General features: G+C 45.2%; 4 protein-coding genes and 1 long non-coding RNA gene across 7 annotated transcripts in view; 2 read left to right on the top strand and 3 right to left on the bottom strand.

Moving 5' to 3' along the window:
• Positions 1-6,873: 6,873 nt before the first annotated feature.
• Positions 6,874-10,037, bottom strand: LOC310903939. Its single transcript, XR_014587935.1, has 3 exons — positions 9,826-10,037; positions 9,511-9,682; positions 6,874-8,282 (listed from the first exon to the last, which is right to left on the bottom strand). It is a non-coding gene; the product is annotated as an uncharacterized lncRNA (long non-coding RNA).
• Positions 10,038-22,321: 12,284 nt separating this feature from the next.
• PIGZ (phosphatidylinositol glycan anchor biosynthesis class Z) lies at positions 22,322-26,497 on the top strand. Its single transcript, XM_083847763.1, has 2 exons — positions 22,322-22,468; positions 23,014-26,497. The coding sequence occupies exons 1-2, from the start codon at positions 22,351-22,353 to the stop codon at positions 24,573-24,575; spliced, it is 1,680 nt and encodes a 559-aa protein (XP_083703889.1). The 5' UTR covers positions 22,322-22,350; the 3' UTR covers positions 24,576-26,497.
• Positions 26,498-27,025: 528 nt separating this feature from the next.
• On the bottom strand, positions 27,026-27,611 carry NCBP2AS2 (NCBP2 antisense 2 (head to head)). The gene has a single exon (XM_083847774.1). It carries the CDS (start codon positions 27,576-27,578, stop codon positions 27,315-27,317), a length of 264 nt encoding a protein of 87 aa, XP_083703900.1. The 5' UTR covers positions 27,579-27,611; the 3' UTR covers positions 27,026-27,314.
• An 11-nt stretch (positions 27,612-27,622) lies between these two features.
• NCBP2 (nuclear cap binding protein subunit 2) lies at positions 27,623-31,501 on the top strand. Its single transcript, XM_083847770.1, has 4 exons — positions 27,623-27,781; positions 27,950-28,131; positions 28,902-29,040; positions 29,661-31,501. The coding sequence occupies exons 1-4, from the start codon at positions 27,701-27,703 to the stop codon at positions 29,730-29,732; spliced, it is 474 nt and encodes a 157-aa protein (XP_083703896.1). The 5' UTR covers positions 27,623-27,700; the 3' UTR covers positions 29,733-31,501.
• Positions 31,502-48,376: 16,875 nt separating this feature from the next.
• The window catches only part of CPB1 (carboxypeptidase B1), a 26,041-nt gene continuing 3,883 nt past the window's right edge, over positions 48,377-70,534 (bottom strand). Inside the window, exons 1-11 of one of the 3 annotated variants that reach the window (XM_083847765.1) lie at positions 70,444-70,534; positions 70,264-70,339; positions 67,626-67,750; positions 65,800-65,899; positions 64,006-64,107; positions 63,210-63,311; positions 60,899-61,009; positions 60,694-60,784; positions 59,844-60,046; positions 50,510-50,594; positions 48,377-49,321 (exon numbers count right to left, since the gene is read on the bottom strand). The exon at positions 70,444-70,534 is cut by the window's right edge and continues 3,883 nt beyond it. In XM_083847765.1, the coding sequence (XP_083703891.1) occupies positions 49,134-49,321; positions 50,510-50,594; positions 59,844-60,046; positions 60,694-60,784; positions 60,899-61,009; positions 63,210-63,311; positions 64,006-64,107; positions 65,800-65,899; positions 67,626-67,750; positions 70,264-70,339; positions 70,444-70,514 (1,254 nt within the window). In that variant the 5' untranslated portion in view covers positions 70,515-70,534 and the 3' untranslated portion in view covers positions 48,377-49,133. Of the gene's footprint in view, positions 49,322-50,453; positions 54,944-59,843; positions 60,047-60,693; positions 60,785-60,898; positions 61,010-63,209; positions 63,312-64,005; positions 64,108-65,799; positions 65,900-67,625; positions 67,751-70,081 lie in introns of those variants that run through there. The other 2 variants (XM_083847766.1, XM_083847767.1) reach the window with 2 other exon arrangements.

Consider the following 70,534-nt stretch of genomic DNA (forward strand, 5'->3'; position numbering starts at 1 on the left):
AGTCCAGAGAGTGCACTGGCACCACAGGGGATGCAGTGCAGTGAGTCCAGAGAGTGCACTGGCACCCCTGAGGACGCACTGCAGTGACTCCAGAGAGTGCACTGGCACCACTGGGGATGCACTGCAGTGAGTCCAGAGAGTGCACTGGCACCACTGGGGATTTACGCTGGTGAGTACAGAGAGTGCACTGGCACCACTGGGGATGCAGCGCAGTGAGTCCAGAGAGTGCACTGGCACCACTGGGGATGCAGCGCAGTGAGTCCAGAGAGTGCACTGGCACCACAGGGGATGCAGTGCAGTGAGTCCAGAGACTGCACAGGCACCACTGGGGATGCAGTGCAGTGAGTCCAGAGAGTGCACTGGCACCACAGGGGATGCAGTGCAGTGAGTCCAGAGAGTGCACTGGCACCACTGGGGATGCAGTGCAGTGCCTCCAGAGAGTGCACTGGCACCACTGGGGATGCAGTGCAGTGAGTCCAGAGAGTGCACTGGCACCACTTGGAATGCAGTGCAGTGAGTCCAGAGAGTGCACTGTCACCTCTGGGGATGCAGTGCAGTGAGTCCAGAGAGTGCACTGGCACCACTGGGGATGCACTGCAGTGAGTCCAGAGAGTGCACTGGCACCACTGGGGATGCACTGCAGTGAGTCCAGAGAGTACACTGGCACCACTGGGGATGCAGCGCAGTGAGTCCAGAGAGTGCACTGGCACCACTGGGGATGCAGCGCAGTGAGTCCAGAGAGTGCACTGGCACCACTGGGGATGCAACGCAGTGAGTCCAGAGAGTGCACTGGCACCACTGGGGATGCACTGCAGTGACTCCAGAGAGTACACTGGCACCACTGGGGATGCACTGCAATGACTCCAGAGAGTGCACTGGCACCACTGGGGATGCACTGCAGTGAGTCCAGAGAGTGCACTGGCACCACTGGGGATGCAGCGCAGTGATTCCAGAGAGTGCACTGGCACAACTTTTGATGCACTGCAGTGAGTCCAGAGAGTACACTGGCACCACTGGGGATGCATTGCAGTGAGTCCAGAGAGTGCACTGGCACCACTGGGGATGCAGTGCAGTGAGTTCAGAGAGTGCACTGGCACCACTGCGGATGCTCTGCAGTGAGTCCAGAGAGTGCACTAGCACCACTGGGGATGCAGTGCAGTGAGTCCAGAGAGTGGACTGGCACCACTGGGGATGCAGTGCAGTGCCTCCAGAGAGTGCACTGGCAACACTGGGGATGCACTGCAGTGAGTCCAGAGAGTGCACTGGCACCACTGGGGATGCACTGCAGTGAGTCCAGAGAGTGCACAGGCACCACTGGGGATGCACCCCGGTGAGTCCAGAGAGTGCACTGGCACCACTGGGGATGCAGTGCAGTGAGTCCAGAGAGTGCACTGGCACCCCTGGATATGCACTGCAGTGACTCCAGAGAGTGCACTGGCACCACTGGGGATGCACCCCGGTGAGTCCAGAGCGTGCACTGGCACCCCTGGGGATGCACCCCGGTGAGTCCAGAGAGTGCACTGCCACCACTGGGGATGCACTGCAGTGACTCCAGAGAGTGCACTGGCACCACTGGCGATGCACTGCAGTGACTCTACAGAGTGCATTGGCACCACTGGGGATGCACTGCAGTGAGTCCAGAGAGTGCACTGGCATCACTGGGGATGCAGTGCAGTGAGCCCAGAGAGTGCACTGGCACAACCTGTGGATTCAGCCCGGTGAGTCCAGAGAGTGCACTGGCACCACTGGGGATGCAGTGCAGTGAGTCCAGAGAGTACACTGGCACCACTGGGGATGCAGTTCAGTGAGTGCAGAGAGTGCACTGGCACCACTGGGGATGCACTGCAGTGAGTCCAGAGAGTGCACTGGCACCACTGGGGATGCAGTGCAGTGAGTCCAGAGAGTGCACTGGCACCACTGGGGATGCAGTGCAGTGAGTCCAGAGAGTGCACTGGCACCACAGGGAATGCAGTGCAGTGAGTCCATAGAGTGCACTGGCACCACTGGTGATGCACTGTAGTGAATCCAGAGAGTGCACTGGCACCACTGGGGATGCACTGCAGTGACTCCAGAGAGGGCATTGGCACCACTGGGGATGCAGCGCAGTGAGTCCAGAGAGTGCACTAGCACCACTGTGGATGCAGCGCAGTGAGTCCAGAGAGGGCACTGGCACCACTAGTGATGCAGCGCAGTGACTCCAGAGAGGGCACTGGCACATCTGATGATGCACTGCAGTGACTCCAGAGAGTGCACTGGCACCACTGGGGATGCAGTGCAGTGAGTCCAGAGAGTGCACTGGCACCACTGGGGATGCAGTGCAGTGAGTCCAGAGAGTGCACTGGCACCACTGGGGATGCAGTTCAGTGAGTGCAGAGAGTGCACTGGCACCACTGGGGATGCAGTGCAGTGAGTCCAGAGAGTGCACTGGCACCTTGGGGATGCAGTGCAGTGAGTCCAGAGGGTGCACTGGCACCACTGAGGATGCAGTGCAGTGAGCCCAGAGAGTGCACTCGCACAACCTGTGGATTCAGCCCGGTGAGTCCAGAGAGTGCACTGGCACCACTGTGGATGCAGCGCAGTGAGTCCAGAGGGTGCACTGGCACCACTGGGGATGCAGTGCAGTGAGCCCAGAGAGTGCACAGGCACCACTGGGGATTCAGCCCGGTGAGTCCAGAGAGTGCACTAGCACCACTGTGGATGCAGCGCAGTGACTCCAGAGAGTGCACTGGCACCACTGGGAATGCAGTGCAGTGAGTCCAGAGAGTGCACTGGCACCACTGGGGATGCAGTGCAGTGAGTCCAGAGAGTGCACTGGCAGCACTGGGGATGCAGTGCAGTGAGTGCAGAGAGTGCACTGGCACCACTGGGGATGCACTGCAGTGAGTCCAGAGAGTGCACTGGCACCACTGGGGATGCAGTGCAGTGAGTCCAGAGAGTGCACTGGCACCACTGGGGATGCAGTGCAGTGAGTCCAGAGAGTGCACTGGCACCACAGGGAATGCAGTGCAGTGAGTCCATAGAGTGCACTGGCACCACTGGTGATGCACTGTAGTGAATCCAGAGAGTGCACTGGCACCACTGGGGATGTACTGCAGTGACTCCAGAGAGGGCACTGGCACCACTGGGGATGCAGCGCAGTGAGTCCAGAGAGTGCACTAGCACCACTGTGGATGCAGCGCAGTGAGTCCAGAGAGGGCACTGGCACCACTAGTGATGCAGCGCAGTGACTCCAGAGAGGGCACTGGCACATCTGATGATGCACTGCAGTGACTCCAGAGAGTGCACTGGCACCACTGGGGATGCAGTGCAGTCAGTCCAGAGAGTGCACTGGCACCACTGGGGATGCAGTGCAGTGAGTCCAGAGAGTGCACTGGCACCACTGGGGATGCAGTGCAGTGAGTCCAGAGAGTGCACTGGCACCACTGGGGATGCAGTGCAGTGAGTCCAGAGAGTGCACTGGCACCACTGGGGATGCACTGCAGTGAGTCCAGAGAGTGCACTGGCACCACTGGGGATGCAGTGCAGTGAGTCCAGAGGGTGCACTGGCACCACTGGGGATGCAGTGCAGTGAGCCCAGAGAGTGCACTGGCACAACCTGTAGATTCAGCCCGGTGAGTCCAGAGAGTGCACTGGCACCACTGTGGATGCAGCGCAGTGAGTCCAGAGGGTGCACTGGCACCACTGGGGATGCAGTGCAGTGAGCCCAGAGAGTGCACAGGCACCACTGGGGATTCAGCCCGGTGAGTCCAGAGAGTGCACTGGCACCACTGGGGATGCAGTGCAGTGAGTCCAGAGAGTGCACTGGCACCACTGGGGATGCAGTGCAGTGAGTCCAGAGAGTGCACTGGCACCACAGGGAATGCAGTGCAGTGAGTCCATAGAGTGCACTGGCACCACTGGTGAGGCACTGCAGTGAATCCAGAGAGTGCACTGGCACCACTGGGGATGCACTGCAGTGAGTCCAGAGAGTGCACTGGCACCACTGGGGATGCACTGCAGTGAGTCCAGAGAGTGCACTGGCACCACTGGGGATGCAGTGCAGTGAGCTCAGAGAGTGCACTGGCACCACTGGGGATGCAACGCAGTGAGTCGAGAGAGTGCACTGGCACCACTGGGGATGCAGCGCAGTGAGTCCAGAGAGTGCACTGGCACCACTGGAGATGCAGCGCAGTGAGTACAGAGAGTGCACTGGCACCACTGGGGATGCACTGCAGTGAGTCCAGAGACTGCACAGGCACTACTGGGGATGCACTGCAGTGAGTCCAGAGAGTGCACTGGCACCACTGGGGATGCCGCGCAGTGAGTCCAGAGAGTGCGCTGGCACCACTGGGGATGCAGCGCAGTGAGTCCAGAGAGTGCACTGGCACCACTGGGGATGCACTGCAGTGAGTCCAGAGAGTGCACTGGAACCACTGGGGATGCACTGCAGTGAGTCCAGAGAGTGCACTGGCACCACTGGGGATGCAGTGCAGTGAGTCCAGAGAGTGCACTGGCACCACTGGGGATGCACTGCAGTGCCTCCAGAGAGTGCACTGGCACCACTGGGGATGCACTGCAGTGCCTCCAGAGAGTGCACTGGCACCACTGGGGATGCACTGCAGTGAGTCCAGAGAGTGCACTGGCACCACTGGGGATGCAGTGCAGTGAGTCCAGAGAGTGCATTGGCACCACTGGGGATGCAGCGCAGTGACTCCAGAGACTGCACTGGCACCACTGGGGATGCAGCGCAGTGACTCCAGAGAGTGCACTGGCACCACTGGGGATGCACTGCAGTGACTCCAGAGAGTGCACTGGCACCACTGGGGATGCACTGCAGTGACTCCAGAGAGTGCACTGGCACCACTGGGGATGCACTGCAGTGACTCCAGAGAGTGCACTGGCACCACTGGGGATGCAGTGCTGTGAGTCCAGAGAGTGCACTGGCACCACTGGGGATGCACTGCAGTGACTCCAGAGAGTGCACTGGCACCACTGGGGATGCACTGCAGTGACTCCAGAGAGTGCACTGGCACCACTGGGGATGCAGTGCAGTGAGTCCAGAGAGTGCACTGGCACCACTGGGGATGCAGTGCAGTGAGTCCAGAGAGTGCACTGGCACCACTGGGGATGCACTGCAGTGAGCCCAGAGAGTGCACTGGCACCACCTGGGGATTCACCCCGGTGAGTCCAGAGAGTGCACTGGCACCACTGGGGATGCAGTGCAGTGACTCCAGAGAGTGCACTGGCACCACTGGGGATGCAGTGCAGTGACTTCAGAGAGTGCACTGGCACCACTGGGGATGCAGTGCAGTGAGTCCAGAGAGTGCACTGGCACCACTGGGGATGCAGTGCAGTGAGTCCAGAGAGTGCACTGGCACCACTGGGGATGCAGTGCAGTGAGTCCAGAGACTGCACTGGCACCACTGGGGATGCAGTGCAGTGAGTCCAGAGACTGCACTGGCACCACTGGGGATGCAGTGCAGTGATCGCAGAGAGTGCACTGGCACCACTGGGGATGCAGTGCAGTGAATCCAGAGAGTGCAGTGGAACCACACTGCATGCACTGCAGTGAGTCCAGAGAGTGCACTGTCACCACTGAGGATGCACTGCAGTGAGTCCAGAGAGTGCACTGGCACCACCTGGGATGCAGTGCAGTGAGCCCAGAGAGTGCACTGGCACCACTGGGGATTCACCCTGGTGAGTCCAGAGAGTGCACTGGCACCACTGGGGATGCACTGCAGTGAGTCTAGAGAGTGCACTGGTACCACTGGGGATGCAGTGCAGTGAGTCCAGAGAGTGCACTGGCACCACTGGGGATGCAGTGCAGTGAGTCCAGAGAGTGCACTGGCACCACTGGGGATGCAGTGCAGTGAGTCCAGAGAGTGCACTGGCACCACTGGGGATGCACTGCAGTGACTCCAGAGAGTGCACTGGCACCACTGCGGATGCAGTGCAGTGAGTCCAGAGAGTGCACAGGCACAACTGAGGATGCAGTGGAGTGAGTCCAGAGAGTGCACTGGCACCACTGGGGATGCAGCGCAGTGAGTCCAGAGAGTGCACTGGCACCACTGGGGATGCATTGCAGTGAGCCCAGAGAGTGCACTGGCACCACTGGGGATGCAGCGCAGTGAGTCCAGAGAGGGCACTGGCACAACTGAGAATGCACTGCAGTGAGTCCAGAGAGTGCACCGGCACCACTGGGCATGCACTGCAGTGAGTCCAGAGAGTGCACCGGCACCACTGGGCATGCACTGCAGTGAGCCCAGAGAGTGCACCGGCACCACTGGGCATGCACCCCGGTGACTCCAGAGAGTGCACCGGCACCACTGGGCATGCACCCCGGTGACTCCAGAGAGTGCACCGGCACCACTGGGCATGCACCCCGGTGACTCCAGAGAGTGCACCGGCACCACTGGGCATGTAGTGCAGTGAGTCCAGAGAGTGCACTGGCACCACTGGGGATGCAGTGCAGTGAGTCCAGAGAGTGCACTGGCACCACTGGGGATGCAGTGCAGTGAGTCCAGAGAGTGCACTGGCACCACTGGGGATGCAGTGCAGTGCCTCCAGAGAGTGCACTGGCACCCCTTGGGATGCACTGCAGTGAGCCCAGAGAGTGCACTGGCACCCCTTGGGATGCACTGCAGTGAGCCCAGAGAGTGCACTGGCACCACCTGGGGATTCACCCCGGTGAGTCCAGAGAGTGCACTGGCACCACCTGGGGATTCACCCCGGTGAGTCCAGAGAGTGCACTGGCACCACTGGGGATGCACCCCGGTTAGTCCAGAGAGTGCACTGGCACCACTGGGGATGCACTGCAGTGACTCTAGAGAGTGCACTGGCACCCCTGGGGATGCACCCCAGTGAGTCCAGAGCATGCACTGGCACCCCTGGGGATGCACCCCAGTGAGTCCAGAGCGTGCACTGGCACCCCTGGGGATGCACCCCAGTGAGTCCAGAGCGTGCACTGGCACCACTTAGAGGACCATACAACCAACCAAGTAACTGATCTTCTTCAACTGGCGTTAAAGCTTTCTTTCTGCATAGGAAGAAAAATCTAGGAGCACCACAGATGACACACCAAAAAAGAAAACCAATTCCATGAAATAACATCACTCACAGGAAAAAAAAATCACACACTGGAGTAGGCTATCTGAAAACCAAAATGCTATGCTGATGGCTTATCAGTTCAGGAACTGGACCTGCTGACGCCCCCCCAGGAACATGGCAGGAGATGCACAATGCTGTCACAAGTGCTTGCAACGCCTGCCCGACAGGCCAAACAGACTAACACAATGCACCCACCAACTCAGGGCCCACACTGCCATCCACTCACCCTCGTGCCTCTTTCAAGTTTCCAGCTTAGTCCATGCCCATGACCTGGCCTACAAGAAACAAAGAGAGAAGGCCACGCCCATGATGGACGCGCAAACACTACAGCTCCTTGCAGAGGTCTCAAGCACAGAGACCAGAGCCAGAAAAAAAACACCCTCAGCTCCACAAATGCCAAAAGGCCAGGAATGCACAGCAGCCCCAGCAGGGGCAATCACAGACTTATCCTCTACAGATGAAAAAGGTGACCCTGCTCAGCCTCTTCCTCATACTGCCCTTATGCAGTCAAGGCCCTTGCCATGCATCCTGAGGCTCTTTGGGAATCCTCTGGACAGTTACACAAATGCCTTGATATATCTAGAGATTAAAATAGAACCCCAAAAAAGGAACCGTACCCCACCATTTCCAAAACACAAGTTAGCCAGCAACCCCTCCTCAAACATACCTCTAGTACATGAATTCCAAGCACTTAACATCTGGAAGGCTGCAAGGTCTAAACACTCCACAGCCAGCCAAACCACAGGCAAAAGCTCCAGAAATATAACAAGCCGCCTCCAACCCTGGAAAAGACTACACCTTACCTGCCTCCTGCTGCTCTTTGCAGATACATGCTTGCACAGGGAGCTTCCATGATCCAGTTCTCCTAAACCCTGCTCCATCACTTTACCACCACAGCTATAACTTGGATAATATTTGACATACAGGCCAAGACTCACAGGAAGCCCCAATCAATCTGTCAAAATCCTAAGGGACCTAGAACACACAAGCTAACATTACCACCCTATCCAGAAACACGCTCTAACAATTACTCACCTGAAGAAGAGCTGCATGCAATAAGGGCACCTGCTCCTACTATATAGATTGCTTTCCTCTAACAGATCCTTCTAGCCCTTACCTCAAAGAGATGTGCATTTCCAAGTAGAGACCGGTACGCATCAGTCCATAGACTCCAACCCACCCAAAGAACCCTGCAACTGACAGAAGGAAAAACAAAGCACTTACCCCTAAGAGCAGCCCAGGCAGAATGAGCTCCCCCTCAGGCCTTGCCTGGGGCTCATATACCATTTGGTCCCGCCCAGCACCCAAACCCAATCACTTGGGAAAGGGGAGGGGCAAAACACAACAAAGTAGAGCAGGACAAGCAACAGGTGTGGTTTTTTTTTTCCATATAGTTTTTAGCTCAACACCATGCAGAGGGCAGACAAGAGAACTGGGGTGTTTCTAGAAGCAACAATCCCCAGGCTTTTGCTTCAGCTTTGAATATTGAGAGGACCATACAACCAAGCAAGTAACTGATCTTCTTCAGCTGGCATTAAAGCTTTCTTTCTGCATAGGAAGAAAAATCTAGGAGCACCACAGATGACACACCAAAAAAGAAAAACCAATTCCATGAAATAACATCACTCACAGGAAAAAAATCATCACACACTTGAGTAGGGTATCTGAAAACCAAAAGGCTATGCTGATGGCTCAGCATTTCAGGAACTGGACCTGCTGACGCCCCCCAGGAACATGGCAGGAGATGCACAATGCTGTCACAAGTGCTTGCAACGCCTGCCCGACAGGCCAAACAGACTAACACAATGCACCCACCAACTCAGGGCCCACACTGCCATCCACTCACCCTCGTGCCTCTTTCAAGTTTCCAGCTTAGTCCATGCCCATGACCTGGCCTACAAGAAACAAAGAGAGAAGGCCACGCCCATGATGGACGCGCAAACACTACAGCTCCTTGCAGAGGTCTCAAGCACAGAGACCAGAGCCAGAAAAAAAACACCCTCAGCTCCACAAATGCCAAAAGGCCAGGAATGCACAGCAGCCCCAGCAGGGGCAATCACAGACTTATCCTCTACAGATGAAAAAGGTGACCCTGCTCAGCCTCTTCCTCATACTGCCCTTATGCAGTCAAGGCCCTTGCCATGCATACTGAGGCTCTTTGTGAATCCTCTGGACAGTTACACAAATGCCTTGATATATCTAGAGATTAAAATAGAACCCCAAAAAAGGAACCGTACCCCACCATTTCCGAAACACAAGTTTGCCAGCAACCCCTCCTAAAACTTACCTCTAGTACGTGAATTTCCAAGCACTTAACATCTGGAAGGCTGCAAGGTCTAAACACTCCACAGCCAGCCAAACCACAGGCAAAAGCTCCAGAAATATAACAAGCCGCCTCCAACCCTGGAAAAGACTACACCTTACCTGCCTCCTGCTGCTCTTTTCAGATACATGCTTGCACAGGGAGCTTCCATGATCCAGTTCTCCTAAACCCTGCTCCATCACTTTACCACCACAGCTGTAACTTGAATAATATTTGACATACAGGCCAAGACTCACAGGAAGCCCCAATCAATCTGTCAAAATCCTAAGGGACCTAGAACACACAAGCTAACATTACCACCCTATCCAGAAACACGCTCTAACAATTTTATAACCTGAAGAAGAGCTGCACGCAATAAAGGCACCTGCTCCTACTATATAGATTGCTTTCCTCTAACAGATCCTTCTAGCCCTTACCTCAAAGAGATGTGCATTTCCAAGTAGAGACCGGTACGCATCAGTCCATAGACTCCAACCCACCCAAAGAACCCTGCAACTGACAGAAGGAAAAACAAAGCACTTACCCCTAAGAGCAGCCCAGGCAGAAGGAGCTCCCTCATGCCTTGCCTGGGGCCCATATACCATTGGGCCCCGCCCAGCACCCAAACCCAATCACCTGGGAAAGGGGAGGGGCAACAAACAACAAAGTAGACAGAGCAGGACAAGCAGCAGCTGTGTTTTTCTTTTTTTTTTCCATATGGTTTTTAGCTCAACACCATGCAGAGGGCAGACAAGAGAACTGGGGTGTTTCTAGAAGCAGCAATCCCCAGGTTTTTGCTTCAGCTTTGAATATTGAGAGGACAGTATGACCAAGCAAGTGAGTGATCTTCTTCAGCTGTCATTAAAGCTTTCCTTTACATAGGAAGAAAAATCTAGGAGCACCACAGATGACACGCCAAAAAAGAAAAACCAATTCCATGAAATAACATCACTCACAGGAAAAAAATCATCACACACTTGAGTAGGGTATCTGAAAACCAAAAGGCTATGCTGATGGCTCAGCATTTCAGGAACTGGACCCACTGACGCCCCTCAGGAACATGGCAGGAGATGCACAATGCTGTCACAAGTGCTTGCAAAGCCAAGCACAAGGACCCACCCCGGTGACCCCCGGCGGGCCCCCGGGCACCCCCAAAGATCCACCCCGGTGACCCCCGGCGAGCACCCGGGTGCCCCCGAGGACCCACCCTGGTGATTCCAGGCGAGCCCCCAGGCGTCCCTGAGGACCCACCGCGGTGACCCCCGGCGAGCCCCAGGGAACCCCGAGGTCCAACCCCGGTGACCCCCGGTGGGACCCCGGTTGCCACCGAGGACCCACCCCGGTGACCCCCGGAAGGATCCCTGGCGCCCCCGAGGACCCAGTGCGGTGACCCGCAGCGAGTCCCAGGGAGCCGTCGAGGACCCACCCCGTGACCCCCAGCGGGACCCCGGGCGCACCCGAGGACCCACCCTGGTGACCCCCGGGAGCCCCCGAGGACCCACCCCGGTGACCCTCGGAAGGACCCTGGGCGCCTCCCAGGACCCACCCCCGGTGGCCTCCAAAGACCCATCCCGGTGACCCCCGGTGAGCCCCCAGGCGCCCCCGAGGACCCACCCCGGTGACCCCCGGCGAGCCCCAGGGCTCAACCAAAGACCCACCCCGGTGACCCCCAGCGAGTCCCAGAGCTCCCCTGAGGACCCACCCCGGTGACCCAGGGCGGGCCCACGGGCGCCCCCAAACACCCAGCCCGGTGACCCCCGGCGATCCCCCGGGCGCCCCCGACACCCATCCCGATGACCCCCAGCGATGCCCCGGGCTCCCCCAAGGACTCACCCCAGAGAGCCCCATAAGGACCCCGGGTGCCCTCGAGGGCCCACCCCGGTGATCCCCGGCGCGACACAGGGCACCCTGAAGAACCCACCAGGGTGACCCCCAGCAGGACCCCGGGAGCCCCCGAGGACTCACACCGGTGACCTGTGGCGGTACCCCGGGAGCATCCTAGGATCCACCCCGGTGACCCCCGGCGAGCCCCTGGGAGCCCCCGAGGACCCACCCAGGTGACCCCAGGTGGGACCCCGGGCGCCCCCGAAGACCCACGGCGATCACCACAGGCGGGACCACGGGCGCCCCCGAGGACCCACACCGGTGACCCCCGGGGGGACCCCGGGCGCCCCCGAGGACCCTACCGGGTGACCCCCGGCGAGTCCCCGGGAGCCCCAGAAGACCCACCCCGGTGAACCCTGGCGAGCCCCCAGGCGCCCCCGAGGACCCACCCCGGTGACCCCCGCCAGGACCCCGGGCGCCCCCGAGGACCCACCCCGGTGACCCCCGGCGAGCCCCAAGGCGCAACCAAGGACACACCCGAGTGACTCCCGGCGAGCCCCCGGGCGCCCCCGAGGACCCACCCCAGTGACCCCCGGCGAGCCCCCAGGCGGCCCAGAGGACCCATCCCCGTGACCCCCGGCGGGACCCCGGGCTCAAACCAGGACCCATCCCGGTGACCCCCGGCGGGACCCTGGGCTCAACCGAGGACCCACCCCGGTGACCCCCGGCGAGCCCCCGGGTGCAACCGAGGACCCACCCCGGTGACCCCCAGCGAGCCCCCGGGCGCCCCTGAGGATCCACCCCGGTGACCCAGGGCGAGCCCCTAGGCGCCTCAGAGCACCCACCCGTGGGAACCCTGGCGGGCCTCCTTGCGTCCCATAGGACCCACCCTTGTGACCCCCAGCGGGCCCCCGAGCGCCCCTGAGCACCCACCCCTGTGATCACCGGCGAGCCCCCAGGCGCTCCATAGGACCCACCCCGCTGACCCCCGGCCGGACCCCAGGCGCCCCATAGGACCCACCCCGGAGTCCCTCAGAGGGCTCCCGGGCACCCCAGAGCACACACCCTGGTTATCCCCGGCGGGTCCCCGACGCGCCATAGGATCCACCCCGTGACCCCCGGCGGGCCCCTGGGCACCCTTGAGCACCCACCCCTGTGACCACCTGGTGACCCAGGGAGCCCCGGAGCACCCACCCTTGTGATCCCCAGCGTACCCCAGGGTGCCCCAGAGCACCCATCCCTGTGAACCCCGGCGGGCCCCCTGGCGTCGCATAGGACCCACCCGTGTGACCCCCAGCAGGCCCCCGGGTGCCCCGGAGCAGCCACCCCGATGACCCCTGCCGGGCCCCCAGGCGCCCCATAGGACCCAACCCTGTGACCCCCGGCAGGCCCCCAGGCGCCCCATAGGACCCACCCATGTGACCCCCGGCGGCACCCCGGGCTCCCCATAGGACCCACTCCTGTGACCCCCGGCGGGCCCCCGAGCACCCCGGAGCACCCACCCCTGTGACCCCTGGCGGGCCCCCAGGCACCCCGGAGGACCAACCCTGGTGACCCCTGGCAGGCCCCCTGGCGCCCCGGTACACCCATCCCGGTGACCCCCGACGGGCCCCGGGGTGATCCGGAACACCCACCCTGGCGACCCCCGGCAGGCCCCCGGGCGCCCCGGAGGACCCACCCCTGTGACCCCCGGGAGGCCCCCGGGCACCCCGGAGCAGTCACCCCAGTTAACCCCGGTGGGCCCCCATAGGCCCCGGAGGACCCACACCGGTGACCCCCGGCGGGACCCCGGGCACCCTGGAGCACCCACCCAGGTGACCCACGGCGGTCCCCCGGGCGTCCTGAAGCACCCACCCCGGTGATCCCCGGTGGCCCACTGGGCGCCCCGGAGGACCCACCCCGGTGAATCCCAGCGGGCCCCAGGGCGTCCTGGAGCACCCACCCAGGCGACCCCGGCGGGCCCCCGGGCAGCCCAGGGGACCCACCGGGGTGACCCCCGTTGGGCCCCCGGGAGGCCCGGAACACCCACCCCGGTGACCCCCGGCGGGCCGCCGGGGCGCCACGGAGCACCCACCCCGGTGACCCCCAGCTGGCCCCCGGGCGGCCCGGAGGATCCACCGCGGTGACCCCCAGTGGGCCCCTGGGCACCCCGGTGCACCCACCCTGGTGACCCCCGGCGGGCCCCCAGGCACCCCGGAGCACCCACCCCGGTGATGCCCGGTGGGACCCCGGGCGGCCCGGAACACCCACCCCGGTGACCCCCGGCGGGCCCTTGGGCACCCTGGAACACCCACCCCGGTGACCCCCGGCGGGCCCCCAGGGCGCCACGGAGGACCAACCCCGGTGACCCCCGGCGGGACCCCAGGCGCCCCGGAGGACCCACCCCGGTGACCCCCGGCGGGCCCCCGGGGCACCATGGAGGACCAACCCCGGTGACCCCCGGTGGGTACCCTGGCGCCCTGGAGGACCCACCCTGGTGACCCCCGGCGGTCCCCTGGGTGGCCCAGAGCACCCACCCCGGTTACCCCCGGCGGGTCCAGGGGTGCCCCGGAGGACCCACCCCAGTGACCCCCGACGGGCCCCCGGGCGCCCCGGAGGACCCACTCCGTTGACCGCCGGCGGGCCCCCGGGTGCCCCAGTGGACCCACCCCGTTGACCCCCGGCAGGCCCCCGGGCAAGTTTGGGATGTGCTTGCGGTGATATTAAGATACTCTTGCAGTGATTAGAAAGCTTAACAGACAGTCTTGTAGAATGCAGACAACCAGAATCCTTAGAACAATTAGGCGGAAATCACTGTGTATGAAACATTACCACCTCAAGGAGTACAAAAATCAGAAGAAATTTGAGTTATAACAGGCCAGCAAATGAAAGCCATGTATGTTCTGTGAAGCACCGGATAGATTGTGAACCTGGATTACCCAGTCAATGGGGAAATAGAGGAGGGTCCCGGTCCTTGAGAAAAAAATTATATGAACTGTGTTATGGAACTAGTAGGTGCGCTCCTGCTTGTGGGACGCCCGCCATTGCAATCGTGAATAAATTACTACTTCACTGAGATCCTCGACTGAGCCTAAGTTATTGGCTACAGAGTGTTTCTCACAATTTGGGGGCTCATCCGGGAGCCAGTCACCTACTGGGGAGCCCCGCCACCGCAGCAGCAGGAAGGCATGCCCCGCTGATTTCAGCTGTCCTGTGCATCGACAGTGGTGGTTCTGCGGAGCGCTGACAGAGGGCCCGAGAGTGATTAAAGAGGCAGGATCCGTGAAGTACTGGGGAAGGGAAGAAGGTAGGCACTCCGGGTTTAAGAACTGATCCGGTAACTCTGTGCACAGACCAAGGTAAGAAATATAAAGTATTGCCTTGGGGGTCGGGTGAGACTCTGTGCGACGTGTGATTGAGACGTACTTTTGTACAAAGCGAGTGTAGAGTCCTGATCCGCGGTTCCGTAACTCCGTGAGGGGCATGGCTGGAGATGGACGAAGCGTGAGATAAGAGAGAGAAAGGAAGAGTCTCAGGAAATTTGGTGTACGGTACACCTTGCACGGTGAAGTGCTTGGCAGTACACCAGGGAATCTGGTAAACTCATAGGTGTGCGGTACCCCTTGCATGGTAAAGTGCTTGGCAGTACACCCCCATTTTCCAGAATTGGAGTGTTAGTGTGTGGTACCCTGCAGGAGGTAAATTTCTGTAGCAGCACACTGACAATGGCTAGGAGAAATGGGAAAACATGGGTTCCAGGGGACAGGGAGATATCCCTGGGGGAGTGCCTACTGACAGTTCTTCCTGAAGAATGATAAGAAATTGGAAAAATAATCCCAAAATTAGAGGAAATGATAAAAGAAGAAAATGGTTAAATATTGTGTATCAGTCTGGACAAAAGAACCAATTAAGGAAACAGCAGTATTTTGGCCAAAATACGGGTCTGGTGAAAATTCAGGCTTTAAATTTATATGTAAACTATAAGATTCCTTTTTTGGAGAAGAAGCCAAGTTATTCTCCCTATAATCCTAATATTGCACCGGTGGCAGCAGCAGTCGCTCCAGGAAGGGAGACAGGGGCTGTAATTAACACTGTCCCTACAGGAGGCACGTACTCTAGGCTCTGGCAAGAATTAGAACAAGGTAGAAGAGATATTGAGAATTTTGCCTTCCCTGATACTAACAGTACTAACACTAACTGTGTATCCTCTTAGGTGAACTCCCCCCACCCCCTCCTCCTTACCAGCAGAGAGGTTAGGGGTTTTAAGAAGGAGATGAAGTCTTTAATTGAGGACCCCATCAGGCTAGCTGAACTATTAGACCGGTTCCTAGGACCTAACTTATACTCTTGGGGGGGAAATTATGTCTATAAATATGTAGTTTACAGGGGAAGAAAGGGGAATGATCAGGAGGAGAGCTGCTATACAAGAATGGGAAAGAGCTCATTCTCCAGGGGTAATACCGGCAGGGCAGAAATACCTACTTGCTGATCCTGGCTGGAATAATAATAGTGTGCAACACAGAAATCATATAAGAGACTTGGGGTCAGAATGAGAAAGTACTCGGGGATGAATCCCGAGGACCCGGTATCCCAAGGGCTCTTGAAAGTTCGTTTTGTGATTAAAGCCTGGCAAAATACTTAGAAAAAGCTCCAGAAGGTGGGGGGATGTAGTGAACAGTCACTGGGGGACCCTCCTGCGGGAGGCCCTGAAGGTGTACATCAGGAGGGGAGATGAGAAGGAAAAGCAGAGAGCGAAACTAATGGTATTGACAGTGTAGCGGGTAGTGAGGCAGAGAGTTGGAGAAAGAGGAAGAAAATCTTCAGGGGGAGTCAGGGCCAGAATGGAAGGGAGAGGAAGAGAGATGAAGTAATGGCAGGCAAGGAAAGCTACCTGTGTTGCAGCCTGAATTCTAGCAGAGACAGGCTTTGATAGGATGTTTTAAGTGTGGCCAGGCTGGCCACTTCAAATAGGAATATCTGGAGTGGAAGAAGGAGGAGAGAAGGAAAATGGGATGAAATATAGTATACTGATATGTTGTTTCAGCATCCTGGAGGGAAAAAAAGCATGGAATTAATTTGCCCCTTGACGGAGCCTTTGGTGAAAGTACAGGCTGGAGAAAGATAAAAAGAAGTGTTAAAAAGAGTTATTGAAGGTGTTAAAGGTGTAGTATGTAGTGTTTGACAGAGCTGTTTGAAGTTGAATGAGCAGGGAAAGAGGACTTAGGCATTATCTAAGTAACAGTCTAGAAGTTTTGGTATATTTGCTGTGGTGTTTGATCAATTTCCCAAGTATCAGGGAGGGGCGGGACAGGGGGGACAGCCTGCTCCACCAGGGGCCTCTCCACAGGCCGCAGGGGGGCTGCGGCTCCGGTGCCTGGAGCGCCTCCTCCCCCTCCTTCTGCGCTGACTTTGGTGTCTGTGGGGAGGTTTCTCGCTCCTCGCTCTCTCAGCTGCTGTTGAGCAGCAGGTTTTTGTTTGTTTGTTTTCATTTTCTTGGATGTGCTCTCACAGAGGCACGGACTGTGTTGCTCATGGCTTGGCTCTGGGCAGCGGTGGGCCCCTCTGGGGCCGGCTGAAATTGTCCCTTGTCTGCCACAGGGAGGCTTCTGGATTCTTCTCGTGGGGGCTGCCACTGCAGAACCCCCCAGAACCTTGCCATTGAACCCAATACATTGGGGCAGCTAGGTCATTACTGGCCTGTAAAGTATCAGGGATTAAATTAACTGATGAAACCCTAAAAGTGACGGGGGTAGAAGGGGCTGGGATAACAGTGCCTCCTTTGGGGGGTACCAAGCTGAGACTAGGGGATAAAATGATCTCTGGGCAATTATTGTATGTACCCAAGGCAGGGACTAACTTGTTGGGAAGGGATTTGATGATGAAATCGGGCATTCAAATAGCAAATTGTTAGACTGGAATAACAGTGTTACTAATGGAGTGCTCTCAGGCCCTGAGAGCAAAGATAAATTCACCTCTGACTGGAAAGACCCTGAAATGGGGGCAGAAGCAACGATACAGATGGACAGTTTTACCTCAGGGGTTTATGGGGCCACCGATTTATTTGGGCAAGTTCTAGAACAGATTTTGGAGCAATTCCAACCTCCCGAGGAGGTATTACTGTTACAAATATGTGAATGATGGTTTATTGTCAGGACAGGATAAAACAGTAGTGAAGGAAACTACTAACAAGCTATTCAACTTTCTGGGAAAACAGGGCTTGGAAGTATTGAAAAATAAATTACCATATGTAGAAAAAGAAGTCAAGTATATAAGGCATCTAATGTCTGAGGGAAAACAAAGAATAAATCCAGAGAGGATTCAGGGAATTGTTGAAAACTAAGAAAGAACTAAAAAGTTCTAAGAGATTTTTTTTAAGGAATCAGGAGCCACGAAGTCTGAAGGAAAATGGATACTCCCTGATGGGAGAGAAATGCTGAATAAAGCACCAATGAGGTAAATATTAACTGTATTACATTAAGAGAGTCATTGGGAGGTGCAAGCAATGTGTGATGTTGTGCTAAGAAAGTATGTCTGTGTAGGAATATACACTTTAGTGAAGCAAATATGCAAAGGATGTACCATATGTCAAAAGGTAAAGAAAAAGGTCATCCGTAACCCACCTAGAGGGGGACAGGAGCCAGGGATTCGACCTTTCCAAAGTATACAGGTAGACTTTACTGAGTTACCTAAAGAAGGGAGACTTAAGTACTTGTTTGTCCTAATTGACCACGTGATTGGATGGGTGTAAGCTTTCCCCTCGGTATCTGCCACTGCGAACACGGTGGCTAAGGTACCACTGGAGCAAATAGTCCCTAGATATGGGATAGTTGAAAACATTGATTCAGATCAAGGAAGTCATTTCACTTCACAAGTACTGCAAGGATTAATGCAGGCCTTAGAGATTGAGTGGGATTTTCACACCCCCTGGCACCCCTCCTCTTCTGGGAAGGTAGAGCGAATGAACCAGACATTAAAGAAGCAATTAACTAAATTAGTATTAGAAACCCAGCTTCCTTGGGTAAAATGCTTACCTTTAGCACTCCTACAGGTTCAAACAGCACCAAGAAAGGATATAGGAATTTCACCATATGAGATGCTATTCGGATTACCCTATCTGGGCAGAAGGGATGAGATACCACAGTTCGAAACGAGAGAGTTTTCTTAAGAACTGTATTCTGGGGTTGTCTTCTTTGTCATCTCACAGGACCCATGGGCTGTTGGCTCAAACCCCACCTTTGGAATTCCCCATTCACCACCATCACCCAGGAAACTGGGTCCTGATTCAGACCTGGAAAGAATCAAAACTCCGGCCTGAATGGGAAGAACCATTCCAAATACTACTAACCACTGATACAGCCATAAGAACTGCAGAAAAAGGTTGGACTCACTATACTCGAGTGAAAGCACCCGTCGACCCTAGTACCTGGGAAGCTGTTCCTACAGAAGACTTGTTGAAAGTTAAAACCAAAAAGAAAAACCTCATAATGGACTCTGAGCAGGAAAAAAGCTTACAATTGTAAACTAACCTTTTATTTTCACAGGTAACTAATGAGTGTGACTTATGATTGAGAGAAAGGACTGGCCTATAGCGAATCGAAGTGCTCCCAAGGGGTTCTTGTTCTAGTAGTAGTGTACATGTATCTTATTCTTTGTATTGATAATTATTTGGAAACCTAAGGGTTAAAAATAATGACAGGGAAAAAGCAACTATTAATTTTGTTTCTAGTGATTGTAGGCCCTAGAGAAGGCCTTGGTCAATTGGCAACTTGGAAAAGGCATGACCAGATAATAGTAAGTCGGGATACCCCATCAAAATATGGGTGAATGTGACTAAGGGTTATGTACCACAATCCATCACGTTTGATGCTTGTGAGGTGTTAGCTTGTGGAGATTTAAATGCCCAACAGCAATTGAGCAGAGAGAACAAATAACTGGGAGAGATCCAACAGCCAGATTGAGAATAGCTGTATGGAAACGATCTTCTATTGCCATCAGAGAAAGGGAGAAACTCAAGGAGAAAACAGGAGAGAAAACAGGAGGCCCTCTTTGAAATGCAGCAGTTCAAACATTTGAGAATGTTTGAAACAGGGTATGGGGATGTGAATGCCTGGATAGAATGGGTCAAATATACTGTCCAGAGTCTCAACCATAGCAATTGCTATGCTTGTGCCTCGGGACGACAGATTGCCCAGATAGTGCTCTTCCCATTGGGGTGGACCAAGGATTCCCAGGGGATGCGATGTATGATTGCATTGTACCAAGAAAAGACTGCCTGGGGAAATGAGGCCTGTAAGTCTCTCTCTTTGCTGTTCCCTTCCTTGCATGATAGCAATAACAGGGTTCCCCCTGCATTCTCTACAGCTATAGGTAACCATACAGCTTGCCTCTCATGGCAGGGTGTGAGTGCTACCCGGCATCTGGGAGAATTTGCCTTGCGCACAAGGACCTTGAATGCTACCAAGAACTTGATGGGAAACTGTTCAAGACTTGAGATCCCCAGGGCAGATCTCTGGTGGTACTGTGGAGGGAAGATCTTATGAACCACCCTACCATCTAATTGGGGAGGCACTTGTGCTCTTGTTCAATTAGCTATACTTTTCACCCTGGCATTTGAAAGAGAAACATCACAAATACCCAGAAGAAGTAAAAGAAGCTTAGGAGTATCATTTGATGATAGAGTATACATAGATTCTATTGGGGTGCCTAGAGGAGTTCCCAATGAACAGAAAGCCAGGAATCAAATTGCTGCAGGGTTTGAGTCACTGTTCTGGTGGGTAACAATCAATAAGAATGTGGATTGGATTAATTATATTTATTGTAATCAGCAGAGATTCATAAATTATACAAGGGATGCGATAAGAGGTATCACTGAACAACTAGATGCCACCAGCATAATAGCTTGGAAAAACAGAATAGCATTAGGTATGATGCTTGCGGAGAAAGGAGGTGTGTGTGTGTGATACTGAGCAACCATTGTTGCACTTTTATACCCAACAATACTGCCCCGGATGGCACAGTAACTAGAGCATTGCAAGGGCTTACCACCCTTGCCAGTGAATTGGCAGAAAACTTAGGAACAGGCACTTCCATCACCGAATGGTTGGAATCTTGGTTTGGTAAATGGGAAGGGATGGTAGTGTTCATATTTACATCCTTGATCGTAGTAGCAGGAATTTTGACAGCCGTTGGTTGTTGCATTATCCCCTGTGTAAAAGGACTAGTACAGTGGTTAACTGAAACTGCACTATCGAAACAAATGACCATGGAGCCACCGCCTTAACTCAGATAAGGTGATGATATTAGAGGAGATGGAAAGCAAAGAAAGTGAAGAAGAGGAAGATATCCACCAAATTACACCTTAGAGAAAAGGTCTGCAAAAATCAACAATTTATAAAGAAGAAAAGGGGGGAACTGGGGGAATAAAAATGTTGTTTTTGCACAGGGTTACATTGTTTAAAGGTAAGGAATGTGGTATTGAAATATGCTTGCAGTGACAAGAAAGCTTGCAGACAACCAGAATCCTTAGAGCAATTAGGCGAAAATCACAGTGTCAAGTAAGATAAGTAAAGAAACATTACAACTTCCAACAGTAAAAAAGTTAAAAGAAATTTGAAAATTAACAGGCCGGCAACTGAAGGCCATGTATTGTCTGTGAAGCATCGGATAGATTGTGACCCTGGATTACCCACTTGAAGCCAGGGATAGAAGAATGGGGGTGTAAGGAATGGTCCAGCAATTCGTGCCACTAAGGGATTTGAAGGGTTAACATTGAGGCCTGGGTTTAGGTGAGAAGAGAACAAAGGGATTTCTTCAGAGAAAAACTGCTGACTCTGCACGGACGTGCAGTAACTTCTGACATCCAGCCAAGAGACCACTAGATAAGGAGGAAGAATATGAGCCTCCCCAACCGAGCGGCCCCCAAGAGACTAACAGAGACTGATAAGCAGGCGCACCTGGGAGGACTTCGGATTCGGGAAACCAATTATAATAACCCTGCCTCTTCTAGAAGTAGTAATGAATATGTATTAGCCTAGGAGCATAAAAACCAGCCGCCTTACATAACAGGTGTGCGTCCTGGTGGAGCAGAGACTCCCGGCGCACCCAGCGCTGTTTGCTTGCCTCTATTTGTTTAATAAATTGTAAACTTTGATTGTAATCCTATTTGGGACTCAGTCATTTATAACAGGGGGCTTGCTTAATCGTATTAATGATTTCTAAATAAAACAATCATAATTATTAAAGCCAGGAATGAAAGAATGGGTCTTGCTTAATCGCTTTAAAATAGATATTACTGAGTGTCTTTGCTTACTACTGTGCAAATTAACCGAAACAAGGAGTCTCGGGGCCCCTCACAGAAGACGTTTCCTGACAAAAATGGGGAACCTGTCTCAAAAACCAGCTGAGACCAACCTTGTGGTTTGGACAAGAGCCAAGAAGCAGCTGAGTCTGTACAAAGGCAGAGGGTCAGCTAGTGGTGATGAAGAGGAGTTATCAGACTTCATCCCCACGACCCCCCGATGACCACCACCAGAAGGCACTGCGCAGGTGCAGATGGGAGGAGTTTATGGAAATGACTTCTTGGAGCTAATTTTAATACAAAGCAGGGATAGGTTATGAATATATATAGGCATATTGGGAAACTTCATGCATATGTAACGTTTTACTGCATATAACCAAAGCAAGTTGCCGCATTAGGGTGCGCATGCTTTGGGAGCTATCCCGCACGTGCCTGGTGCCGAAATAAACCACATACCTACTGTATAACTTATTTGCTTTGAGTTATAGAGTTTTTCCATGAATCACACTCAGGGGGGAAACAGGGGAGGGTCCTGGCCATTGAAAAAGTATATAAACTGTGTTATGGAACTAGTAGGTGCGCTCCTGCTTGTGGGACGCCCGCCATTGCAATCGCGAATAAAATTGCTACTTCACTGAGATCCTCGCCTGAGCCTATGTTATTGACTACAGAGTGTTTCTCATAGAAGACATCCACCTGGAGGAGACACCTCCCTTTGACCCCTCTCCCTCAGCAGCGCCAATCTTGTGGTCCCCCCTCAGTGTCCCGCACCTGCGCGCCCGGCCGCTCTGCCATAACGATGCCGAGGGCGAGCGCCCTCTGGCGGCGCGGCGGGGCCTCCGGCGGGCGGGCCGGTCGCGAGATGGCGGAGAGGCGGCTGTGGGCGCTGCTGGCGGCGCTGCGGGCGGGCTGGTGCCTGCTGCCACAGGCCGGTTACCTGCACCCCGACGAGTTCTTCCAGTCACCCGAAGTCATGGCAGGTAAGGCGGCCCGGGGGGGGGGATGCGGCGGCGGCCCCGGCCCCGGCCCCGGCCCCGGCCCCGGCCCCGGGAAGGAAGGGAGGGAGGTGCCGGCGGCAGCCGCGGGGCCTCGGGACGCGAGGGGGCCGCGCCGCCGCTCGTGGGCGCTGCCCCGGCGGTGGTCCCGGGCATGGTCCCGGACCGAGGGGCACTAAGGCGGCAGGTGAGGCGGGGAGCTGCCGGCCCTGCTTCGGGCGCCCCTCTGCTGCGCCGCCCTTGCAGGCAGCGGGGAGCCCGGTGGCCGGCCCTGGTCTGGTTTCTGTGGCAGCTGCTGCCAAGTAAGCGCTGGCCAGAGCCGTGCTGCCCTAAGAGATGCGGTTCTGTCCCCGAAACTTGGTTAAAATTAACGGTGTGATCCTAAAAAAATCATGGTTGACAGTAGTCCCAAAGATTTAGGGACTGCGCTGCATCATGATGCCTTTTACACTAAGTTGTATCTCTAGTGCTGAATTACTGAATAAAATATATTATGTATGTTTGTTTTTTCTTTCTTTCTTCCTTTGTAGGAGATATTTTAAACCTACAGGTCTATTACCCTTGGGAGTTCCTTTCCAGCTCTCCTTGCAGAACAGTTGTTTTCCCATTAATGACATCTGGAGTTACCTACTGGGTGGTCAAGTCTTTGCAGCAGCTGAACATATGTTCAAGTTGCATCAACAGCTACACCCTTCTTGTATCACCTCGCCTTCTCTTTACAATCTTTTCTTTTGTACTTGACTATAGCGTGTATCGATTAGCTCCTTCCTGGGAAGCAGATCCATGGAAAGCGCTGGTACTTCTGGCTGGATCGTATGTCACTCTGGTATTTTACACAAGAACATTTACCAACACGCTTGAAGGACTTCTCTTTGCTCTTCTCTTGGTATTGGTTTCCTCCAACAAATCTGACAGCAGCTCAGTAAAGCCTACAAGCAGCCCTCTCATAGGTATTGTAACAACTGCTGGGTTTTTCAATAGGCCAACCTTTTTGGCATTTGCACTAATGCCCCTGCTTTACTGGGCAGGTTTAAATGTTGACTCCCAAAAGAGCATTAAAACTATCGTAAACCCCTTATTGAAGCTAATCACATGTGCATGTTTTACTGCCATTGTTTTCATAACAGCTGACACCTTATATTTTACCTCTGTGGGCTTAGACAACTTTTACAGCATTAAAAAGAGCAGCCTATTTCATGTAATAGCTCAATTGAATCACAAAATGGTAGTAACCCCTTTAAATTTTCTCAGCTATAATCTCAATCCTCATAATCTTGCGCAGCATGGAAGTCACCCACGAGTTACGCATTTTACAGTCAATGGAATAATGCTCTTTGGGATCTTACATATTCTGGCCATTGGTGCCGGTTTTAAAATGCTAAAGAAATACATCTGTCAATTACTGCAGGTCAAATCATACTACCGTGGGTCACCTAGGGTATTTGTGCATTCCGAGGGCCATCCAAAATTACTGCTGTTTTATTTTGTTCCTTTGGCATTCCTCTCCCTGTTCAGTCACCAAGAACCTCGTTTTCTCATTCCTCTCATCTTACCATTAGTCCTGTTCAGCACATCACAGAATAGAGCTATGAAGTGGAAACCTGTCATTATTATTTTCAACATTCTTGGGGCTTTGGTGTTTGGGTGGCTACACCAGGGGGGACTGATACCATGTTTGTTTCACCTGGAACATCTCATGCATTCTCCAGGGTCCTCAAACCATACAAGACATTATACTCTACTCTTTGCTCACACCTACATGCCTCCTAGGTCTCTGCTTAATATCAAAAAAAAGGACACACATATAGAAGTAATTGATATGGCTGGATCTGAAGAAGAAACCCTCTGCCAAACAGTAGGGCAGCAAGCAAAGAATTTTACCTGCAATGACTGCCATTTTTTTGTTATAATCCCTGGAACAGTCAGAGCCACAATTACAAAGTGTGGTGTCTTGCTCAAGAACGAGACTCTGATCTTTCCACACTTATCAATGGAAGACCCACCACAAATATCCTTCCTCTTCAGTGAAAATTGGAGAAGTCAGCTAGGACTATACATCCTTCAGCTAGGCAGAGATCATCAGAGCCCTTAGATGTTAGAACAATGTGATAGTTTTTCACTGCACTTTGACTCTGCACAAATGTGCTGTCAGACCCTCCTCGTCACAGTCCCATGCTCAGTATGGGCAGTGCCCATGAGCTTCCTGATTCTCTTCATTCCATTTCTTCATGCTTGTACACTCCTCAGGATAGCTAGCTCTCGCTAGATGCGAGTCATTCAGTCCCTGTGGTGTTTCTTAAGAACTTGTGTAATTTTCCGGATGAGAGAGGGTGAACTCAGAGTCCACAAAAACTGTGATTCAAGCTTAGCTCTTTTCAGGTGAGATATTCTTTAAAAGTTCTTACAGACTCAGATAGAGGGCTTGTGGACTGCGTTACTGATAACAGACATTAATGCTGCTGCTGCTGGAGAGAGGTCACTGGACTAGGCATAACCTCTTCACTCTCATTAGACCAGACTGCAGTCACAATATAGGCATCAGCATCATGATATTATTGTCTAAGGTGCTCTTAGGTGGTTCTGTCTTGAAAAGTCCCCAGTATTGATCTAACAGAATCTGATTTAGAACTCAGAAGATGCTTCAGCATAGACACTTATGCTAAATCCTAAAATCCAAGCATTGTTTTTGCCAGTTTCATTCCTGTGGAAATTCTGCACAAGAATTACATACAGCAATGTGAGGTCACTGGTTGATGTGACTAAGCCTGTCTGCTGCTTAGCTCCTGAAATGGGGCAGGTCCTTTTTGCATTCCAGGTGAGTGTCACAGCTTTCATTGCTCTTGGGTGGCTCTGTGCCCGGTGATGGCTCAATTCAAGGAGCTGAACAGACAGAAAACTGGCACCTTGGAGGGGCTCAATTCCTTTTATGCATTTGACCAGATGCATCTCTGAACTGGTTGATGGCAAGGTTAGAGGAGCAGCAGTTCTGTTGTAGGGGTGTATGCAGGTTACCAGGGAGGAGTCGCATTCCCTGTGCCCCCCTCACCTTTCAGTACCAGCTCCCAGCTTAGTCGGAATGATGGATCACAGCTCTGGTGCCCTAATAGAGACCAGTTTCATTTTGAAGTAGGATACCGCAGCATGACTAAACATTTTAGTTCAGAACATTTAGAACTTCGAATGCAGAAACATCCTGACCTGGAGGGAGATACTAATTTGGTACATTTGTAACACCTCTCTCTATGAACTGAATCTGACACTGATTCTTTCTGCTTATAATGGCAGCAAAGCTTTTTGCAGTTCTTCATCCATACAACTTCACATAAGACCTTATTTGCCAGTTTTTCAGCAGAGACAAGAATGGTTGATACCAGAGTCTAAAGGGAGGCTAAGAAAAATCCACATGAAGGATTTGCCTCTTATCTTCCAAATTAAATATTCAATCTAGATTTTTAAGGAACATCTCTCTCTCTCATAAAGCATTTTGTGTTAAAAGTCTCCCCTACATGCTTACTGTAAGATCCTTTATCCCTCATTACTGACAGGCCTGCATAGTGAAGGTGCATGTTTTTTGGTGAGGTAGGGGGAGGGGTTGTATGTGTGTTTGTACAGATGTCTCATCCAGTAGTGAAGAAGTTACGAAAGCATCATGACATTTACCAGCTGTATTTTCCAAGTTCATTTGCTCTTTTTCTTTGCTCTTTTACACTGGGACAACAGTATTGTGCCACAGCTTGTATTCCGCATCCCATTTACTGTTTCGAGCTGTTTTTAAACAGCTTTCTTTAAAATTTGAAAATTATTTTGAAATTTACTATCTCTGGCTGTATAAGCAGGGTAGATCTTGAAACTGTTCAGAGTTGATGAAGCACCAGTTCCATAACATGACACTTCCACCGCTCCACAGGTAACCTGAGATGGAGCCAGGAAGAGACTCTGGGCTACAAACACTAATTCAGAATGACATTACACTGCTTTTGTCTCACCTGCTACTTTTATCACTTGTACTACAGATTCAGGTTTTCCATCCTTGCACACAAGTCTTTGTTGGCAGGAAGTTTAATTTTACCAACAGTGCAGGAAACCATGCATCTCATCTGATTTGCAAGGTTCTTTCACCTGGAGCAATACAAAGACTGGAAGCCTCCCTCCCAAGTTAACTAAGCATCTAGGCAGATGGACATAGTAAACACACTGTGTGGGACGGCTATTTTAGTCTCATGGACAGTGTTAGAAACAGCAATGAGAGTAAAGCAGCCCTATACGTTACGTAAGATGAATACATTTTTTTCTCTATTTATAGTTAGGATAGCAGTATTTGGCCTTTTTTTTTGTTTGTTTTTCCCTAAATCCTTTTTGCTACCATGGACTTGAGGTGTGCCTTTAGGATAGCTACCAAATTCCCGCACCCACCTGTAAAGCAAGGCACTATCCTATCCATCACCACCATCCTCATCATCAAGCACTCTCGGAGCTTTTTGTATTGAAGTTGCCATACAAATGTAGAACATTACTGTTGTACAGACAGGAACTGTTAACGAATTCCGGTGCGAAATGTGGCTTTATTTCACGTTTCTTAATCAAGCACTTAAAGTGACAATGCTGACAGTATCCTGGTTGATGTTTAACGCTGAGTCCGTCCTCTGCGTGTTGCCGAGTCCTGTGGAGAGTGCGGGCCGGCGCTGAAGTAAGTCCATGGCAGCAGCTTCGCCTCGTCACGCCGGGGCTCCTCCTGTCCGGCGGTGGCGGTCCTCTCCTCCTCCTCCTCTTCCTCCTCCGGCCCGCCGGCGGCCCTCCTCCTCCTCCTCCTCCTCCTGCTCCGTCCCGCCGCTCACGGCTGGGCCCCGGGCCGGCCGCCGCGGCCCCTCCCGCCGCCGGGCGCCCCCGGCCATCCGCCGGGCGGCCGCAGGAAGGCGTCCCTCAGGCGGGCCAGGCCGGGGCCCAGCTCTCGCGCGGCACGGCGGGCGCCCAGCTGGCCGCGGCTGAGGGCGCTGGCGGTGAGGCGGGCGGCGGCGCGGATGGGCGGCGCCTCGGAGAGCTTCTGCACGAGCCGCGGGTCGCTCAGCAGCGCCAGCAACAGCCGCCGCAGCACCATGCTCGCACCGCGCCCGCCCCGGCGCCGAGCGCTCTCGCGAGAGTTGCCACCCCCTCGCCTCCGTCCCCGCCCCGGCGGCCGCGGGTCTCGCGAGAGCCGCGCCGTGCCCCGCCGCCGGCAACATGTGCTCGGGGGGCAGCCTCAGCATCCTGCGCAGCGACTCCTACGTGGACCTCAGCCAGTACCGCGACCAGCACTTCCGGGTGGGCGGCGGGAGCGGGGCCGGGGCGGGGGGTCACCTGGCGGCCGGGCGACGGGGTGGTCGGCCGGGTGGCGGCGTGACCTGGCGGCCGAGTGACGGGGTGGTCGGGAGGTGGGCTGCCCTGGCGGCCGTATTCGGGAGGTGGGCTGACTTGGCGGCCGTCCTGCAGGGCACCCGTTATGACCAGGAGCGGCTGCTGCGGAAGAGCTGCACGCTGTATGTGGGGAACCTGTCCTTCTACACCACCGAGGAGCAGATCCACGAGCTGTTTGGCAAGAGTGGTGACATCAAGAAGATCATCATGGGGCTGGACAAAGTGAAGAAAACCGCCTGCGGGTTCTGCTTCGTGGAGTATCCTTGTGCTGGGGGCCCTGGGTGGTGGGGGAGCTACTGAGCACAAAGTGACTGAGGTGTCCCGATGTGGGTGCCCTGTCCCTGGAGGTGCTTGAGGCCAGGCTGGATGGGGCCTTGCCAGCCTGATCTAGTGGGTGGTATCCCTGCCCTTGGCAGGGGGTTGGAGTTAGATGGGCTTTAAGGTCCCTTCCAACCCTGTCTATGATTCTGGGCAGCATGGCGGGTGGAAGGCAAGGGCCCTTAGGCTCCATTCAGCCTGGTGCTTCAGCCTGGGCTCCGGCAGGCAGTCCAGCTCTCCAGGAAGAACCTGTCCTTGGTGCCCAAGGGAAGGTGGGTTCCTTTAAGTGTGAGCACGTGTCTGAGGGTTTTTGTTGGTACATTGCATGGCTGGTGCATTGGCTTCGGCCCAAAGTGTCACTGAGGATCGCTCTGTTATGCTGAGGTGATGGTGGTTGGATGTGACAGGAACACGTGGGGATTCTCTTTCCTTGCTTGGTAACATACCTTGGTGCTTCAGAGGGAGAGTGTGGCTCCACAACTTGATCCAACGTATGTGCTTCTGACATGCTTGCATTCCTGCACATTACTCTGATTTAATGTTAGTTTTCTTAGCCCCTGTAGCTTCGTAAATGGCAGGCACCTTTAAAAATATCTGAGCAGGAACCTGATTCAAACAAATACTTGGTTTTGCAGCTCATGGGATATATTTGTTCTTTCCACATGCTGCAATTAGAAGCCTGTTTTTTTTTCTTTAACTTACTCATAAGATATTATGCAAGAGGAGATGCTGAAAATGCAATGCGGTACATTAATGGAACCAGACTTGATGACAGGATCATAAGGACAGACTGGGATGCAGGCTTTAAGGAGGGTAGACAGTATGGTCGTGGAAGATCAGGGGGCCAGGTAGGTTGTTGTACAGTCCAGTTTTTAAAGGACTGGTGATTTTGCAAAATAATTGCTATTTGAATTAACACACTCAGAACAACTTCAGGTTTGTTGTTAAAGATAGTAATATGCGTTAATTCTGAAGACATTTTGTCTGTGGTGATGATATCCACTAAGAATATGTAACTTTTTTCATGTATTTATTTCACTGAAAGTACTTTTAAAAACTTGTCGGCTGTCTGGTGTAATGAAGCCCAGAAAATGTGAGACTGTCAAGAACACAAAGGATGGCACTTAGCTTACCTAAAGTTGAACAGGTAGCAGATGCTTTTACTGCTGAAAAATGAGACTAGCCACCTTCACTTTGTCTGTCTTGATTAATTATGCCCAATTCCTTTAAAAAGGAAATTTGTTTATGTGGTATTGTGGGCTTCTGCATGACACACTTTGCCTTCTTTTTTGTCTTCTCAGCTTTTGTGGACACTTAAATACAGTGGTCTCAGTTTGGCTATATAGTCTGATGGTGTAATAGTTCTTGAGAAATAGATAGTCTTATGGTGCAGTAGTTTTTCAGAAAATATTTTTCTTTATATTTTTCACAGACTTACTTTTGTTTGTTTTTTTTTCTCCTTTGTAAGGTCCGAGATGAATATCGACAAGACTATGATGCTGGAAGAGGTGGCTATGGCAAAACCGTTCAATGCCAATGAATAGTAAATGACTCATCGGCCTCGCAGGAGAACTAAATCTGCATTGTAAATGTCACGAGGCACAAAGTAGGTCTGTTGCACACAAATTTAACATAAATAGAATTTCACAGGAATATTCAGTGTTCCTGTAATCACATAGAATGTTCAATATCTCTTCCGTTTTAATACCAGGATTCAAAGAATTGCAGAGTACATTAATACAGAGGACCTGGGAGCAAGGTTTTGAGCAATAGTATGCATGAGACTTTGGTCTCTGGAAGTTGCTGTAACTCTTTTGGAAGAAACAAAGGTTTAACAGTATGGTGCTTTTCTTTTTCCCTGGCAAAAACTTGATTATTCTATCACCGGATTTTGTTTACATTAGTATCACAGGGTGGAGAGGGGTCATAAAGGAAGATTTATGCGTGTTTGAGAGATGAGAGGAAAAGGCAGGACCTGAACAGGAAGTGAAGTTCCGGTTTCCAGGGAATACTTAAAGATTTTCTGAGATTACTGATTAGCAGCCTTTTACACTGATGCAGTTCCTTTGTGGAGTTAGCACACATACTTGAAGGGCCACAACAAAGCAATTCAGGTTGAGCCCAGGAATCATAAAGTGAGAAGCAAGCCTAACAGGTAGGAGAAAACAGACCCTTTCAGTCTTCTACAAAGAATAATGCGATTGCATGACATGGCATGATTCAGAACCATTTTGCTTCATGGGATACAGGGAATAGCAAGTGCAAGAATTACACTACCAGTTATTTTCATAGTTGGAGTAGTACTATTTTGCTCTTCTCTGGTAGCTCTCTACAGCCTTACTGTTTGAGGAACAGTATCTTTCCTGTGACTACAAGGGTGGCATGGAACCAAGCTTTTACAGTTTACCCCATCCCTGCTCCCCCCCTGCCCTGGTCAAAATGGGGTGTTTGGGGAACTGTATGTATAATGAGAAAGTTTGTTCTCAAAATAGATTTTCTGTTTGAGAAAGCTGATTGCAGATAAAGGTAAGAATAAAAGTTAAACAAACAAACAAAAAAATGATTGATTTGGTGAGGAGCCTTACATTCTTCCAAGCATGTGGTAAGACTGGTAAAAGAATTGCAGGACTCTAAAGGTTTGTGTTTGTTTTTTTTTTATCTTCTGGATCTTACTAATACTGCCAGTACATGTCTACAGTACAATATCCCATGACATAGAAAAAAAAATTAGGATCCCAGCAGGTGTGAAATTGAACTGCTGAAATGGTAGGGTTTGAAAGAAACTGTTACAGGGTTTGGGATTTTTTTGTTTTGCCTTTTATGGACTTCTGAGTTCTTTGGAAACTGCAATACATCAAGTTTTGTCCAAATGTAGTGTTGTCCATGACTTCTTAAACTCTTCTAAAATATCAGGTGTGTAAAATTTGACCGTTACTAATTGAACATGTTGTTGGAAATCTTGATGTGTTTCTATTTTACAGTTCATCAAAACTGTGACTGTAAATTGGAAATGCAGTGGGGTAGAATGGTAGTAAGACTCCTTTCTTAATAAGTGGGTGGGCTTTTTTTGCACAATAGTAAAACTAGATTGCATAGATTAAAACTAGATTTTCAGAATTACTTGATGCTGGTCTGCAAACATGACTGAACAGGTTGTCTTTTTCTATATATTGCATTTGATGATGAGCTTACAGCCTGTAATCTGCTCTAGGAAACCTCTGAAGTTTATTTTTCACTGTACCAGTTTTGTATGAAAATCTGTGTTAACAAAACTCTTAAGTCACTTTCAAATAAAGCTGCAACACTAAAGTGGATTGTTATTTCTTAAAATGGAGTCAGTGAAAGAAATGAGCTATATTCGGACTCTTGCCCACAACCATCATTCTACTATCTTTTAAGATGGAGAGAGGGAATATTCCTTCCCTTTGACTGGGTTTTGAGTCTTGTTCTGTTCTTAAGTGAAGATGTTTGCTTAATGCTCTTCATTCTGGTATTTTTTGGGTTACAGAACAGAAATGAGTTAATAGTATTTAAATGTATGTGAAAAATAAAAAACAGAAAATGAACCTTACTCTGCAGTGATTCACCAAGCACCACAGAATGCAAACGAGCCATGTTACCTTCCTGAGAGACCTGCTTTTGAGATACATAAGCTTAATTGAATAAAGCATGCCAGTAGGCAAGGGCTGATGCACACCTGTTCAGTTTTAGGTGGTGCTGTGTTTAATGGTCAATGTTCGATGTGGTGACTAGCAATGTGAGGTAAGTCTTAAAAAAGTTCACATCTGTTATTATTGTAGCAATAATCTCAGAAACTATACAGCTTAACAAATGAAAAACCACGAGTAAGTCTCTAGAAAGAAACCTCTGTATGTGATACCATAAGAAAGACAAATTCTTGTTTTAATCGAATTTGTTTGGATCAAGCAATATCCTTCAGGAGTTAGGTGGTGTCTAATAAAAACATCCCGTCTGTACTTCTGGCTGGCTTGCTGAATACAGTAACAGTGCTATGTGGCTGTGACTAGACAGCATGCTTGAAGGGGCTGTGCTCTGTGTGTTGTGTTTGTTTGGAGCAGCAGCTCTGTTACATGTCTGTCTGCGTTGTACTGAATAACATTTAGAAAAGGCTTAGAACTTCTGACATTTGACTGCAGTCCTTATAAGAAAAGCTAAAGCCTGTCTTCGTTAGGGGATCCTGATTCTCTCTTGTTTTGCCTGGTGATTGGGAAGCCAGGTGGTTGGAAGTGACTTGATTTATTCCTGACCTGTTTCTAATGAGATGGTGGGGGAAGGTTATAATGAGTTAAAATGATTTTATATTGCTTTTTATTAGTAGTATGAGGCTTTCAGATTTTTGTAATATGGAAGTAAAAAGTTTTAATGTGAGGTCTTCTATTTGGAGAGGTATCAATCAATGGGATTTAAAAGCACACGGACATACCGTGTAAAGTCTTAGTATCTCAAAAGAAGATATAGAGGAAAATGCTTGAACCTGGTTTGATTTTTGCATTCCCCGATACAAATCAGGCATGGCTCTGCTGAAGCTAGTGTTTTATAACTGAAGTCGTAAAACTTCAATGTGGGGCTTGGTTAGTTTTCTAACATGCAAATTCATTGTGATTAGGTTCTCTTTTAGAAGTGCAGACTCTCTAATTTTTTTTTTTTTGAGAAGATAGTTCACTCTGATTATATACACTTTCACAGAAATGTAAGCTATATTAGCTTTTCTAAATACTTGTTCATCATAACTAGGTATGTTCATGGAAATGTATCTGTAAAGTAATACAGCAGCTGAGGCCTAGGAGTGGAAGCTTAGACACATTGATGAAAGAGGGGATTGTTAAAAATTAAGGTACGGATGGCTTTGGCCTCTTCTCTCTTGTAAAGACTCACTGAAGGTTGATTTACATGCCTGTCTTCTGGCAGTTCCTACTTAACATTCCATCCAGTTACATTTTATTTTCTGTAGCACCTTATAGTTAAGGATTGGGCAAAGTCTCTTACGTTTCATTCTAATTTCTCATTGAATGATCTAGGTCAGGAGAGTCCATAACTGTAGCATTTGTATGTTGAGGGTGTGTAACTTCCTGCACTCAATGTTTGTACCACGAAGGTTGTGAGGATGTGTTGCGTCCCCGTAAGTTGAACATGGTTACAGGAAGAAGACGGTTTGCTGAACTCCTTCTTAAACCTCATCCTGAAAGAAAGAGAAACTTGTTCTTGTGTATGTGTTCCACAGTTTATGAAGATGATCTTTCTGCCACCCTGCTTCCCAGCCTACTTTCAAAGACAAAGATGCACTTTACGTAAGTGAATGTTCTCCAAGATTATTTTAGATTCTAGCTAAAGACTGGGAGACAAAGGGGGAATTGCGTATCCAAACTCTTCTTTGCAGCACTTACTAATTGGTATGTTTGGATCTCACACAAATCTTTCCCTTAGCAGAGCCATGAATTTTGAATTTCAAACATTTGACGAGCAGCAGAAGGAAAATGCCAGATGGCTCCCTCTAGTGACCACAAAATTAGTGTGTGCTTATTTTCTGACATAGCCCACAATTGCTGAAAGCTGTTTTGCACAGCATGCTGCGTGTGGTACTGTCTCGTGATTTTGCTTTCTTTTGTGTTGTAAAAGTGGACAAAAAGCCCCGCTAATTTTAATCTGTAAACCTTCTTTCAAAGTGGGAGCAACTAAAGGTCAAAACTGTATCCCATTGCTATTTCTCTGATAAAGTACAACTGTGTTTTTGGTTTTTTTTATTATAATGTGTTTTGCTATATTCTTATATTCAACACAAAATTGAGAAGTTGTGATTGCTTCAAGCTGGCTTTACTTCCTGTAGAACAATATTGGTTCGGTGTGGTGTCCTGGAAAGCAGATGCCCACTTACCTCTGTAAATTCAGCCACAAAATTCCACTCCCCTGTTCAACAGACCTGTTCATAAGGGTTCAGTCAAGACACCTCAGTCACCTCCTTCCCACACCCATAACCCTTGAATGCGATGTGCAAAGTTTGTATATTCTCCAACAATTAAGTTCAATAGGTTTTATGCCAGTTGATGTCCATGTAAGGGCTGTGGGATTTGGTACTGGAGGAAGAGAAGACTTCCTGATCTGTGGTTTGTGATATGACTCAGTTCTATGGATTTTGGTGTGTATATTTGTTAATTACTTAATATGCAGTAGTACATTTTCTAGTTTAGTACATCTGAAAGGCTGCAACCAGTGTGGACTTTATATGGAATACCTTCAGGGACTTTTATTTTCTTCCCCTCCCCTAGCAACCTCCTAAAATTTTGCCAAAAGCACTCCTATGATATTAAAGGGAGGTTTGACTATTATATTCCTAATCCAAGTTTTACAACCTCCTACTTACTACACTTGCTATAACTGTGTTCCAGCAAATTCATGTGTGCCATAAATGTATTTTTCAGTCTCTAGCAGGTTATGAAATAAATAAAGTTCTGTACTAAACATAAGGTAAATGTATGTAGCTTGTCAAGGTACCAGACAGGGTCTTACATGTCAAATTTGCTTATATGGATTTAGAATAGTCCTTCAAGCACTTTGCAGACTTTAATGTCCTTAGAGTGTCTCTCTGGGAAAGTGTCCTTTATGTTACATGCTTTTTTGATCTAAGGCATAAGAGGAGTTATGCTGAGTGTTAGAGAAGCCTGTGCTGGTTGAGGAGTTGAACCTCTTGATCTCCTGCATACAAGACGGTCTTTCCTAACTGCACAAATGTATTTCATGACACAGTAACGTGAGTGTAAGGAGACCAAGAAAAACGTGCAGTACAGTTCTCACACATGATTTGGAAAGATGAGCAATGCTTGCAGGTTCAGTTCTTTTAACCCATTTTTTCAAAATAAATGTCTTAAAAATGAAATAAGGTTCTAGCAAACTGAATTCTCTTCATGCAGAACTGGCATTACGTGCTTCATTTTAGTACCTTCCAAAGTAGTTGCAGGCATATATGGTACTGCGTCTGATAGTACTGACATACCGCTATATAGGCTGGGATCAGTTGAGTCAAGCCTATGTTTACAACCCTCTCCTTTCACTTCCATCCCTGGAGCACCTCAGCCTGGATTTCCAGTGGCTGCTGACAATTCACAGTACTCAATGTGAACAAAAGCCCATGGAGGGGCTTTTCACATGTATCCATCCCTCTGCAGGTTGGAGAGTCACAGTGCATTTCACCTTTTGTGTGGTGGCTAAATTTGGCAGAAGCAGTAACCTAAGAGTGCACAACTGAATGTAGATTTTGTTCTTCTTGTGTGGAAGCCAAATATGAGTTAGTCCTGTGTTAACGGTTTTACTCCCTTGAGTGTACAAGAGCAGATAGGTGCTTTTGAAACCCACTTGACTGTTCAGAAAGAGCAGCAGTTCTGATTGAACGTTCCTCAGACTCCCAGAAGCTTTCTCTTCATTCTCCATTGCTCTTTGTTGCTTACCTAAAACCTGCTTGTAGTTTATTCTGTTCCCTTCTAAGGAAGTCCAGACAAAGCCAGCTGCTTCTGCCCTCACAGGAATATCTACCACTTTCTCAGAGCCTGGATGAAGGGCTGAATCAGGATTTCAGAAGCCAAGTTGCGTAGTAAGAAACTGAAATAACTATAGTCGAGAAACTGTGAGTTAAACATTAGTCAGTGACTGGGAAAATCATCTTCAGTGACTTGTGAATGAGCGTGTTTTCAGGTATAAGACTATATCTTAAGTTACTTTGTTGTTTTTAATTTCATTTAAGTTAGAGGTATCTTTGACTTTTTTTTTTTTTAGGGAGGGTCATTTATTGATTCCTCTGGGATCAGTATTTTTCAATAAGGTTCCCCAATTCATTTCAGCTATGATTAAAAGACACTTTTTCCTCAGCACAATTTAAAAACAAATGGAAAAAAATGCTATTTTGTTATTTCTCCAATTACATGTAGCATAAATATCAACGTAATTTAGCCTAATGGAGTCATTTGTAACTAAGTTTCTGGACATTGAAATCTTTTCCCATTGGCACCAATCTTTCCCCGCAAGCCAACAATTTAAGAAGGAGATACTGATATTGTAGTTAAAATAGGTAAGAATGTATTAGGCATTAGAAAGCCATACTTGTCTTCAGATCTGTGACCCACATTTAGTTTGAATTGCATTAACTTGTGTCGGTTTTCTGACTTTCTTTTATTAGTTTAAAATAACAATCCTATTTTTTTGTGCTGTGTCGTTATGCTTTCTGTATGGGAAATTTTTCTCAAGTTAATTTTGCTACTCTGTTCACCTTAATTTAATTATAAATTGGTGCTTTTTGTTGTGTGTTTGGTTTTGTGTAATACCACTGTTTTGCAACATTTTAAATTGCTTTTTATGAAAACAAACCAAAAACCCTGTCAGCTTGTCATGCTGCCACAAGATGTCATGAGAAGGTGTGTCTCACTCCAAGATGCTCTGAGTCCTTGGCAGTCAGATAAGTTGAGTGGTTGTTCTGGAACGACGTGTTCTGAAAGCACATCATTTCACCATGCAGCAAATGCAATATCTTCTCTTCTTGAAGAAATTCTTTTTCATATTTGGACAGTCTCCGAAACAAGAGACTGGTGACTGATTTAGTGATCTTCTAAAATACCCCAGAGTAACAGAGGTAAAAGTGCCTTATTGCTGAGGTGTAGCATGCTTCATACCAGTGAGCACTGTAGAACTGAAGAAGGGTTCTGCATGTCTGGTTGGGAGGGCGACACTTTGCCTACATAGATATTAAAAAGTGAAAAGATTCCTCTTCGTGATTCCAGAGTAATCTTGGAAAAGAATGGTGGGTTTAGTTTGTATCATCTTTTGTGTTTACTATCTATGTAATCAGCGTGGCTCTCCTTGTTGATAACAGTACTGGATTCTCAGGAATATTCATGGATTTTAGCTGAGAGTATTGAATGAGGTCAGTGTAACTCCAACTGCAATAGAAAACATTTACTCTCATGAATATGAATGAACCTAAAGCATCACAAGGCTGTCCTTGTTACCAAAGTCCGAGTTGTACACTAAAGCGCTAGGAGGAACAGATGGATAAAACACACGTTTCCTTTTTTAGGAAAATGTTCCCTGCTTGTTCTGTCTATCAACACGTGGGGCAATAGGGACATAGAAACATGTCAAATTTTTTAGTTTGCTTCTAAAAATGCTTTTTAGTTTGCTTTAGTTTGCTTCTGCCTCAGGTGTTTTAGTGATCATGGTTCAGTTTCTGGCTTCCTGAGGGCAGCAGGAGTTCTGTTGTTGATCTGGGAACAGGATGTGTATCACCTACCTGTCCTTGATAGCTTTTGCTTTGGTAAGTATCAGACATACTTCAGCCATGTTTCAGAACTTGTGCAGCTATTAATAACAGCAAAGCTGTTTAAGATATATCTTATCTTTATGTCCATAATTTTTTCTTGTGTATGTGTAAGATGGCCCTTATCTGGACCTAGAACTCATTGAGCACCGACTCTTTGTCACACGGTTATTATCTAACCAGTTCCTTTCTTGGATCCTTTTCCAGAAATCTGTTTACCTGTGTGCAGATGTTTGTGTTCTTTCATTTGTGCTCATGCTTGGACATCTGGAGCTGCAAATTTGCCACACAGGCTAATTTTGCTGTCCTACAAACTCACACCTCTCTAAGTTTGACTAACATCCTAAAGTCTTTTTGGGATAGAAGCAGTTGCTTTGTATGTTCATATGTATGTGACCGTGGAGTCACATACAGACAAAAACAGATAGTCTTATTGCATGGGCCACCTCTGCCTGTTGATGTATGGTGAATATCCTAAAAGATGAATAAATAGATTAAGAATGTATATGCATTAGGTAACTGGTGAGTATACTTGCACTGACCTCTTTTGGTCTAGCATGTCTTCCATGAGATAGTCTTTTCAAGAATCAAGAGCAATATTAGAGGGATAACACGGACTAAATAAACATTAACATGGATTATTTTAAAATTACTGCAGGCAGATGAGTGATCCCTTTTCTTTAAATTTATGACCAGATGTATGTCCGTGAGCAACCTAAGAGTATTTTGGGTGAGCATCATGCCAAAGGTACTCCGTGTAAATCAATTGCGTCTTTCATTTCTCCTTTTGAACTGCTTTGGCAATGCTCTTACTAGACGCAGCCAGGGTAAGGCATATTATGAACAGCCCAAGGTGAGTGCTTAGTAGCACTTAAGGGAATGAGTCTTTGGGCTACAGATACTGGAGAGTGAGAAAGTAAACCAGATGTTCAAGTAATTCTTTCAGCCTTAAATTGTTTTATGAGAAAATGGCTGCAGCTAACATGCCAGGGGAACTCTGTCAAGAGTGTGTGGGAGCAGTATTGACTTCTGAGCTATATCTCAAAGTGAGTCAGAGACGCTGAGCAAAACAACTTCACAAAAAGTAATCACAGCTTTTTAGTAGGAGAGATTCAACATCCATCAGGGTAAGTGTCCAAGATCAGTTGCAGGACAGTATTCTCAGAATCCAGGGCCGTGAGGGCCAACAAGTATTAGTCAACGTACAGAGGCTGGCAGAGAAAGGCCTTGCTTCTGAAGAAGGCAGGAGGCTGGCAGGATGTGAAAAGTGAGGGGAGATTCCAGCTGTTTTGTGCTAATCCAATATCTCAGACTCTAGACATAAAATGGTCACCAAGGCAAAATTAATGAAAGATTAAAAGAGGCCCTGTAGCCTGAGTAAATACATGGCGTCCCTCAGCAGTCTCTGGATGCAATGCTGATTCTGTTTGATCATGCATTTTTCCCTACATATATTTAATTGAACTAAAACTCGTCTGGGACTGAATTCGTTAAGATTAATTCATTCCCTGTTAGAAAACAAAATCACTTTGATGTACCTGAGTGAGTGGTTCTGTTTCTTGTGCTCTGTGAATCGCCTTCCTGGTTGAGCCAAGTAGTTTGTAGATGACAGTGCTCCACGAGCAGTGCACACCACAGAAGGCATAGTGCTTTTCCTTTTTAATGGCTATGGCTGGCACCTGGTCTGTTCAGGAAGAGATTTTCTTAACAGATTTTAAGTCTAGGAAAGATTAGTATGTTCTGTGGGTATACTGATACAGCCACGCAGATTTTAGTTTGGGTTGAAGTTAATGTGAGGGTAATGGAATCTTTCAGTTCTTGATACTTTAGTTCTTAATAATTTCAACTGAATATTTTAGTGCACTTTAAAAAAAAAAAAAAAAAAAAAAGCAAAATGCACGGAGGTCTAAACCAAGAAGTCAAGTATAAGTATAGGGCTTTTATCAAAAGCAGTGTTTTTTTAAGTTCTTAGGTGCAATGGATATTCTAATTTTAAAGTGTTGTACAAATTCAGTTTGTGCTAAGAACAATATATATGTACATGTATTCTTCATTGTATCTAAACATTTTTATTGCTGAGTGTGTTGCCACAACTGTTGACTGTGACGGTATAACATAAATAGAGATATGGGAGACCAAAACCACAAAGAAATAGCAGTGACAAAAGCTAGAATTGAAACGTTCTCTATTCAGCTTTCCTTTTAAATGGAGGAATATGTATTCCACTTTTATGAAGACTATATCGTTGCTTTTCAGATATGATTCAAAGATACATATTAAAAGAAGGAAAGTATAAAACATCTGTGTCATTAGGAATTCTAATTCCATTTGAAAAGGAAATGTTCTATTTATGAACCTTGCAGAAAGCCTTTGCGTCATGAACAGCATTTCCATTTGTAGGAGAAAAATGTAAGAATAGTTTTCTGCAAGTCAGTATAAAATGATACCTTTCAAAATCAATTTCTGGTGACACTAAAATCACTGAAAAATTAACAGAAGCTATGTGGAAAATAAGATAAAAAAACATGCAGTGAAATTCTAGTGGTTTTTCCAGTATTCACAGCTTAGTTTTTGAACGGAATTGCTGTTGATTTTGGTAGGCCTGAACTCCTTAGCTGAACGTACCCCAAGGAGAACCTGCTTCCTCCTTTTGCTTACCCGAGAATGGATGAAGGGTGACTTCACTGACCTCGGTGGCATCACTATGCATTCTAGAAAGTGGCTGAACAAAACATCTGCTGTTGTTTGTGAGTGAGATTTTTTTTTTTAAGAGGAGAGAATCTCAGATTCTGGATTTGAAGGTACTATAAACCTGGACATTAGAACATTTCTACTGCATCCTTTGAACACTTGAATTTCTTAAACTTCATGTATGTGAAGTTATTATCTTTATGCACTAAACAGGGGCATGGTAATACCAGTGACGAACGGGCTATTTGCATCTACTGCTGTATTTATGGTCTCATAATCTGAGAATGTTTAGCATTTGCAATGGTGGGAAGGGGACCATGCTGATAAGTACAATTACATGTTAACAAAGTTCAATTTATATGTTAACAAAGATGCCAGTGTTGCATCACAGCATGTTTGCCTTTCAATTTGGTTTGTCATTTTTAAAATTTACTAGCATTTCTTGGTTGTTCTAGCAGGTTGATTAGGTTATGGATTAGCGGTGGTAGGAACGGTGATGCTCTGAGCTCTATCACTTCTGGACACAAGCTGGTTAATCACTGTGATGTTGAGCTGTACTCTGTGGCCTGATCCATGTCAGCAGCAACATAGGGATCTGCAGGATGACAGCCATTCCTCCTGAACTATTCTTCTTTTTCTTCCTTGCAGTCTTTATTGTGATTCTTATGGCTTATTTTATCAATGTATTAAAGAGAAACATGAATATTTTATTTTTCCCCATGAACTCAGGAAACTGGGAGTTGATTTTTATATTAAAGCAATGTGATTCATGCTTTCTTTGAGGAGGTCTGGAGTTAATCATCTTAGGCCTTCTTTTAAATGCAGAAATTAAACGCTTTCATGTATGGCAAGAAGCTGGAGTGCTTTGTTTAAAAAAGATTTGAAGGAAAAGTTTTATGTATTTTGAGATATTTCACTATCTCACAATATATTTTCCTATTTCCCGGGGATGCAAGCCCACTCTCCAGAGCAACATTTGGCACTTTCCTCTCCTCTGGTTGTAAAAGACTGTGTATGCAGCTGTAATGCAGCTGTTAGGAGTGCAGTGGGGAGCACAGAGGCAACCCGCTTCACTGGGCCACATCTGTCCTTAGAAAAATTCAAAGTGACAGGAAGCGTACTGAGGCCATATGTCAGCAAAGCAGTGTTCAGAATGGGCTGAACTGCAAGCACAGGTTTAATGTCTCACAGAGATTTTGAGGCTGTTGTGTCTGGATCATTAAGAACAAGTTTCATTCTCTGAATTACCACTGTGTGTCAGTAGCTGTTTGAGAACTTTGAGCAAACTGGGAGATATCTGCCCTGGAAGCATGTTTAACTCTTACAAAACTGTCTGGATTTACTGTACTTCATTTGGTTTTGTGTGCAGTTACCTGCTTTGCATGTTAAAGAACCAAGAATTTGTATAATGCTGCTTTTGTCAGGCCTTTGCAGCTGTGATCTGTACTGATGGGACATTTCCTCTGTGAGTGGTCTGGTATCTGATACCACTGCTGTGAGAGCTGGCACATGGACAGTACATTGTCTTCAAAACACTTCATCAGTTCTTAGTCCCTTTTAAGTTTTGGAGCACTGAAATTAATTGACTGAATGCATTTGGCTAAAACAATAGCTTTATATGAGAAAGATGCAACTTTTTGATGTGTTTCTTAACCAAGAAAACAGAATGCTCCTTTTCTAGTTATCTAATCAAAGGAGCAATATAAATCAATTAGAAGCTGTTCATCTCAATCCTTAGCTGCATCAGGTCAACATCCTGCATCCTCTCTGCACTCTCCCTTCAGGTACGTATACACATTGATGAGATCCCCCTGAGCCTTCTCTTCTCCAGGAAGAACAGTCCCAGACCTCTCAGCCTCGTCTCGTGTGACAGATGCCCCAGTCCCTCTGCCTTTAGTAAGGGGTATATGAGGGCTGAAGAGTTAATCATCTGTTTGTTTTTTTTTTTCCATGACTTTTTGTCATAAACATAATTATGATTAAAAATATTCTTAGATGCTACAAAATTACAGTGTGGACTTAGTGTTCACAGTAAAGACTCAGTGTAAAATGTGCAGTGAAAGAAAGGTTGAAACCACAGATTGTTTGAGAGGTTGGTTCTATTTACATTTTTACATTCTGGGGTCCAGAATATTCACTGTTTCTGTACAGACTTATTTGGTTTTATGAAAACAAGAAAAAGATTCAGTCTGGAGAACACTGGAAAGTTTTCTTTAGGGTTATTGAAAAAAGGTTGCCGTTTAAAAATGTCAAAATGTACCTCCATCACCCATGTAATGCGTTTTTATTTCTTATCCTGTCTTTCTCCTGTTTATTTGTAAGAACCACTTCAAAACCAAGGAATTGCTTCTGAGGAACTCTGATGACATCTACAAAAATATATTATCCATCAGTTTTGCTTGTGGGTTTTCTGTTTTTTGAAATCAGTGCTGAAATTTGAAGCATTGTGACTTGTTGCTTCTGCTCTGTTTTCTTTTAGTGTCTCTGTCCTAACAGCTTACATGCTAGCAGCATGTCTTCTCTGCTTAAATTTCTCTCTGTGTATTCTTAGTTTTATGTTCCAAGCTGCATAGATCATATATGGTATAACACGTGTGATTGCTGTTCTTTTCTGCATTTCTGTAATTTGACCAGAGTTGCTAGTGAGTGCTGCAAAGAGCATGGAAATCTTACTTATCACTGCCTTGCTGTGATCTGGTTTTGTGAAGCTCAGAGCTAACAAATGAGTGCCATATTCTGCCTTGTAGTCACAGTTTTTAAGTTAGCTGTGGTAACCCTGACACTGTTGGAGCTGCTGGGTGCAGTGACCTGCCCCTCACCTGAATTTGTAATGGTGTTTGGTTGCCTGCAATCTTCCTAAAAATGAATGGTGCTGAGCATCAGCAGTTCACTTCCTAGCCAGCAAAAGGCCTGTGATGTTTTCCAAAACAATACAATTTTAGTCAGGATAATCCCTGGTTGATTGTTAGTACTTAGTTAAAAATAGCCAAAAAAAAAATTATATTCTGAATAATTTATGTTCCTGCTCTTTGTAACGTTTGGCTCTGGTCAGTATGTTCTGTTCGCACCCTGTGCTATTACTGGTAATGTTGATTATCCTTCTCCCCACTTCTGTTGCAAAACAGAATGACATGTCTCTTTACTAGTACGTGCTACTTTCACACATGGGTTCTGTTTCATCGGTGATCAAGAACAGATGCATTGGTTGTGTGCGTGAGGACTGGTTTAATCTGGCTACTGCTGGGCTAATTGGAGGGGGCTAGTGGATGTGTTTCTGTGCTGGAAATAAATATGAACAAAAGTGTTGTTTTAGATTGGACCTTGCTACCTCTGCTAATTGTGAACTCTGCACCAAACTGATCTCGGCATCTTTAACCAGCGGTGTGTGGTTTATTGCTGTGCTCTGCTTAGTCTTACGCTGAGCTTGTGGCTGAGGTATCTGAGTGCCTAGAGCTAAAGAGGAGTTAGTTTTGTGCTCTACAGTTTATGCACTTTTATTATTGTATTTTCTCTGCAAACAATTAATGGCAAGTGCTGCTTTTTGGTATTTTGCTTGTGTGGGACATAAAATCATAGGAGAGTTTTTAAAAATCTAGTCAAATAATAGCATTACTATAGACAGAGGTAGGAGGTGGTGCCCGATACACTGTAAATATCACGGATGATGTTGTATTCTCTTCCAGGAAGTGTAAGAGAGCACAACATGTAATTTCTTTTCAGAAATGATTCTCAGAGGCAGGTAAGTTGCAAAGGCACGTGTCTTTTGTCAAAACCCCGGGACTTCCCTGTGCTAGTTCACTATCAGACACTAGCCTGAGACAAACGAAGGAGCCAAAAGGTAAGTGACGTAAAGATAGTGTGTGTGCCATGATGTGTCCTGTGCTCCTCCAAGGATGAGAGCCAAAAGAGGAGAACGCTTAGCTTGTAGCCTCTGACAGGTCTGAATTTGGTTATTTTCTTGGAGAAATCTTTTCTCTATAGCATGCATTTCACAGCCTGTTTTGAGTGCATCTGTTCAGGGACCTGCCAAAAATAGTGGTAATTGCAGGAGTGCCAATGGACAGAGCAAGTCTCTGTTCAGAGCTTCTAGCAATGGCTGAAGATGGGATGGGAGATCAGGCAGGTCATGTCTTGACCTAAGGCTTTTCTCCATCTTTCTGCAGCGTGGACCATATTAGCCAAGCTCCAAACAGCATTAATAAATGCCAAACACATTTTCTGCAGCTGTGTGAGAAAGCTGCCCAGAGGGGCTATTTATCACTCTTACCAACTTTGAACCAATCAGGCCCCCGTTACTCGTATAGACAATTGATCAGCAGAGGCTAATTCTTCACAGCTTCTCTTGAAAGAAAGAGTTAATCATTTATCATCAAACTTGTTCTTTATGGCTGTTTACGATTCTCCTGCTAATGACAGTAGGAACATGTGGGGCCCCAGGAAGTACCAAGACTGAGAATACTGGGAGAGATGCTATGGTGGTGAGTGTGAGAGCCTTGAACACGTAGTAGTGTATAGCACTGTTTGCTTTATGAAGTCTTGGTCTTTAAAACTAGTATTAATTATAAGCTTCAGCACTGAGTTCAGGTAGGACAAGCAGTGACCTCGGGTCCAAAGGAGGAGATTTCAGTGGTGGGGCAGATCCAGGGTGGGTTTTAAGACAATTCCAAGAACGTATCTCAGCTAGCATCATTTTGGAAGTATGTGTTGTGAACTTTTCCTTGCTACTGTTGCCTTTAAGACAATGAATGTTTGGATGAAAGTGTATTTATATAAATCACCTAGCCATCTTCATTATGCTTATATAAGTATAAGTAGGCTGTATATGTTCTAATGCACTGCCCATTTGCTCTGTGTAAAAATAATTTTAATCATTAAAGCAGCCTTCATCTTAAATTGTTTAAGCTTCTTGTGGAGACTATTAAAGTACAGACCTGAAATGGGTCACAGAATCATCTAGGTTGGAAGAGACCTCCAAGATCACCGAGTCCAACCTCTGACCTAACACTAACAAGTCCTCCACGAAACCATATCACTAAGCTCAACATCTAAACGTCTTTTAAAGACCTCCAGGGATGGTGACTCAACCACTTCCGTGGGCAGCCTATTCCAATGCCTAACAACCCTTTCAGTAAAGAAGTTCTTCCTAATATCCAACCTAAACCTCCCCTGGCGCAACTTTAGCCCATTCCCCCTTGTCCTGTCACCAGGCATATGGGAGAATAGACCAACCCCCACCTCACTACAGCCTCCTTTAAGGTACCTGTGGAGTGTGATAAGGTCGCCCCTGCGAGCCTCCTCTTCTCCAGGCTGAACAATCCCAGCTCCCTCGGCTGCTCCTCGTAAGACTTGTTCTCCAGACTCCTCACCAGCTTCGTTGCCCTTCTCTGGACTCGCTCAAGCACTTTGATATCCTTCTTGTAGCAAGGGGTCCAAACTGAACACAGTACTCAAGGTGTGGCCTCACCAGAGCCGAGTACAGGGGGACAATCACCTCCCTAGCCCTGCTGGCCACACTGTTTCTTATGCAAGCCAGGATGCTGTTGGCCTTCTTGGCCACCTGTGCACGCTGCTGGCTCATCTTCAGCTGACTATCAACCAGTACTCCCAGGTCCTTCTCTGCCAGGCAGCTTTCTAACCACTCATCACCTAGCCTGTAGCTCTGCTTGGGGTTGTTGTGCCCCAGGTGCAGGACCTGGCACTTGGCCTTGCTGAAGTTCATACGTTTGGCCTCAGCCCATCGGTCCAGCCTATCCAGATCCTCCTGCAGAGCCTTCCTACGCTTGAGCAGATCGACACACGCATCTAACTTGGTATTGTCTGCAAACTTGCTGAGGGTGCACTCGATCCCCTCATCCAGATCATCGATAAAGATATTAAAGAGGACTGGCCCTAGTACTGAGCCTTCCCTGGGGGACTCCACTAGTGACTGGCCTCCAACTGGATTTAACTCCATTCAACACAACTCTTTGGGCCCGGCTACCCAGCCAGTTTCTAACCCAACGAAGTGTACACCAGTCCAAGCCAAGAGTAGCCAGTTTCTCGAGGAGAATGCTGTGGGAAACTGTGTCAAAAGCCTTACTGAAGTCATGGCAGACCACATCCACAGCCTTTCCCTCATTCACTAAGCGTGTCACTTTGTCATAGAAGGAGATCAGGTTCGTCAAGCAGGACCTGCCTTTCATAAGCCCATGCTGACTGGGCCTGATTGCCTGGTTGCCCTGCAAGTGCCGCGTGATGACATTCAAGATAATCTGCTCCATGAGCTTCCCTGGCACTGAGGTCAAACTAACAGGCCTATAGTTTCCTGGGTCTACCTTCCAGCCCTTCTTGTAGATGGGCGTCATAGTTGCTAGCCAGCAGTCAACTGGGACCTCCCCTGATAGCCAGGACTGCTGATAAATGATGGAAAGCAGCTTGGCCAGCTCTTCCACCAGTTCTCTCAGTACCCTCGGGTGGATCCCATCTGGCCCCATCGACTTGCATACATCCAAGTGCTGTAGCAGGTCGCCAACCATTTCCTCGTGGATTATGAGGGCCACATTCTGCTCCCCATCCCCTTCCACCAGCTCAGGGTAATGGGTATCCAGAGAACAACGTGTCTTGCCACTAAAGACTGAGGCAAAGAAGGCATTAAGCACCTCAGCCTTTTCCTCATCTCTTGTAACTAAGTTTCCCCCCGCATCCAGTAAAGGATGGAGATTCTCCTTAGTCTTCCTTTTTGTGTTGATGTATTTATAAAAACATTTTCTGTTATCTTTAATGGCAGTATCCAGACTGAGCTCCAGATGAGCTTTGGCCTTTCTAATTTTGTCCCTGCACAGCCTCGCAACATCCTTATAATCCTTCTGAGTGGCCTGCCCTCTTTTCCAAAGATCATAAACCCTCTTTTTTTTCCTAAGCTCTATCCACAACTCTCTGTTCAGCCAGGCCGGTCTTCTTCCATGCTGGCTTGTCTTTGGGCATGTGGGGACAGACTACTCCTGAGCCATTAAGATTTCCTTCTTGAGAAGTGCCCAGCCTTCCTGGACTCCTCTGCCATTCAGGACTGCCTCCCAAGGGACTCTGCCAACCAGTGTCCTGAACAGCTCAAAGTCTGCCTTCCTGAAGTCCAAGACAGCAGTTTTACTGGTCCCCCTCCTGACTTCGCCAAGAATAGAGAACTCTACCATTTTGTGGTCACTCTGCCCAAGACAGCTCCTGACCACCACATCTCCCACCAGTCCTTCTCTGTTTGTGAACAGAAGGTTCAGCAGGGCACCTCCCCTGGTAGGCTCACTGACCAGCTGTGTCAGGAAGCTATCTTCATGCTCTCCAGAAACCTCCTAGACTGCTTCCTCTGAGCTGTGTTGCATGTCCAGTATATGTCTGGGAAGTTGAAGTCCCCCATGTGGAACTCACCTGAGGACGTGTCTGATGTCCCATATCCATCTTTACTATAAAATGCTTCATTTAACATCAGTCTTCTATGCCATGTTTATCACTGAGATGAGCAAAGGGATTTCGTCTCTTTTCTGGTAGATCTCAACCTTTCTTTTTAGTAATAGAAGGTAAATTCATCTTGTTGCAAGTTTTAAATACACCACCACACTCAAAAGGTGAACTAGTCCCCTGGATCAGAGCACGTGGTCACATTGACCTAACTGAGCTGCAGCACGGAAGAATCTGGCCCGCAGGACACTTTAGAAACAAACAAACAAAAAACCAACATGGGTATTTTCACACACTGTTTAACTAAAATTTAGATTGCATCATGCTTTATTACAGAGTGGAAAATAAATTTGCTGATTGTCTCTGCTACTTGTAAACATAATTCATCTTTCTGATTTGTAAACTACACATATTAACTCAGATATAATGCATTTGGAGTTTTTATGGTTACCAAAACCAAGTCCTAACAGTCTTAATCTGAGGTAGGTTTTGGTCAGCTCTGTGAAAAGATTGTCAGCATAGGCTGTATAGCTGTAGAGCATTTTAAAGCAAGTTTTAGGTTAATAAGCTTAAAATTATTTCGATATCAGCTCAGGAAGAAAGAATGTTTCAGGGTCCTGTTCCTTGTATTTTCATACTTTTTAGATGGTTTGTCTGTCATGAGTTTAAAATATTAAACTTCAGTTCGGAAGTTTACTATACTGAACACAATAAAAGGGAGAAAGCTGGGGAGGGCTTGAGGGGAGGGAGTGTCAGAGACAAGGGAGAACAGAAGACGTGGTGAAAGACATGGAAGTCATGATATTAAAGACAGAAGGATGTGCTACATTTACCAGAAGAAATTATAGGAACCTGAGTGAGAAATCCCACCTATTAGTGATGGGAGGAAATCAGGAGCTGCCACAGTCCTTGGAGGTCAGACATTAATAGCCTGCCGGTCTTCACAATCCTATTTTGTGAGAGAATTAGTATACATTCTTTGCTCTGTGCAATTCCAGTGAAGTCAACATCCAATTTCATTGCCTGAGAGTGCCATTCCTTTAAAAATGTGTTTTAACAGTCAAGATATACAGGATTGTCTTATTTATGCATTTAATCCAGTCACTAGAGAAATTCTCCAAACACTGTGTTGTTAGCATTTTATTAGTGGTTAGCAATGAAATATAGCCAGGTAATTCCAAATAAAAAATAAATAAATATGGAGACAAGGTTGGTAGGGAGAAGTAATTGAAAACTTGTACTTAATGATGTGGATCTCAAAAGATCAGTCAAGTATTCGGGCATGCATGCTTTACCAGCAAGGATTATCTTCCATCCCCCCTCTCTAATTATAGCAGTTGCCTTAGTAACATATGTAATTTATCTCACAGTTTTTTATTGACCTATGATGGAGTAAGGATACTACTCGGAGCAATAAGTAAAACAAAAATAAAAACCTATTGAAGAATGAAGAGGAAGATGTCTTTGAATAAATCCTTCTTTAATATTTTTTAGAACTTCATTCTAATACAAGTGATCAAGGACATAATTGGCAATGTATTTAACAGCAAGCAAAGTCTCCTCACAGGTTGGCTTTATCTGAGATTCAGGGAGAAGAAACCCGTAATAGCCAGTGTCTCGGAGCTCAAAAGTGAAAGAGTACTTGATGCCTTGATCATAAGCCCAGTCGTCAGAGCCCCCTGCAGCAGGATCTGATAAAAAAAATAAATAAAACATAACTGAAAAAGTGGAAATGTCAAGTCACAAAACTAGAAATATAGAATAAAGTGATAAGTATATTTAGTGAATTGATTAATTTCTCTTTCTCATGGCAAGACTTCTTTGATTTAGGCCATTTGTGAGCTCCATTTCAGCTGATGTGTACATGGAAATGTAAACCACCTATCCTGTTCCCTCCTTATCAATACGGTGGACATGCCATGGGAGGAGTGGCTAGGGAGCAGGAGGATGGCATGCTTTTATGGGGCTGTTTAGAAAGATTTGATAGCAGAAAAAAATAGTTTTTGCAAAAGAGAAATTGCTTTTGAGATTCGTACAGATCTGAAAGATCCACAGATCTGGAGTATCAGCTGGATCCTTTTCTTCTGGATGAATAGTACATTCGCATTCCAGTGCTTTGGTACAGTGAAAGTAGTCTCTTTTCCTAAGGAAGGAGCTTCCAAAATTGCTAAGCATCACCAAAATAGATTTAAAGGAAAAAATGTCCATAAATCTTTTTTTTTTTTTTTTTTAAAGGGGGGTTATTTTTCAAAGGTTTTTAACGTTATTTCAGAAAGGTAAGATTAGGAAGAGGTCAGTTTCTGTACTTAAGGCAATTAAGAGCTCTTAAATATTGAGGTATAAAAGTCCTAGAAATCTAGAACTGGCCTCAGACCAACTTCTGACACAGCAAAGGCTATACCCTGACAGCTGAGTTCACAAGGAGTGTAAAAGAATGGAATTACAACTGGTACATTTCTCAGACCATAACACAAAGTCAAAGAAATAATTAATGGTGCTGGTAGAGTGGTTGAACTATTCTTTAGCATTCAAATCATTTTTCACTTTGACTTAGAGATGCTGGAAATATAGAAAAATTCAGGGTCAGATTTTATATTTAAATCTAAACTGGGCAGATTTTGGGAATTCATGCTATGCACATGAATTCCTGAACACTTTACCACATCCGTTTACCTTCCTGGAGCCGCATACTCCCTGGGATTCTTAGGGCATATATCATTCCCTATTTTAGACATGAGAGATTGCATATATACCTCTGGGAATATGCTTGTGAAGAAGGAAGCTGAGTGCTTATCAAGAGGAACAAAAGTCGCTAAAAAACTGCATTTCAGAGTCTGACTAGCACTTAGTATAGTTGGTAAGTTTAGGCCAGTACTCACAGATTGTCGTAGCTCCTGGGCCGTACGTATATTTGGTATTGTACAAAGTGGCCAGCTGTTTGGCTGCAGCACTAGCAATGGAATTCTGTAGGGGAAGAAGTATAAATGCAGATTTTTAGAAGCTTTTTGAGTGAATCTATGTAAATGCGCTGTTAAATAAGCTGAAAAGCAGTGCTTGGGAAGTTTTTATTTGTAAACTGTTGTGTACCTTTGAAAATTATTAGTTGTCAGTAGCTGCCAATGCACAGCTTGTCAGTAATGAGCTTGTTCTTCAAGCTCTAATGGTGTGTAGTCTGGAGTATAGTCCGGTTTGTGTATAGCTCCCTTGGTGTATAGCCTGCTGTATAGATTGGCTAGGTAAGGGGACAACTGCTAACAGTATCTTCTACACTGAAAAGAAACTTGTATGACATTAAAACTAAATAACTTTGCACAATAAATTGTGAACGCACAATAACCTTTCCTTTCCTTCTGTTCATGGAGCTATAAATTCAGAGTAGAGCCAGTTTAGTCAGTGAAGCTGAACACTCCTGGAAGTGGAAGCAGATTAAGGTCTTATAAATATTAACAGCCAGAAAAGGCATAAATTACCTTGGAACCATATGTAGTCTCATTAATTACAATTCATTTCCTGTGCACAGAGGGATTCATTCAACTCCTACTGATTTCAGTGAGGGTTGGATCAGGCCCATCAATAGTACTATGAAGCTTTGTATATTTGCATTAAGGAAAATTACAGACTTTTCTTTGGAACGTGTGGCTTTTCCAGTTCTTCATTATACAGCATGTTGGTAATAAAACATGAAAAGTATTACTAGCAGATGATAAATATGAGTGATTTTTGCAAACAGATGTGCAGTATAAGAATAAGCGATGGGTTGCCATATCTTTCTTTATAGCTTACAGCTGAACAGCTTACTATTCCAGGAATTTCCTCAAGCCCTTTCTTTCTCTGTAGGTTATACTCTGGCTTACTTCCCAGTGGAAGAGAGATCGTATAATATTCTCTGTTCATCCTTATGCTTCAAGTGTTCCTGTCAATTAATCAAAAAGGCATGTTGGACAATGTGTTTAGAAAAATCTTAGTTTAGTGAGAGACCTGTCTTAGCTTCTACAAAACAGCATCAAAATGTGTTTGCTTTACTACTGGCTGCCTAGTCTAGCACAGGGTTGCAAGTGTTTCTCCACTCCCAGGTGCTGGATTTTGAACATCCCAGAATTGTGGGAGTTTACTGTAGAAATCCGTGGTCATTTTATCACATAAAGAATACTTAAGCAAGGCAGGCCAAAGAGTATTTGAAGCTTGTCCTTCCATCTATAAAACCGGCTGTACCTGAATGTGGGGTTTTGTTTCTGGCCTCTGTTATCAAAACACAACCTATTGTAGAAATAATGTTGCTTTGCATTTCATAGTCTGGGATTCATAGCAACGGGGGTAGTTGAGCTCTCTCCAGTGTGGTTTTGTTGTTGTTGTTTGTATGATTTTGTATTGTTTTGTTTTAAAGTCCCCTCAAACTGACTCTTTTAATTCGTAATTATTTTAACACTTGTTGAGGAAATCATAGAGGTTGGAGAGTAGTATTTTCTAGTGATATCATTTTTTTCAGGCTTCTTTTTTATTTTTATAATATGTACATTTAATCAGCAGCTGAGATTGAGTTAAATTTGCCAATAGTAAACTGATGTAATAGTAAATGTAAGCTGATTCTTATTCTTTCCAAAAAAGAAAAAAAGAAAAAAAAAAAGTGAAAACAAAATTTGGAAAGATAATTTTATCCTATGTATGGACCTGATGGTAATTAATATTTGCTCCCTCTTTAGAAAATTGCATCATAGGGGTAACAAAAGAGCAAAGCTGCTGTAAGGAAAGAGTGGGGCATACCTTTCACTCTGTCAAATGACTACTTCAAGTCATACCAGAACAGATATGCAAAAAGTATGTCAGGAAATCTTTTTACCTGAGGGATATTTTATTATTAGCCAGGAAGTTGTAAAAAGAGAGATTTGTAGAATGAGCAGTTGAGATTTCCAGCTGTATGGAGACTGGAATCCAGATAAACAACTTCCTTAAATTCCCCAGGTTGGAGATCAAGGTGGTATTTTAAATGACCCTCTTCATTAACTGAAGAACATGACTGAGCATTTATGACTTCAACATGAAATGAATCTTTGTCAGAAGTTTTGATATCTGATTTTTTTTTTCTTTGTTAAGTTACTCTGTCCCAATTGCTGTCCTAATAGATTTATAGTCCAAAATCTGAAGGTCAAAACAAAATTGAAGTTTATAGGAACTAAAGTCACCTCTTTCTCGTGATATAAAAAACAGGAATAATAAAAATGAAGTAGATTCTCATGGGTCTAAATATAAAATAAGAGGGAAAAAAAATAAAAAAAGAAAAAAGTATTCAAAACCATCTGTAAAGAGGAACTAACTCAGAGATTTATACAGAGCTATATAAATAATGGGCAACATTTCATGCTGGTGTGTTGTTTGGAACACAGCTACAAAGAGAGGCATGGCTGTCTTTTTGACCTTTGAGAATACTCTTTACTGTTGACTGATTTTCAAGATTTCTTTGCATAACTGGCTTAACTCAATTGTTGTGGTTTGTTTATTTGTTTTTGACTGTCAAGAATCTCTCTGTTGCAAGGAAAATTCTACTCAGAGTTATAGTAGCCGAGAAACAACTGGTGCCCAGAAGTCCTCCAAATAACTCCAGATTGATACTTTGTAGCTGCAAGCAGAAAGGGCTTTTCAGCCTCTGACTTGCAGCTGAACTCAGCAGGCAGGTCACCTCAGCAGAGGTAGGATTCCCTGAACTGCCCATCCATCTGTGTTTACACTGCAGCTACGAACATTTGGCTTAATTTTGCGTACCAAGTACACGGGCCAGTGAGATAGCAGATTAGTGTTCTTAGTTGCCATTCTCTTACTTGATTCACAACCTTTAAACCCATTTTTTCAGTTATTAGCACTTCATGAAAGATGTTGCTTTTTGGTCTCTCTCTCAGTTCTCTTTTGAACTAGCAATGTAATTTATCAGGCTCAGCATCTTCTGCCTGTTAATAGGTAATTTTCTGGAGGAGCAGCTCCCTTATTTTACTCTTCAGGACAGACTTGCCAGCAAACTGACTATTTAGAAACACCTCAGAGATGTTGACTGTGCAGCTGCTGCATGAAGACAATTCCCTTTGCCATCATAATCTGGTGGTGATCTGGAAACGCCTGTTCACTGATTGTCTGGACCTCTTGCTCTCTTCTCTCACTGGACTGCAAATTGATTTGCCTGAGGCTGAAAACTGCATTTTCCCTTCACTTCTGTCTTGTGTGCTACTTAAGCTTCCCTTAATTTCCTTTGTAATGAGAGGCTGAAAAGGTGGTATTTGCAAAGTTAACTTCAGCCAAGTGAAGCTAAAACTTGCGAGGCTTCTTGTTTTGCCAGTAAAAACAGACTCCCCTCAAGAGTCTGTGATTGATGTGTAATTTATTTCACTATTCTGTTGTTGCTCATAGTTTAGCATCTCCCCTAAGAGCCTAGGAAATCCAGCCAAGTGGAGGTCTTCAGTATAGCGCTTCTTTTTTCTTTGCAAGCTAGTTCCTCTAAGGCAGTCTTAGACTAAGTAAGAAATCGATCCCTGGCGAGAGGGTTTCCAGTGTGACTGTGTTAAGGTGAACCTGCCCTACAACTGTAGGAGTCTTGTCTTGGAGCCAGGTTCACAAATCAGCTTCATCTGGAAGAAGCTGCTACTAAAAACATCATTTTCACAATAGTCAGTACCAAGTAGTTCTGTTGTGGCAAGCTCAGTGAAAAAGCTTCCAAATTTTGCTTTTCTGCCTGCTTCCATTTTCTGTGCTTCCCAGTTTCTTTACTGAATATTTACTTGTAACAAGTAGTATAATCACAGGAGTTTGAAACAGCACAGATAGAACAACAGGAGATTTACAACTCAAAAATTGGTATGTCTGAATCCCTCAGATGATAGGATTTTTGATGTTCAAAAATTCCTTACTACAGGTATTCATGTATCTTAAACATTTAGGAATTAAATCAGGAATTAAAAGACTGCTCCTAGCCATCAGGTTAAATAATCAGACTAATATTTACAAAGTCATGCAATGTATTTGAAATTCACTCTTCTTGCAGGCTGGATAGACTCTAGGCATATCTCCACCTTCTACTATGTCCTATTTTAAGGGCTTAAGAGGAAACGAAATGGTAGACCAACCCCACATGGAAGACTCATTTCATTGATCTTAACAACAAATGTGGAAATTCCATGTCTAGAAAATTATATTCATTTGTGAATTAATATAATAGTGTGTAGCCTGCCAAACAGTAATAATACAAATACACTAATCTAACGGAGTATGAGCTGGCTGCAGGCATGTATTTGGCCCCGAGTTTGTTGTTCAGCTATGAAATAGAATTGAACCTGGAAAGGAAAAGAGAGCATGATGGACATTCCTCTGCTCTATTAATTCATAGTTCAGAGCCAATGCAAATACAAACAAGAACTGATAAAGCTAGATTTGTTTTTGCTGAAAATGAGGAAAGCATTATTCATTATTTATTATTTCCTATAAGGTGACCTTATAGGTAACCATGGCCAAAATCTGAACTGATTAAAATATATGGGCTGAACTTTTATGAAAAGTGTGATTAAATGCACAGTTTTTTATTGCAAGAGGACAAATATGTGAATAGCAAAATCAAGATAAAAAGAATCTTTTTGGGGTGGAGAGAGATGTTGGCCTTGCCAAGCACATTTTTATTTGTGAAGAGCTAATGCTTCTGTTCTCAGCAGGAGATGGATTCAAGCATGTATTCTGTGTGCAGGGTAGCTCTCTGGGGTATAGTAAAGAATGAGTCAAGTGAGGATTATGAAGCAAGCAAAATGTGATCCACCAAAACAAAGTATATATTTCTTTCAAGGAGTCATCACAGGAATATTGTGTAACTTCTGAGAAATTTCTGACCTAGATTTTCCTGTCTTGGGTGTTTGTATTTGTTCAAATATTGTTTGGATAGCAGTGAAAATTCTGTGTAGCATCTCAGGAGGGAAAAACACAAACAAACAAAACCACTCAACCCTGAATACAGGGAGAAGAATTGGGGGAAAATTCTTTTGTACTGTGGGGTTGAGGTTGTCAGAGCTCCTCTTGCCTCTGAGCAGAAGGATGTAAAGGCTTGGGAAGCAAGAGACATATGTGACTTTCATCATCTGTTTTACAGCCTAGTACTGGGGGTGGTTGAGGGATAGTCCTAATCCTCCACTCAAAGCAAGTTGCAATAAATTAGAGGTTGTTCTGATTAGCTATAGCAATGAAGAATGGAGCATAAAGGGTGTCTGGGACTCACAGAGTGCCCTTTTCTACCTGAGAAACCAAAACCAGAATAGTTTTATGCCTTCTGGTGGTTTCTTGAGGCAGTGAGCAGACGAAGTCTTTTAAGCCCCAAGGATATCGGACGCTGCTCAATACTCTTGCATGAAAGGAAGGTATAAGCCTTCTCTAGATCTTTCTCTTCTGTAGGCTTAGTGTTTTCAATCTCAAATTACTCAATTTTTGTGCCGTTTTGTATCTCAGACATTGGAATGCAGCACAAAGCCCAGTGTATTATGCGACTTTTAATTAAATACAATGGAACAAAATGTTATTAATGATAAGCAGACATGAAATTTTGTTTAACCATGTCAAGCTGCTCACTGAAAGAGATAAGAAATTGTAGTTATATTTCCTATAATTTATTAGATCTGTCAGAGTAAAAATAACGTTTAAGATAAGATAATGGCACTATAATTTTTGCTTCTTCATTTGAAAATTGATTTATGGTCCTCTTATTTGCCTAAACAATTTATGTGAAAGGTTGAGAATCTAATTTTTTAGATTTCCCTAAATTCCAAATCTATACAGTAAATTTAGACATGAAATAATGATTGGCATGCCACATAATGTCTCTCTTTGTAGGTGTATCATTTTAAGCAAATACAATTGTTGATTGAAAATTCTTAAATTTCTTTAGTCACAACTCAGATTAATGTGCTTTAGTTATTTGAAGTAGCCTGAAAACCTGCACTTTTGAACCTGACCCAGAGCTTGTGGAAGTCAGCATTTCTGTTTAATTCACTGGTGTTGGAGTGAAATGGGATCGTTTTGTTTAATAACCCCAACTATAGGCAAGCTTGATTGGATGATACTCTGATCTTATTCTCCAAAAGAAGGGCTTTTGGCAAGAAAAAATCTTTTTAAAGTCAAATACTACAGAAGCTGAACCTCTCTGGGACCTCACTGTCTTTTTGTTGGTATCACCAGTAAAATAAATGTTTTCCTGTAATTAAGACATGAAAACCACTCATTGGGTCACCTTGTCATGATGGTGAAGTTCGTGATTGCTTTGTAAAGGAAAATAATGGAATGCCCCCTGGGATCATTGGGCTCAATATAAAATATAAGATAAAGTGACATTGAAAAGACTAACTTATGAAATGAAATCAAATGGTTGAAGAGAAATATACAGTTTGCATTCTTGAAGTATTTACTTTTTATGCTGAATAGTAATAGTAGACTCATTCTCTATGGCAGGAAGAGAATTGTTACTGATTAAAAACTGCAGAACGATAGGGTGATTCGTTAAATCATATATTGGAATAGAACATTGATAATACAAAATTATAATTTGATAAAAGAATGTGAAAATGTAGAAAAATCATGTAAGCTCTTATTGTTAAGGATTGTTTTAATGGATAGGATTTACTATATTTTTTTAATACTGGGCTGTTGATGTAAACTTTTTGGATTTAATACTGTGAGAAACATGCTGTGCTTTTAGTTATGTTTCATCACATTTGCTCTTGATTCAAAAAGTTGGGCAGAATGTCATACAATTTTTTAACACATGGGAACTTTGTGATCTTGACAATGAAGCAGCTCAAGGGTTTTATGTTGTTTATTACTTGAGACTGAACTGCAACGTGTGAAATGTGAAGCTTTTGTAAAAACTGAAGACAAGAAGTTACTATAGTTCCCTGGAATAATTACAATTAAAACCTTCTGCAAAATAAATTGAGGAGGCAAAATTTTCATCTAGATTTCATCCTCTCTTTTTAGGCTGTAAAAAATGCAACAAGAAACTTCACTGTTGGCCCCAGCTTTCATTTGTGCTTTGGAATTATGACATCTACTTGGGAGCACTCATAAATCTGTCAAGCCTCCACAGCAGACCGGCACACTTAATGTTGTTGCCTTGGACTGTTGGCAGCATCCCGAAAAGAGGGGGAATCAAGATTTGTTTGTTTTGTTTTGCTATGCTGCTTTCCCTGCCAACAGCTCCTAGCTGCTATTATGCCAAAGAACTGAAGTAATTTTATTATTCCTAATTGTTGATTCTTGGCCTTATAAAATGTTTACAACTTTTATACGGATTTAATATTTTTAACCTCCCTCTTTTTTTTTTTTTTTGCTTTTTTTTTTCCTAGATTATACTCCAGACTGTTTTATCTCATTTAAATGGTGTTAGGGTGTGTCCTTAATCTTGGATAGATAAAAGAGTTGTTGTAATTTAAAACACGATATTGATCCTCTCTTCTCCCACATAAAAAGTGTGTTTGAGTTGAGGCCTGTTTAGAAAGGCTTCAGAACTGATTTTTTTTTTTCACCTGTTTTGTGTGTAACTGTTTTTAATTACAATTTTGACAAAAACTGCCTCATTTTTCCCAAGCTATATCATTCTCTTTACTAGGAGTTTCACCTAGTTCTTCAGTGAGAACTAGGGTTTAGTAGGAAGTGTTAGGAAGAGCTCCTTATTTGCTGCTGCTGCTACCAATTCAATCATGTCTGTGTAGTTAGCACAATCGAGCAAGCTGTTGGCTTTACTTACAGAGCATAATGTTTCTGTGTGATGTTCTGCAACAACATACACAGCAACCTCTTGCATCAGAATGAAGCAGTGCTGCATGACATTGTGAATTTCTGTACAGCATGGCTGGAAGTCAACCCTGACCTTGAGGCAAATTCATCGGAATTTATGTGGAAATTAAGTAAGGCTCGAGTTTATCCCATGCTTGAACTATGTGGAAGCCATCATGGTTTCTCTTGTTCTTGCTGTGAAGGACTGAAGTATTCTCAAAAACTGGTAATACATAGAATCACAGAATCACACAATCATCTAGGTTGGAAGAGACCTCCAAGATCACCGAGTCCAACCTCTGACCTAACACTAACAAGTCCTCCACGAAACCATATCACTAAGCTCAACATCTAAACGTCTTTTAAAGACCTCCAGGGATGGTGACTCAACCACTTCCGTGGGCAGCCCATTCCAATGCCTAACAACCCTTTCAGTAAAGAAGTTCTTCCTAATATCCAACCTAAACCTCCCCTGGCGCAACTTTAGCCCATTCCCCCTTGTCCTGTCACCAGGCATATGGGAGAATAGACCAACCCCCACCTCACTACAGCCTCCTTTAAGGTACCTGTGGAGTGTGATAAGGTCGCCCCTGTGAGCCTCCTCTTCTCCAGGCTGAACAATCCCAGCTCCCTCGGCTGCTCCTCGTAAGACTTGTTCTCCAGACTCCTCACCAGCTTCGTTGCCCTTCTCTGGACTCGCTCAAGCACTTTGATATCCTTCTTGTAGCAAGGGGTCCAAAACTGAACACGGTACTCAAGGTGTGGCCTCACCAGAGCCGAGTACAGGGGGACAATCCCTTCCCTAGCCCTGCTGGCCACACCGTTTCTTATGCAAGCCAGGATGCTGTTGGCCTTCTTGGCCACCTGTGCACACTGCTGGCTCATCTTCAGCTGACTATCAACCAGTACTCCCAGGTCCTTCTCTGCCAGGCAGCTTTCTAACCACTCATCACCCAGCCTGTAGCTCTGCTTGGGGTTGTTGTGCCCCAGGTGCAGGACCCGGCACTTGGCCTTGTTGAACTTCATACAGTTGACCTCAGCCCATTGGTCCAGCCTATCCAGATCCTCCTGCAGAGCCTTCCTACGCTTGAGCAGATCGACACACGCATCTAACTTGGTATTGTCTGCAAACTTGCTGAGGGTGCACTCGATCCCCTCATCCAGATCATCGATAAAGATATTAAAGAGGACTGGCCCTAGTACTGAGCCTTCCCTGGGGGACTCCACTAGTGACTGGCCTCCAACTGGATTTAACTCCATTCAACACAACTCTTTGGGCCCGGCTACCCAGCCAGTTTCTAACCCAACAAAGTGTACACCAGTCCAAGCCAAGAGCAGCCAACTGCCTGAAGTCACACAGACCTAAACAGCAAGTGATTTTTTCTTATTCTTTTCATTATATCAAAATGACAAAGAGCTTCTACTTACCAGTTCCTCATAATTCTCTGGGTATTTGTAAGTATATGAATAAGGAAACAGTAGCAGCTGGGAATAGGAGTGAATAGTCAGATATGCCTTGATTGTAGAAAGATGTTCACGAATAAAATCAGCCAAAGCCTTGGTCTCCTTTTCAGACTCAGGTGCAGAGCCACAGTAAGTGGAATCGCAGGGTCTTCCTGAGGCCCCCATACCTGGGAAGAACAGTAAATTTAATGAATATTTAACAAAAAGTTGGTTGTTAGGAAAGTGATTCTACTACACTTTTGTAAATATGACTTGGAAATCCTACTGACATATCAATCCTACACACATAACAGAAGAAAGAATTTCTTCTTGCATAGTTAAGACACTGGGCAACATGACACAGCATTAAGTAAATATGCCCTGTAGTATCTACTGTGTGTATATCAGAAAAGACATGAGTATTGATGCAAAGCCCTATCTTATCTAAATGATTTAGTGTATCATTTGCTTCAGTACTTAATCTTTTCCTTGCATATCTCCCTCAGCTCTAAGATGCTTCCAGGAGCCAGTGAGGTGAGAACCACTCAAAAGGCACCCCTCTCCACTGAGTGAAACCAATCAAAATAAAACTATTCTTGCTTCTGTTCTGAACTCTTCTGTTCATAGAAGTAGCCATACTGATGACACTAGTAACCAAGGACTGTTTTTTTCCCCAAATTGCCCCCAAATTTAACACAAGATATTCCACAGTGCTATATTGGTGATCTTGACTCAAAAGTGAGATGGACCAACATGTAGGGGAAAACCTATAATTAAATATCTTGGCTATTGTATTCCTGTATGATTGCTGCAGCAACTGTTAGGAGACACTTACTGCACCAGCCAGCATCAAAATTCCTGTTGGGATCAGTACCAATGCAAAAGCTGCCAGAATTTTTAGAGCGTGTCTTTCTCCACATACGGTCCTAAAATAGAATGGTGAAATGCAGATCAAAAGTAAGAACAAGTTTTAACCATTGGCTTAGCCAGACAGATTTTTTTGTTGTTGTTGTTTTTGAGAGAGAGAAGAATGTACTTACATTTGTCCAAGTGTAAATGTAACCATCAATATTAAGAACAGGCAAAACATAGAAGTCCAGGTTGTTGAGAAGTCTGGTCATGACATTATCTTTTCCATAGGTCTCAACTGCCTAGTTGGAGAGAGTTAGAAAGAATTGATGATGTCTTTATGGAAAGAAAACATCTCCTGTATGTATTTAAATGCCTGGGTCTAGATCAGGAATTAACGTGGTAGGCAAAGTCATCCAGGTCACTCCACCACGTAAAGTGGCAGCTCTGATGTTACATATACCTAGATGATTTACACTGACTCAAACCACACTGCTGTTGGAGAGCCATCTTATTTTGGTGAATAAGTTATATGCTAAAGCAGTGTTGATTTTGAACAGGATAATAAATCCCTGGAGAGAGATTACCATCTACTAGTTTATTGTTTAAAGACAGAACAGAGTGCCGGTCCATATATCTTCACTACATCTTGTCAACTTGAAGGTTGTTTTTTAGTTTAAATTATTTATTTTTAAATCATTTCCTGTTTTCGGTATCTGTTGTATAGACAAATGTCAGAAATAACAAGAATTATAAAGCATATTTCAGAGAACATCCTTACACATTTCCAGTCATAATGTCACAGTTACATGCATTATTAGGGAGGCAGATTTTTCCCTGCACTTTTCCAGTCACATACATTGAATAATGTACATAAGAACTCCGTATCCTGATTGCTCATGACCTAGCACTTTGTATGCTTGTTCACAGATTTAGGTCAGTGTCAAGTTAGTGTCCAGTAATCATGGAGATTTGCTCTTAAGAGGCTTGTTGCACCCATGATTCCTTTACTCTGTACAGATGTAAAGGACAACACAAGGAGCAATGCAATGGAGAATGGCATCTATTTTCCTGTAACTAGCAAGCAGACAAGTTGGATGGAAAAGCGATATTAGATCACTAGAGTTTATTTTTTCCCTTTTCTTTTTTTTGGTTGTTATTTGTTTAGTCTATTGTTTTTTGCCTTCTCTTTTCTTTTAGATACATATAATAATCTACCTTGCTCATGTTTTTTCTGTAGTTTTTGACTTTTATGTCTAGAAGCAATCCCAGGTGAACCACTGATGGTTCTCAGAGGACTGTGCTTTTAAAGTGTTTCTACCTATCTACATTTGAATCCACTGTGTAGATCCTCTGCTGGTGTCAGGTACATCCATGAATTAAGTGATCAGCCGGTAAAAATGACAGCTGTAGTGTTGTGAATTGCTGAGAGAAAAACGGTAGCACATAAGGCTGTCTGCAGCCTTATTGGAAGATAATGAAATAACATTCCCATTGACTCCACTGACATGTCACTTTCAATTTCCACTGCTCCTTACACAAAACCGCATGGCCGTCTGAGAAGATGGAGATTATACTTGCCACCAATGCCTCTGCCAGCATGGCTTACTCAAGTACTTTGACTTTCAAATCCCAGCTACTGCTTCTGTTTGTTTGGTTTGGTTTTAAATCTTCAAGCAGAAATTGTTACAAAATTTGGGATTCGATCAGTAAGTTGTTCTGCTAAGATGATTGATTCCTCAGCCTCCCCCTCCCCACCCAAAGATGAATGTACCTATTCTCTTTACAGAAGACTGTGCAGTGTTTGATAACTCCCACCTGCTTTATATTGGTGATGGTGAGAAGGAAAAGAGATATGAGGTAATTTTTTTCATTTATGGCCTGAAGTGTCCCAGCCTGAAGTGAAGCCAGTTGCACCTGTGAGGCTTTCTTGAATATGTTTTAATGTTTTAGAAGCCATTCCGTGCAACTTGAAGTGACAGCTCAAAGGGAAATATACACATTTCCCTATTTCTAAGTGGAGTTCAGGGAGCTTCAACTATAATCTTCCTCCTCTTGAGTGCATTCCTCAGTGCATTCTGACTGTGCTTAGCCGAGGGTAGGTTTCCATCATTCCTGTTGTCCTACTGAGAAAGACTGCTTGCAGGGAATACAGCGCCTGGTGCTGGAGAAGGCAGCTGTTCTGACACATTTGGATGCCTTCTGACATGTCCCTGAACTTTCCTTTTTCCCTGTTATTTATGACTATGTAAAGAACATGACTACATGACTATACTGTTACTAGACTTGTTTACTTGTCTCTCACCTTCCTCTGACTACAGGTACAAAGATGAATTTACAGACTGTAAGTAACCCTTTTAGTTGTGAGTACCTCTTACACAAGCTCAGGTAGCCTTAAGCCGCTCAAAGATTACAGGGCCAGACATTAAGATCTAATTTAAGTAGTTAAAACAAAAATAGTTGCATTTTGTAAAACACATTTAGATCATTAAGCTTACTGACTTCTTTCACAAACCACTGGCAGAAAGCAGGGGAGATCCACTCTCTTGCATGGAAACCACAATCCATAAAGATGGCCTTCTTATTTGTACCACTTTTTCCCAACTATGGATAAAAATCAAAACAAAACAGGTTCCAAATGAGATAATTTGTATGCAGAATAAGTCAGACAGCATGTTGACCTAAAGAATGTGAAACTTTATATAAATGTAGCATTCCTTGATTAAATGAAAATCTATGGAGCATTCTCAACTGTAGCTGACTGCGATATTCAAGCTAACACCATACAATCATAATGATTTTATTTGTATTAATGTAGATAAGCCTTCTCTCCCACAATTATTTGATTATTCTACACTTACATTTCCTGTGGTGTTTCTAGTAGGTGGTCTTGTTTGGTTGGATAAGAGATGCTTATGCAATTTTGGGCAAGTAATCTTAATTCTCTCATCCTTATTTACTTCATGGTATCTTATTTTTTCATAAAAGTTATTCCAAAAAATTGTACCTGATGAAGATACAAACAAATTTGTTGTTGCTAGAGAGACCAACATTTATAGATCCTGTTAGAGCAAATGGATTTGCAAACGACAGATGGAGAGATTATAGAGGTAGACCATTCACGTGGCTCACAGGAGTGTTGCTAAATTTATAGTATAAGTAGTGCACAAAATATATTTGATTTCCTGCAAAATGTATATTAACATATCTTAGTGTCAGTGGGGATTTAATAGACATTACAGTCTTGTAGAGGCTAATAGGGGAAAACAGTCTGGCACAGAGAAATCAGAGCACTTACTTTGAGAAGGTACATTGGCCGTCCTTCATATGTTTCCCCAATTACACTGCGAGAAACAAGGTCTGGGTTCTGAGCAGTAATATCCTCAGTCCAAGCAGCTATCTGTTTAATAAGGAGAATAAATTTATTGATGTCTCTGTCCTCAGGTCCAGAGCAACTAATTCATAGATTTCAAGCCAGAAGAGTTTATAGATTTCTAAGAATTAATTCCTACTTATACTACAGCTATATATCTCATCTTTTTTTTTTTTTTTTTTTCCCCCCCCCAGTGATAGTGGTTCATTGCAGACCTCTCATGCTATTGCAATGACTGCCTGAATTAATATTTTCTGGTGTGAATTTATCTAGCACTTCCTGTCGTTGGAGTCTGGCTGGTGGATTACAGAACCTTTTGAATGCTGACCCTACATAGGATTTAGAGATTATGGTCTTGTCATCCCTTAAACTCTCTTAACAAAAGAAAATTGTTTTTTTCTTGTTATACTAAGTAGATTGAATGCCTTAGATCTTCTACGTGTTGTCATGTTTTTCACTTTCATGGCTCTTCTATTTGTTATCATTCTTGAATTGTTGACTGAAGCACTGGACAGGGATTTGTGAGAACAGTCCACCAAAGTCAAATATAAAAGAAAGAAAATGTCCTTCAATCTATTCATTATTTAAGGAAAAGAACTAGCCTTTATTATTTTAATATTTGAGCAGATTCCCTTTGTACCAGGTGCCTTCAGATGCTCACAAAAAAAAAGTCATCACATCCATACAAAAAAGCATTTTCTGCCCAAAGAGTCACAAACTAAGACAGGAGACAGCAGATGGATCTAGACAGACTGGCAAGGGAACATTAGAAATAATGGTTGACACTATGGATGATGGTATTTTATAACCTTAGCAGAGTCAGAGGAGCTATTTTTAGATAGCCTTATAGAAGCAGGATTTAATTAATTAATTATTTTTATGAGAGTTCTGGAGGAGGAAAATTAATTAGTTCTGTACGTTTAGTTCTATATAAATCTATAAATATCACCTGGTGAGGAAGCACAAATTTTATTGTTTGAAAATGGAACAGGTAGGCCAAAGATCATCACAGAAATGAAAGATTTTTTCAAGGAAAGACAGGAAAGAGATATTCTCATACTTGTATGAGAGTATGAGTGTATACTCATATGTATGTGTGTACACGTGAGCAGTGTATACTCATATGAGTGTATACTCAAGTATACAAGTGCATACTTGTATGAGTATGCAAGTATGTGAGAATAATGTGAGAATAATGTGAGAATTGCAGGTTGCATACTTGCAACTGTGATGCAATGGATGTAAGGAGCCACTGCAAATATGTAAAGTGGGGGATGACATGGTCAAGACTATGTGTCAGGAAAAATCAGCGTGGCTGTGAAGAAAGGAGGGAGCAGGGGAGAGCTTAAGGTGGAAGATGAAGATCTCCAGTTGTGTCAGGGGATAGAATCAAGTTGTTGCTGAAAAACTTTTTAGCAGAAGAGATGGGAGAAAGAGGGAAAAGGGGAGTAAATTGGTAGTGAAGCATGTCAGCCTGGCCATTGGATTTCTGCCAGAGTTTCCCACAGCACTGGGAGCAGTGGAGAAAATATGTGTATGTGGATGGGTTGTGCAGATTAGCTGTGTAATGAGCAAAGGAGAAGAGAGAGAGTTTGGAGAAGGAGTTATCATGTTAATGGATGGAACAGAAGAGGAAAAGGGAAGAAGGCTGGAAGAATATCAGAAGCCATTCTGACTATAGAGGCCAAGTTACCAAGCTGATGAACTTCTAGACTTTACCTTTTCCCAGGTGTTGTACTTTTCATAGCTGTGACTGGTGCTACGAGCTTTGCTGTCAAACTGAGCATCCAGTGCGGTCTTCAGGTTGTTGATCAGAACTCTGCAATAAGCCACCATGAAAAGTGGAAAGAGATACATACACTTTAATAGCAGGAAAGCAAGAACCAGTTAGATATTTAAGAATCTGCCCAGAATTAAGGCCATGTTGAATGTGAAGTGAAATATGGGGGCCTGATTTATGCATTTGAAAATAACAGTAGGTTCAAGTTTCAACCTACTTCCTGTCTCATCCTTGCTGACAATGTTTGTGGAGCAATAGCTTCATCCTAACTATTACCTGCCTACTTACTGCCATCCCAGCAAACCTCCAGGGTGGCAACAGTTTGATTTAGGAAGAATGCTGAAACAGCAGAATGTAGAAAACCAGCTCTGTATCTGAAATCAGCTCTCTTTCCTTCAGAGTGACCTCATGTTACCAGATTGCCTCTGCCTTGAGAGGAAAAGGACTCTTGAATTGCTGGCACTGAAAGACAGACTGCAGCACCATCCTGCAGCAATACTGAGATGTTTGCCTGATTAAATTATTTGTCAAACCAAGCTTCCAAAGTTTAGGTGCAGCTTGCAGGTGGCATGATCCATCCTCCAAACTACTTTACTGCTTGTGAGGTGGGCTATTAAAGTAGCAACACACCACGGTAAGAAAAATGCAGTATCCTACTGCACTGGCTGAATTTCTCCTGTTCCTCTTTCCCTGGGACTTATACAAAGGCATATCTCATCACCAAGCATAGTCTTGAGAACCTTTTGCTAATATCTCAATCTTGGCTATCAAGGAAATGAACTTTTCTAATGTTTCCAATGCTTGTTTTAATATTCTTACAAAGTTTTACTCGTTCAGGATATGTCCTTGATCATCTGTGATTTGTATGGAAGAGCAAGAGGCCAGTTTGTGAGGCACCACCAGCCTTCAGAACAAACAGTGCAAATGACTACATTGACATTGCCACGGCACTGCAGCTGCACTTCAAAAGAAGTGTAACTGCTTGGATTGTCACAAGGACACTCCACTGAAGTTTGTCAGGGACACCTTCCAGACGTTATGGCCTTTGTTGCAATCAAAAGATTCGTACATGGACCTGAGGGAGTTCAATAATGTCATAAGAAAAACTAGCTTATGTATAGTAGTTCCTCCTTTGGGTAATACTTCTGGGTATTACATTTTGAAATACTTAAGCTTAATTGCTCTCTCTTTGGAGAAATCACTGCCATGGATCTGCTATGTGACTTGTGTCCTGTTCTCTTCACTCCCTAGGCCCTTCACCGGCAGCTGTCTTCTTTTTGTCACCAGTTGTTGTTTTCTTTGTCCCTCTAGCTATTGTTTTCCAGCTTAGACAACTCAGTGGGGAGCCTCTCATGACTGCCCTTGGGACTCACCATTTTCTGGCTTCAGTTCACTCACAGTATCATGCAAACCCTTCTGGTGCGCTTTCTGGCTCTTTCTAGACCTTTGCTGCATTTTGTCTTTAATGGTAAGCCCTTTTTGTCCCCAGCGCACTGCAGTGAGCTTTCACCTTGGGGAAATGCCTGATAGTAAGTCCTTGCTTCTGGTCTCCTACCCCTATCAATATTTCACCTTATCCCTTTAATGCAGAGCAGGTACAGTCTGTTTGAACTGTCACAGGAAATCTGAACGCAGTAGAGGCATCCACAGGAGGCAGGAAGTTTGTGACAGGAAGATGAGTTGACCAATAATGAAAAGATTAAACACATTTTACCCAGTATTTAATCTCCTCCTATTCAAAATACAGTAGTGGGAACAAACTTACCTATACTCCACTTTGTTTTCCTTCAAAAGATATTCAACCTCAAAAACCTTGTCAGCTTCAACTCGGAAATCAACTTGCATTTTTGGCTTTACCAGCGTGACATAGTCTGGCTGCCAAAAGTCAACCTGAAAGAAGGCCAAACAAATATGGGAACTAATAAATACATACATGTGGCTGTGAGTTTTAGGTAAGTGTATGTGTGATAGTTATGTTGATTGTGATTAGTACAACAAATTTAATTCCTGTATTACACTGAATTGGTCTTGCTTGCCAGAAATATCAACCTAAGTTTTAAACATAACTTGATTAACAAGATTTTATTTGATCCTCCAATTTATATGGCAGATTTCTGGAAACGGTGGTGACAATTTCACAAATACCAAGTATTAACTTAATTTTTGGGTGTATTCCATTTTTTAATTTTTAGATTACTTAATAGGGACTGCACTGATCTTGCAGTGCTAAACATCAGTGCGTAGTTTTCTGACTTCGGATGCTCACACCTATAAAATCCACCTCCTTGGCTTCATTGTAAAGATAATCTTTATATTGCTAGTAGATGTGGCATCTAAATTCACAGAAGACCCCGGTCGGAGACTGAACAGAGCAGTGTTAGTGTTATGCAGATATTGAGCTCCACCTCTGAGCAGTTACTAGTTGTAAGTGCATACATTTGTACAGAGTATATGTTTGTACCTAACATGTTTGTACATGCTTGACTCTAAACAGTATACTTTGCTGGAGTAAAGGTTGCTAATCCGAATAAGGGTATTTAAATATACCCTCTCCTTGGTGTCTGAACAAAATGTTATTACCTTAGAATTAAAATAATATAAGCAGAGAGCAAAATCTACTAAATGTTACAATAAATTGGTAATCCCAGTTTAAGACAACTAGAATTTTCTGATAATGGATATAATTTACTCCATTTTATATTTGTTATTGCCTTCTTTTGTTTAATACTCTTTAATGCTTTGATCATACTAAGTACCTTACCATTCCTTACTTTTGGCTTATTAGGGCAGTTGTAATCTGTTATTTCAAGTGTGCCATAAAGGTGTTTTTCTTTTCAAAATTGAAACAGAAGAAAACAAGTATCATTGTAAATCACATGGAAGGTAGCTCTGATATCCATAAGGATATTCTGAACTTCATTTGAAAGAATCCAATGCAAAGGAGAATGGAATTTTAGAACATATGGAACATTGTCTGCTCTGAGTATCCTGAACAGTCTTTTTCTATTACTACAGCATCTGAACACATACGGATTTCTGAATGCTGTGCAAAATTTATGGTTATCTTTATGACTTTTTTAATTCTTTGTATACATTCCATTTGAGGTATTTGTATATAAGCATTAGACAGAAATGGCCCCCCAACTATAGTAGAGGGAGACTATGTCTGTTTACGTACTTTACATATATCAGCTGGGAAAGACTGTTGCCTGTATAAGTATTTTCAAGACTCATTTCACTGAAGTTGGTATGAGGAGTCTGCCTTTGGAAGATGTTGTTTAGTTCAGAATGGATAAATGACAGTGCTATCACTATTTCAGATATTATTTCAAAATCTCTAGATTAGAGACCTATTAAAAGCCAACAAAAACAAAGCAGTTTTGCCATCCTAGTGCCTTTTCAGCCTTTCATCTCCTAAAAGTAAATGAAATTGGGGCTGGTGGGCATATTCAGAAACCATGCAACTTCAAGTGAGATGACTATTCCAGTATATACTGCTACATCAGTCCTAACTGATTGCTTTGTACAATAATGGTAGTTCAGGAATCTTTTCTTTGGTTAAAAGAAAACAAACAACCCCTTTATCCTACAGACTTGAAAGCAAGCATGGTATATTAATTTTCTTAATACTGGCAGCAACTTACCAGTAGTATGTTCTTCTATAGAGTACTGGTTCAGCATGCTATACTAGCCTGCTGCTGATAGTTCTCCACATCTGCACTGCATTCAAAATACCATCCTTTCATCCTACAGATAATGGTGTCTTTTTCACCAACAGCTATTTTACAACATCAAAGCTGAAGAGAAATATTGAAAACACATTTGCTGTCTGTATTGTTTTTTCTCATGTCATTATGTCATCATATATCTACATCAAGGTCAGTATGAAAAACTGCAGCGTGGTTGGAGAGAAAGAAAGCGTTAAAGCAAAGTCAGTGAAGAAAAGATGACAGGAGAGGCTAGAGGCCAAAGAAAAATTCAATTTGTTGGGACCATGGATTTTTAGATTATTTTCATGAACAAAACATTTTGCCTATAGTGCTAAAAATTCTTATACTTGGAAGTTCCATGTTTAATCTAATACATTCTTGAAAGAACCCCACAAGGAATATATAATTTCAAATTAACTTATTTAATTAATAAATCCCGGTGGGCACTTTGGTGTTCAAGCGGGGTTAACCAGACTTTCTAGGAAGGCATTGGAATGTATTTAAGCCTTACCATCTTGTCTGTTCCTTCTGAAGAAACAGTCCTAATGAGATGAATGGATTAGGCCTTTATTTCAGTAGCATGTTGTGGTTTTTTTTTTGTGTTTTCTTTTTTTTTTTTTAATATTCATTAATTGAGGAAAACAAGAAACGTTCTTTATGCATGCAGTAGAGCTCTTTCCCCAAGTTCTTTACCTGCATTTTGCTGGCAAGGGAATTGATGATTTCCACCTGGCCCTCATTCTGTAGAATCACACGAAACACCTTATGGCTGAAAGGAGAAAGAAAAGTGGATTTTAAAAAGGTAAGTCAATTGAAAGGCTTTTGCTTATGGAGAAGAAGGTCTGCAAATATAAACTCTGTGTCTTTACATACCCATCAAAAGCAAGATTGTGCGGATAAGCAGACACAGCTGCAGCACCCAGGAGAACCAAGAAGGCCCACATTATTTCAAAGACAAAAACCA

The sequence above is a fragment of the Anser anser genome (assembly GCF_964211835.1).
Source record: "Anser anser genome assembly, chromosome: 9".
Classification (NCBI taxonomy): Eukaryota; Metazoa; Chordata; class Aves; order Anseriformes; family Anatidae; genus Anser; species Anser anser.

What these genes read in the sequence shown, in the direction of transcription:
- PIGZ (XM_083847763.1), top strand. Translation starts at nt 22,351, where the DNA reads ATGGCGGAGAGGCGGCTGTGGGCGCTGCTGGCGGCGCTGCGGGCGGGC. An exon ending in GTCACCCGAAGTCATGGCAG is followed by an intron (nt 22,469 to 23,013) that starts GTAAGGCGGCCC and finishes CTTCCTTTGTAG; the next exon opens with GAGATATTTTAAACCTACAG.
- NCBP2AS2 (XM_083847774.1), bottom strand. Translation starts at nt 27,578, where the DNA reads ATGGTGCTGCGGCGGCTGTTGCTGGCGCTGCTGAGCGACCCGCGGCTC.
- NCBP2 (XM_083847770.1), top strand. Translation starts at nt 27,701, where the DNA reads ATGTGCTCGGGGGGCAGCCTCAGCATCCTGCGCAGCGACTCCTACGTG. An exon ending in ACCGCGACCAGCACTTCCGG is followed by an intron (nt 27,782 to 27,949) that starts GTGGGCGGCGGG and finishes GCCGTCCTGCAG; the next exon opens with GGCACCCGTTATGACCAGGA. An exon ending in TGCGGGTTCTGCTTCGTGGA is followed by an intron (nt 28,132 to 28,901) that starts GTATCCTTGTGC and finishes CTTACTCATAAG; the next exon opens with ATATTATGCAAGAGGAGATG.